The sequence below is a fragment of the Panicum virgatum genome, chromosome 1N (genome assembly GCF_016808335.1).
Source record: "Panicum virgatum strain AP13 chromosome 1N, P.virgatum_v5, whole genome shotgun sequence".
Lineage (NCBI taxonomy): Eukaryota > Viridiplantae > Streptophyta > Magnoliopsida > Poales > Poaceae > Panicum > Panicum virgatum.
The window spans coordinates 61,162,534-61,231,662 of NC_053145.1; the positions used below are offsets into that span (position 1 = coordinate 61,162,534).

The 69,129-nt window shown below is 45.6% G+C and overlaps 7 protein-coding genes, 1 long non-coding RNA gene and 1 other non-coding gene across 14 annotated transcripts; 6 read left to right on the forward strand and 3 right to left on the reverse strand.

Moving 5' to 3' along the window:
* Window positions 1-7,505: 7,505 nt before the first annotated feature.
* Window positions 7,506-14,673, reverse strand: LOC120657235. 4 transcript variants are annotated; one of them, XR_005668111.1, is made up of 8 exons: window positions 14,194-14,673; window positions 13,919-14,090; window positions 12,471-12,732; window positions 11,553-11,734; window positions 9,546-11,451; window positions 8,697-8,846; window positions 7,992-8,186; window positions 7,506-7,896 (listed from the first exon to the last, which is right to left on the reverse strand). It is a non-coding gene; the product is annotated as an uncharacterized LOC120657235 (long non-coding RNA). The 4 variants fall into 4 exon arrangements; XR_005668110.1 differs by having other exon boundaries at window positions 7,506-7,900; XR_005668112.1 differs by having other exon boundaries at window positions 7,506-8,186; window positions 9,546-9,624.
* LOC120657234 (putative NAC domain-containing protein 94) lies at window positions 11,016-14,028 on the forward strand. Its single transcript, XM_039935516.1, has 3 exons — window positions 11,016-11,687; window positions 12,412-12,716; window positions 13,057-14,028. The coding sequence occupies exons 1-3, from the start codon at window positions 11,501-11,503 to the stop codon at window positions 13,726-13,728; spliced, it is 1,164 nt and encodes a 387-aa protein (XP_039791450.1). The 5' UTR covers window positions 11,016-11,500; the 3' UTR covers window positions 13,729-14,028.
* Window positions 14,674-15,491: 818 nt separating the features above from the next.
* On the forward strand, window positions 15,492-17,372 carry LOC120657237 (probable galacturonosyltransferase 9). Its single transcript, XM_039935517.1, has 2 exons — window positions 15,492-16,765; window positions 16,856-17,372. Exons 1-2 carry the CDS (start codon window positions 15,572-15,574, stop codon window positions 17,132-17,134), a joined length of 1,473 nt encoding a protein of 490 aa, XP_039791451.1. The 5' UTR covers window positions 15,492-15,571; the 3' UTR covers window positions 17,135-17,372.
* Window positions 17,373-18,352: 980 nt separating this feature from the next.
* On the forward strand, window positions 18,353-22,210 carry LOC120657238. The gene is made up of 4 exons (XM_039935518.1): window positions 18,353-19,307; window positions 19,490-19,606; window positions 19,703-20,025; window positions 21,581-22,210. Exons 1-4 carry the CDS (start codon window positions 18,639-18,641, stop codon window positions 21,906-21,908), a joined length of 1,437 nt encoding a protein of 478 aa, XP_039791452.1. The 5' UTR covers window positions 18,353-18,638; the 3' UTR covers window positions 21,909-22,210.
* An 858-nt stretch (window positions 22,211-23,068) lies between these two features.
* LOC120657239 (sphinganine C4-monooxygenase 1-like) lies at window positions 23,069-25,195 on the forward strand. The gene is made up of 2 exons (XM_039935519.1): window positions 23,069-23,568; window positions 24,306-25,195. The coding sequence occupies exons 1-2, from the start codon at window positions 23,335-23,337 to the stop codon at window positions 24,846-24,848; spliced, it is 777 nt and encodes a 258-aa protein (XP_039791453.1). The 5' UTR covers window positions 23,069-23,334; the 3' UTR covers window positions 24,849-25,195.
* Window positions 25,196-26,501: 1,306 nt separating this feature from the next.
* LOC120657241 (probable hexosyltransferase MUCI70) lies at window positions 26,502-31,029 on the forward strand. Of its 3 annotated transcripts, XR_005668113.1 has the most exons (9): window positions 26,502-26,767; window positions 27,360-27,444; window positions 27,525-27,595; window positions 28,044-28,396; window positions 28,625-28,836; window positions 29,389-29,642; window positions 29,734-29,912; window positions 30,318-30,535; window positions 30,649-31,029. XR_005668113.1 is itself a non-coding variant. In XM_039935522.1 (8 exons), the coding sequence occupies exons 1-8, from the start codon at window positions 26,599-26,601 to the stop codon at window positions 30,423-30,425; spliced, it is 1,431 nt and encodes a 476-aa protein (XP_039791456.1). In that variant the 5' UTR covers window positions 26,502-26,598; the 3' UTR covers window positions 30,426-31,029. The 3 variants fall into 3 exon arrangements, 2 of the variants coding, with proteins under 2 accessions (XP_039791456.1, XP_039791457.1); XM_039935522.1 differs by having other exon boundaries at window positions 30,318-31,029; XM_039935523.1 differs by having other exon boundaries at window positions 26,503-26,767; window positions 27,543-27,595; window positions 30,318-31,029.
* A 291-nt stretch (window positions 31,030-31,320) lies between these two features.
* On the reverse strand, window positions 31,321-34,555 carry LOC120657240 (cullin-3A-like). Its single transcript, XM_039935521.1, has 2 exons — window positions 34,175-34,555; window positions 31,321-33,635 (listed from the first exon to the last, which is right to left on the reverse strand). The coding sequence occupies exons 1-2, from the start codon at window positions 34,342-34,344 to the stop codon at window positions 31,595-31,597; spliced, it is 2,211 nt and encodes a 736-aa protein (XP_039791455.1). The 5' UTR covers window positions 34,345-34,555; the 3' UTR covers window positions 31,321-31,594.
* Window positions 34,556-36,075: 1,520 nt separating this feature from the next.
* TRNAM-CAU lies at window positions 36,076-36,147 on the forward strand. The gene has a single exon. It is a non-coding gene; the product is annotated as a tRNA-Met (tRNA).
* A 5,895-nt stretch (window positions 36,148-42,042) lies between these two features.
* On the reverse strand, window positions 42,043-42,624 carry LOC120654247. The gene is made up of 2 exons (XM_039931765.1): window positions 42,252-42,624; window positions 42,043-42,165 (listed from the first exon to the last, which is right to left on the reverse strand). Exons 1-2 carry the CDS (start codon window positions 42,567-42,569, stop codon window positions 42,067-42,069), a joined length of 417 nt encoding a protein of 138 aa, XP_039787699.1. The 5' UTR covers window positions 42,570-42,624; the 3' UTR covers window positions 42,043-42,066.
* Between the last annotated feature and the right edge of the window lie 26,505 nt (window positions 42,625-69,129).

Genomic DNA, 69,129 nt, shown 5'->3' on the forward strand with positions numbered 1-69,129 from the left:
GGTGCGGCGCTTATATAGGGGCGGAGCAGACCGCCTTGGCGTGCGGGCCAAGGGCAGGCCGGCGAGGCGGGGCGCAGCCGGACTCTGCAAGAGTCCCGGTCGGGCGCGAGGAGGACGGCCCCGACAGGAGGGCCCCGCCTGTCGGTGGGCTGCGGGAGGGGGCGGCGTCGGGTTGGGCCTAGACGAGGAGATGGGCCGCGCGCGGGGGAGGTGCTGGGCCGCGAGGAAAGCGAAGCGGGCTGCGGGAGAGGGAAACGGGCGGGCCGCCGGGGAGGAAAAAAAAATGCTGGGCCGGCTTGGAGTTTTAGGCTGAAAGAGGTTTTTTTTTTCTTTTTTTTTGCAAGAGATTCAAACAAATTCAATTTGAATTCAAATTTGAAGAATTCAAATTCAAATTGAACCACAACATTAAAACAATGCAAGGGTAGCATGAGTGCAACACGCAACCAATTTCATTTTATTTTATTTTTTTTAAATCCAATCAAACTTTATTTATTTTTACTAAATTCCCTGTGAACAAAAGAAAATGTTGCAAAATTTTAAAACTATGAGAAAATTTTTTATTTATTTTTAATTTTAATCACATCCTGAAATCCAAAAATTTCAGGGTGTGACAATCGCCTTTTGTCATTATCTTTTTGGATTTCAAACTTTTTGCACAGTACAAATTTGGTTCCCTGGTCCAAGGAAGTAGCTTAGGTCTAGGTGATGATCAAGTTTGTTTTTTTTATTTCGAAAGACCAGGTGATGATCAAGTTTGTTACCCAGCTGTCAGTTGTCCTTGCATGATTGTTTAAGGATGCAAACCTTGTTGAGAAAGGCGGATCGGTCACTAGATTTTTCTTCAAAACATGTATAAAGAAACGAAATTAAATAAGAAAAAGTCGGATTTGGAATCAATAACTAGCGGATTCAAAATCATCATTACCGCTTTCTAACAAAGCTAGAGGCTCACAACTTGAGGCCGGTGGGTTCTACATTCATCTTTTCGCTAGATGAGACAGCATTACTACGCAATCATGTCGGATATGTAACCACAGCAACAGGCACAATATAAGGAATGCTTTTTTCTTGTGTGTGTAAACCAAAAAAACATCACCTATTAAGTGGTCAGTTCCCCAAAGTGCCTGTCATACTCATACTCTTCTCTGTGAATCTTACTATTATTAATTGGAAACTCCTTTGAAGGCTCCATATAAAGCCCCCTAAAATCTTAGGTGGACACTCTAAACAAAATAGAGAAGATCTATAAATTCTCACAAAAATCAGAAACATCTAGTCATTCATCAGACTACTCTAATCATAATAGTCATTGGATTTGTGATCTTTTCTAATAAATCACCCACCTCTACCATTATAAAAATAGACTAAAGTAACCCCCTAAACATGTATCTAGATTACCCACCTCTACCATTATAAAAAAAATCTAAAGTAACCCCTAATCTTCGTGTAAATTACCCACCTATGCCACTAAAATAATAATGCAAAACGGTCCCTAAATTTGTATATAAATTATTCAATTATGTCATTATTAAAGTTAAAGTAACTCCTAAATCTGAATCTAAATTATATAATTATAATAAAATTTTAAAATATATCAATATAAAATTCTAAATTACTATTTATATTATTATTATATTATTATATATATAAAAATACTACCTATGATAAGTGTCACTGTGTATTCATGTACGATGAAAGAGATAAGAACACTAATTCATAAATAATACTAGTTCTAATGAGTAGTTTAGTTAAATATATATCGTGTGGTGCAAAATGAAATCTATTACAACTATATATTTTATAGTATGTGTTAGAATATTAATAGATGAGAGTGCGTGAGATAGATAATTATAGTTATTAGTTGTATAATTTATTTTTAAAATAACTTTAATTAGTCCATGCAAGAGCATGGGTTGATAGGCTAGTGTAAAAAAAATAAGAATGCAAATGAAGAACAGTTCTAGTTCCAGAATCTGTACCATCTCAGTACAGTAGTCACACAGATGGGACTTAGCTGCACAATTAACTACTCGTTTTATGGGCATGGGATCCGGAAAAAGACGACCACACAAACAAGCCGGCATGCCTGATTCTTCGTCACGCTCCAGAGGGCTCGCACAGTCGCTCCCACTTGAGACCAAGAATACAATGATGCCCGTCAGTAATGCCCCAAAACCGTCTTCCCTGTCATGGCCTCACGCCGCAGAACGTAGAATCCGATCGCTGATCATCAGATGCGGTTCGTTGTAAGACGCTCGGCATTGGCCATGGCAGGGCCCCAAGCATCTGAAAACAGTCGATGAATGGCTTCGCTGCTGTTGTAGCGGCTGCCGTGGATGGCCTCCGAGCCACCAGTGCAGGTTTGTGGCCGTCACTCATCGATCTTGCAGCCGGGGCGCCGTCGCCGTGGCTGGCCTACCATCTGTCCGTCCGTCGGCGTCGCCACTGAATTCATGCCACTGTTTGAGAGAGAGGAGCATCATGGCATGCTCGAAGAATAATCTGGACATCATTTGATCTGTGACCACACTTTTTTACCGATAAGAAATTAAAGAGGATCGTGATTTGATTCCATAGTAAGTACAACGATACACATCAACCTGTGCTCCTGCATATGCTACAATTTTAGGTACCATAAATATTAAAAGTTAGTAGGTGATATAAATGTTAAAAGTTAGTGGGTAGCTTTAGCTAGGACCCACGGCTAATCGCTATTGCTAACCTTTGCTCTATCCTTGTTAAAATTTTCTAACAAAATACCATATAGATACTTGTAATTTCAATCCAATTATGATAAACTTTTTGTTACCAGTCACTATATTTGCTTTTCTTTTTCATTTTTCTCGAATACACGGGAGAGCTGCACATCTTTGCACTAAGAGGAAATAGAGTTAAAGTTTAATTACATTGCACTTTACGTGCAGCTACTTATACGGATTACTCACGAAAGAGACTACATTTGCTTTTCTGTTTACATTTATATTTTTCATCAGTGCCTTGAACCACTGTTATCTTCAACATGTGTTTAGTGCATAGTTTCATAACACAATTATCTAGACTGAGAACTAAATAATTGTGCCAGATAGGTTTCATGCTGATGAAACTCTACTCATATTTCATGGAACTCCGTCCTTATTTCTCCTTACCATGTTAGCAAAATTAATAATATTTAATGTCGTAAAACCTTCCATAAAATAAACCCCATTGAGACCGATCTTATGCCCGCTCTTATTGTTGCCATGTATTACAACTAACTTTTTTTAAGTTGCTATAACTTTTTTCCCGCATGTTAAGTTGCAATTATAGTACTTGTTGTACCTTTTATTCAAAAATATCTTTTGTATTTTATAAAATTATGGACATGATACACTTTTAGTTACTCTTAGTGGCATACACAGACATTTCAGCTTGTGCTTAAGATGTTGAATTTCCTTCATAAAAAAATTGGAAGTCTAGTAATATTCTTTTTTATATAAAAACGGAGTGCTCACTATTAAACTATTAATGCATATATGTTTCTACCACAATTTAAAAGATATTATTAGCGTCATTGGTACATAATTAATTAGGAAAACATTTCATTATTGAACTATGTTGAGTTAGTACTTGCTTATGAGGAGGGTGCTATCAAAGACCTACATATGTTTGCGCCGCTACAATCTTTCAATCGCTAGCAGTAAGCTACTGAAGCCAACGAGACTGAGCGTGCAGAGAAGTTTCAGTTTGCACACGGGCCCAGCTCATTGGGAAAAAGTGCAGATATATATATCCTAGATGCATTGGACGCATCACGCATTATTGGCCACTGGCTAATAGCAAGCGAGCTGACGGTAACGACAGTATGACAATGAGCTGGCGAGCTACAGCTACTCATTGCGACAGCTTACCTTTCATTGGAGGTCTGAGCTGCTGCCATGGAGTAGGACGACGACCCACTGGCGAATGGGGCGAGTCGTGGTTTGGATGATGGGTTGGAAAACCTTGCAAATCAACTTAGCTGGCCGGCTTTGTGGATAATAGAGGCTAGAGACTAGAGAAAGGTTGCTGTTGCGAGCAGTCAAGATCGCAGACGAAGACTACCAAGTTGCAAACTTGCTTATCTGCGATGACCAATGTGCAGGGGCGAAGGCGTTATGTTTCCCTGGTGCCGGTGCACCACGGTAAAAAAAAAATTAAAAAAAAACTCCCTACAAATATTTTATTATTATTAATTGGAGGCTTCTTTGAAGCATCCACGTGAAGCCACATAGGATTTTAGGTGGACACTCTGAAAAAATAGAGAAGTTTTAGAAATTTTCACAAAAATAAGAAACATTTAGCCATCCATCTAACTACTCTAATCATAATAATCATTGGATATGTTATCTTTTCTAATAAATTACCCACATGTCATTATAAAAAATAGATTAAAGTAACCTCCTAAATATGTATCTAAATTACCCACCTCTGCCATTATAAAAAAATTAAAATAACCCCTAATGTTCGTGTAAATTACCCACCTATGCCGTTAAAACAATAATGCAAATGTGCTCATAATTTACCATATAATATTAGGGGTTACCCTATAAAACAATTATGAGCACTAGCCTATCAAGTAACCCCAAATGTTCGTGTAAAACCAGAATATTAGTTGTACCATATAATATTCTGGTTTTATCTATGTTCTCCGGTGCCCAGTGAAGCAGTGAACCATGGTAGTTTTGTCACGAGCTTCGCCATTGCCAATGTGCATGGTAGGATTATTGGAATAGGGATGGTTTGCTCTGGGGAAAAAGCGCGGCGCAAATCAACTGGATCGAGGACGACAGTCACGACGAAGGGGACCGAGGAGAGAGGTCATGGAACACTCTGCTATCCTGAATTCCTGATGGACACCAGACGGTCTGAATCGTCTGATCCGGCTCCAGTTTGGTGGGTTCGTCGTCGTCGTCGACCCGGTTGGCAAGGGCAAGGGAACTAGGGAAGGTAGTGCGCGTAGGCACGCATCGGAGCGTATCACGATTCACGGAGTGCCACAGCTTTGCCAGAAAGATGGTCTGATGAGACCAGCGCAGACTACTCGCTCGCAGATCAGCTTATGAACATCCTAGACCTGATCTCGCATCGCATAGGCGTATGCGTGCGCCACGAGTTGCTGCGGTGCCGAGACTGAAAAGGCCGGTAAGGTGTCGCTTGCTGCAATGCATCGGCCAAGGAAGCACGCAGCAGCGTTGGCTCCTGAATCTTCCGCGTGCACGTACGGGCAGCGTAGGCACGTCGATCAATTCGTCGGTAGATGTCACGTAGACCGATCTGACAGCGCATAATTATTCTACCGCGTGGTCAAGAAACCCGAGACGTGGAAAAGCAAGCTTTCTCGTCGCCTAACCAGCGTCCAGCTCCGGTGTGCTTTCAGCCGGCTGTCTCCGGGAGCTTACTAGCTTTTGGTACCTTCCATCAGTGCGGCCACTCGTCGGCGCCTCACCGGCGCCGACGTCTGACGAACCGGCCCTCCTCGCCACTACGCACGCCGAAAGACTCCTGGCCCCCGCTAGTGCACCGGCGTCGCCGTCACCGCGACGCCCCCGAAAACCCCACGCGACAAGCCACGGGACGGAAACCGGCGTCGCGACAAGCTCCTCCCCCGCGTCGCGGACGCGGCGAGATCTTCCCGAGCCCAAAGGCCGAGCAGCCGGGGCGCGACGCGTGCAGCGAGCCCGCGCCACGCCGCCCGCGCGCGCTTGTAGCCAGCCGCCCGCCGTGATCTCTCGCCAGGTGCGTGTCGCCATCGCGTCGCGCCCCCCGGGTTAAACTCGTGCCCGCACCACCGCCGCTTTCCCGATAGAGGTAACGCTCTGCCGGTCATCAGGGCGCCTTTTGATCAGCCGCGGCCGCCAGCATTTTTGACGGATCTCCGGAGGAAGAAAGGCGACGCTGCCCGCCGTGCGCGATCACTGGCGCACTACCACCGGCAGATCCATCACCATCCATGTACATGTGCCCGTGTGGGTGCAATGCTTGTTTATACGGGCACGTATCCAGCGTCGCTCTACGGGACGCCACAAGGGCAAAAAATAATCGAGGCCTTTTGCTCTCACGCCGGAGCTGGAGGACGGTCAGTGGTGGCTGGGATCCGGGTTTATCTTACTTACGATCTGCTAATGCAATCCCCCCTTTATTTTCCTGAAATATCAGGCGATCAGTACTAATCTAGTTTTGATTGGAAAGCAGGGTTCAGTGGCAGGGCACACTCGTTACAAGCCTTTCTACACGGTTTCACTCGCTTTATGAATTGTCAAGTGCGATGCAAGAGGATCCAAATCGACCTTGAACGGCGCTACAAGGGACGGAGCATGTGCGTGCTGAACGTGCGGCCAGTCTTTTATTTATGGCAAAAAAAAAACACCGGACACATCAGGCAGATTACTCCACCTGGCACCTGGTGATGCACCCAAAGCGCTGGTAGATCAGTAGATGTAGATGGGCAGTTGCGTGGTTCCTCAGCGCAAAATTTGCCCCCTTTTTTTTTTTGCATCTGCGAGTGCATCACGCCCATCTGGAACGAGAAGCAGGCGATGCAATTCTGCAACCCCACCATTATCAGGTGCTTTGATGCTCGATGTGGCGGCATCTATCCTGCGCCCTTTTCTTTTTCAGAAGTTAGAATGGCCATGCGTTTTTGGGTGGTCGTTTTTTGATGTTCTTTTATCTCACACCCGGAAAGATAAGATATCTGGGCGCATGATTGGGATGAGACTGATCAGGGGTTACTGCGACCTGAAGTAAATGGAGCGCTTCCGTATCCCTGCCGCGACAAATTTGCCATCCGATAAAGGGATTAGATTCAGATGACCGTGTCACCTTTTGTGTTGGACGTAAAGCACCTGTGACTTTTTTTTTACGCCTCTCATCTGAGTAAAGCTGTAGTATCTATTCATTAAAGCACCCGTGAAATCACCCGCTTTTCAAGGTTCCAAAAAGCTCTCAGATGCAGACAAGAATGTAGGCACCCATGTTTAAGACCAAGCGCTCAGCGCAGTGTAGTGTGCGTGCAGCCTTTCCTTGGCAAACTGCTGGTTTGCTGGGAAATTGTTGTACTGGTCATTGCAGCCCATCAGCATAGGTGGGGTACAGTTTTGGGGAGGCCCATCAGGCCTATTGAGTTGCTCTGTTTTCTCATACAAGCCTTCTGTGAGCTGCCAAAAAAAATCATTTTGGCAGAGAAAAGGCACTATGATTTAATTAAAAATAAAAAAATCAATAGCCCTTCAAGGAGCAATGTTTTTAAGGTGATGTTTGCAACAAGAAACCTTTATTATTGTACTGCAGCATCACTGAATGAATGGCTCATCTCTATTTTGCATTTTCGCTAGGACAAATATTTTGAATTTGCTTCCTTCAACCATGCTTAATCCCATGCAACACATAGCACTGATTGTAAGCAGTCTCCAAGGCCTGGGCTCTGTGTGGCGTGGTTTGACCAATAGGAGTCGAGTGATTTGGAAGTTTGACTGCATGAAATCTTGCAAAAACGTACAGCACCTAGAAGTGCAGCAAAAGTCATGCACATACATGGGTGGCTTATAGTGGAAACGCGACCTTTCTTTGAATCAGGAGCACTTGCTTTATACTCAAGCAACGCATGAAGCCCCAGTCAGCGTTCCCAGTGCATCGTACATGCATGGTAAAAACACAGTGAGACACGCACGCTATCTTTGTGCCGTTCTGTGTTCGGCATCCTTTTTCCTCGCTCACCTCGTTCCCAGCCGTCGCGAATCGGTTCCCGGCCTCCGTGTTTCCATGGCGCTGTTCTTGGTAACAAGTGTGGAGTGAGGACTACTCATCGCCTCTTTGGTTTTCCCCAGTTTGGGAATCGGAGAGCGTAGCGTGACTTCGTTCGCAGATGTACTATTTCTGGCTAAGTGTTGGAGTGCAGTCAAGGAGCCGCAGAAACAAGCGACAAAATTCGTTGCACTTGCACTAGTTCAGTTTTCAGGAGTACTGAGTACCTTGAAGCTGGAAAGTCCAAGAGGCCAAGAGATCCATGATCCAGCAGAGTCAATCTGTCCTGAAAGTTCCTTCCTCTCTCTCTAGCTTTTCAGTAAGTGCTGTGAAGCGTGAACTACGGTCATAACTGACAAGATTCAGCATAGAATCGAACGCTTGTGGAAGCCTGAAATGCTGCCTGCATTCTGATCTGCAGGCTGCAACAACAAGTTTAATTAGCATTTAACGATGAACACTATAATTGTTCAGATGCTTAAGCCTGACACGCGCCTAAAACAGATATAGCTGGTTTAAACTGATGCTGAGCATTTCCTGAAACCCCAAGCATGTTTATTGGGCCCCAGGAGCCACTGTCCCACACCACACGTGCACGGGCACAATGCCGATGTGCGAGGCTCGGCGCACCACGCGGGGTGGCAGCGTGAGTGTTACACGCACAAACACGGCTTGAGCACATCGAACAGGGGGATTAAATTGGGAGTCTGCACCCTGGAAACATGGGATCCTGGATGCTAACAAACTTATTACCGCAGGAGGGGAGGGGCCGCGCATGCCGAGGCCGCATGAGAAGAAGAAAACTTGAAACTTAAGGGTTTGACCCACCCGATCGAGTAGGGGCGTCGCAGAGGCCGCACGAGCGGGTGTGGACGTGTGGTGTGGCACAACAGCCCGATCGAGGTCAAGCAAGCAAGAGACAGAGCACATACCTTTCGAGGTGAGGGAGAAACGGCAGTGCATTTGGCCCACCCGTCAGAGTCACCAACTGGCATCCCCATTCCAGTCTTTCAGGTTTCAGACACCGGTATGTATGAGCATTGAGATGTCAAGAGATTAACTGGCAAATGCAAAGTGCGCCACTGAAAGTATGCAGAACAAGAGTATTAGCATGAGCAAATGCATTTCTCAGAGAAAACAAGAGTATTAAAAAAAAAGGGCGTACCCAGTGCCGTAGGCTTCCCGCACTGTGCGGGGTCTGGGGAAGGGTTATTTTTAAGCCCCAAGCCTTACCCACACAAATGTGCAGAGGCTGGGGCAGAGAAAACAAGAGTATTAACATTACTAAATAATCTGAAAGATTTTGGTAGCAGTATTCCTGACAACAACAGGACCCACGATTAAAGAAACACTGATAGTACAAGAATGAGTATAAACTCTCAACACAGTAGAAAATTGCGTCGGTTACCACAAACCGACCACTGGCCTACGTGCTCAGAGATTTGACCCTAGAACCCTCTATAAACCCCTGTTAGTGAAATCTCATTTCATTAATCCTAAGCTTCTTACACTGTTGGGTGCTTGGAGGACAGGGTTTGGAAAACATGGCCCATGGGATTTTGGGTTTCATTTTTTTTCCCTTGCTTTGTTATTTCTGGTTTGCAAGGGAGGAATGAGAAGGTAGCACTTGGATCCACGCAGGTTTTTCGCATCAATGTCTGCAGAAGTTCTGTTGACAAGCCCAATGCAGCACCTTATGCACGAATGGGCAAGTCTGAAAGTTTTGGTTAAAGAATTGATGGCATGTGACTATGACGGTGACCTAGTGATCAGTGAGGTACCTTGGATTTGCTCACACATTTCTTGGTTACCCAGCCAGCTCGTTTCATGTCATCCTTGGCAGGCTGGCACCATGGTGCACTGCACACATCAAGCTGTGAAGTTAATCCCGTGACAGATCGGTTTCTTCACAAGAACAAAAGCTTTAATGGATAGATAATAATTAATAATTAAAGCAAAACACACAAAGCTTGCCAAGAAAGGTGTGAATCCTCGTTCATAAAGGTTGGTGGTCCATCAAGGGCAGGCACATCCGGAAATTTCAGAGTAGAAACGGCCAAACGGATGCAAAAGAACATCTCTAAACGACAAAGGTAGTTAATAGGTCATGTTTACAACCACCGGATGCCGGTACATTCGACAGCAAGGATATAGAAATTGATAATCTAGGGATAAGCATCATCTTAAGTTCTTGATAAACCCCCTTTGGCCGTAATATCTTATCAGCAGCGAATATGTCACTATCTACACAGTAAAATAATGATCGGGGATTGAGGTTAGATTTCACAAGAGTTTGACTAATCACAAGCTTACAAAAGCCAGAGACAATGACTTTGTTCCATCGATGAATGATAAAGAAGTTTTGCAAGACATGACTCCGGATTTTAGCTCTATCCCAGGGATGTGAAACGCGCACTTCCCGCACCTTAGCTAACTTCCATTTGATTAGATGGCAAGACGAGCAGAATGCCAGTTTGCACTTCATTTCCTGTGATTCATAATTGGGAGGCATGCATAACCTTTTCTACAATCGGTTTCATGTCTGATTTGCCTTCCCCATATCTGATCCTACAATTTAAATAAAAAGGAAAAATAGGTTTTCCTTCTTTGGAAAATAACAGACTATGCCATGTGCTCGTGCCACAGAGTACTTAGATGCACTATATGATACTCAAAACTGAGGAAGCAACGTGTACATTTTTCTTAGAAACTTTTTTCAAATCTTTTTGCTTTGTGTTCAGAAACCTCCCCTTCAGACTTAAATTATAAAGGTGAGAGAAAAAAGATATGAATGAAGGGGACAGGGTTGGACCAAAAAGGATTTTGGGATCATTAGAGAATGAAAGGTATATATGCACATACCAATGTGAATACGTATATATTATCAGAGGGAAATATACTCTTATTACTGTCCCAAAATAATATTGTATGTAATAGGAATTTGCAAGTCTCCTAATGCCTTGGGAATTGTTCTTATAGTTCACAGATAGAAAATTCCAGGGAACACAATTTAAAATTAGTAAGATAGTCATCTAGAGAGCTAGATTATTCTCTAAGCAGGCTTAATTATAGGCAACAAGACATAAATTAGATGCAAAGTACTTGGGATTCAATTAATTTATTAATTAAGCGAGTATTAATCCAAATATTGCTAATCCCAATCTTACCGCAGAACTCGAACATCTCATTGAGATGCTCATCACAGAGGTAGAGTCAAGTCTAATAAGAGACCTTACGTGAGTCACTTAGGTAGGGTTTCGGAAGCTCTGCTATAAGTAACAGTTCTTCAGTGCACGCAAGGGTGCAAAAGATTAGCCAACTAGTAGGAAGGCAAACCCTACAGAGTGAGAAACCAAGAGAGTTAAGACTGCAAATCTGGCCTCCCTTCTCTTTGAGTATCTGCATGCCATAGTTCTTTTAGAGCTTTTGTGATAGCTTTGCTCCAAATTTAGCTCCTTCTAGACAAGAGCACAAGCAGTGCTTAGAAAGCCACCTCGTTAGGTCTGAAGAAGTCAGTGTTATATGGTGGTCTTACATTAAGTGGAAGAAAGGGTTCTGTTTACCTCCAATAATCAGTAGAAAACAAAACCTTTTAGCTACTGCCTACCGAGTGAAGTTTAACCATACTAGAGTTTGTAGCTGGTAACTTCTTGTAAGTTGTAACTAGGGGTGAGCACTGAGCACCATCTGAGACAAACAGCATCCAGACAGAGATTTGTTTTACTGTGGTAAACATATGAATGAGATCAGAAGTGATGAGATGGAGAAGCAAGATGAAGTTATGTTACCTGGCTTTAGATTTCATCCAACAGATGAAGAGCTCGTCAGGTTCTACCTTAAAAGAAAAATCCAGCAGAAGTCTCTCCCGATCGAACTCATCAGGCAGCTGGATATCTACAAGTATGATCCATGGGATCTCCCAAGTAAGCATCGATGCATCCCTTCCCCTTGCTAACTGTGTTCTGTTTCTCTGCACAAATCATTAAAGAACTAAGAAACCTGTTTATTTTAAGATAAGACTATTTTGCTACATGATGCTTTTTTCTGTACGAGAAGCGTGGATCATGCATGATTTTATCTTGCGCTCTTGTTGATACTATGCATCTTAGTAAATCTTCAGAAACTTCTACATGCAACTGTTGCTTTGTCTGTATCGTTGAGGTTTTGCCTACTTGCAATACCTGGGCACTGTACCATGTTCATGTATATGGGGTAAAACTGGTCCTAGGATTAAACTAAGTCTCATTAACACGAATAGTAAGGTTTGCACAGACCCAACATAATAAGAACTTACTGCCCTGATGTATTTACTATGTGTAGCCTGCATGTTTAAGCTTTATGTGATCATATGATTCCATCTCTGAGCTTACATGATCCTGTAAGTTCTTGCTGAGCTTATGCTTTCCATTTTATGTTGCAATGCTGCATAACTGATTAGGATTAGGCTATCCTAGATTCCTAGTTTAAAGAACATGCAAGCACTACATAGCTTATATTTGAAAGCATGAACGCTAGTGTGAACTTCCAGGCTTCAATGATGAAAACTAATTTTAACTGGATCTTTGGTTCAAAATAGTATTATTTTGAAAAGGCAGCATGAATCTAACACAAAGTTACTTACGGAATATTCTTCCCTTTTTCATGAAGAACTAGCGAGTACTGGAGAGAAGGAATGGTATTTCTACTGTCCAAGGGATAGGAAGTACCGGAACAGCACAAGGCCGAACAGGGTAACTGGGGCAGGTTTCTGGAAAGCCACTGGAACTGATAGGCCAATCTACTCTTCTGATGGGAGCAAGTGCATCGGCTTGAAGAAGTCTCTTGTCTTCTACAAAGGTAGAGCAGCCAAAGGGGTCAAAACTGACTGGATGATGCATGAATTTCGGCTGCCTTCACTCACTGAACCATCATTGCCACCAAAGAAGCCACTTGAGAAGACCATTCCACCAAATGTAAGCACCTTGCATGCTGTAATATTTGATAGAAAAATGTTAGCACTAAACTACTTGACCCTAGAAAGGTATAAGCGTAGCTTTTGTGATATGCACTATATCATCCATAACATCACCAAACGATACAGGTCCTCGAAAGATTACACTGAGATAACTTGCAGTAAGAGCTGCATAAAGCCTAGTGTTTATAGCACTATTGAAATGATTAAAACATAGCATATATCAATTGCTGCAGTTTATTTGTATCAACCCCTGTGTACATTGTCGAAATAGAAAATATAAACTATCTTGTCTTGCATATGAAAACCAATAACAAACTTAGTTTTCTTTTCATAAGCAGGATTCCTGGGCGATCTGCAGGATTTTCAAAAAGACCAATTCAACAGCGCAGAGAGCGCTCTCACACTCATGGGTATCACCTCCATTATCCAGCACAAATGAGAACTACATTCGTCCTTCCTTGCAGACTACACAGAGAAGTCATCACAGCTCAGAGAACACATCGTCTACAATTACTGACATCGTTTCCTCCACTATCCAGTTCAATGGCAGCAATTATATGCCTTCAATACTTTCCTCTAGCCACAACCCTCTGAGCATCATTGGCAGCAGCAGGCCGGCTGCATCCCTTGTGCTTCCCCCATCAGGTGCAGAGCATCAGACCATGAGTGTCCTCTCAGCAATCCCACTTGATCTTCCAGCGGGGATGGACATAACATCCATGGTCCTGAATGCATCTCCCACTGCACTCCAGAACATAGATAGGATCCCCACAAACATCGAGTTTGGCCAACCACACCATCCCAATAACAGCATTATTATGGCCAACAGATGCACGGTTGATTTGCCTGACATTGGCAACAGTGCCAACAGCGCTCCACGGTCAATCAACTTCCCGTTCAACCTGCAAGGAGCACTGCCTGATGACTGGAGGATGACATTTCCTTGGGACTCTCTCCCTTGCACAACTGAGGTCTCAACGAATAACCAACCGACCAAGTGTTATACTTAGTTTGTACTCTGTTTGTAGTCTGTACTAATGTAGGCTTGGTTTTACAGTGTATCAGTGTAGTGCCTAATTCACCATTTGGAGCTTCTAACTCCATCTGCTAGTATTGCTGTTAGCATGGAGAAGTATTAGAATTTCGTTCTGCTAACAGTGAAGCTAGCAGGGTCATTAGGATGTATGCGTGACCTAGTACCTTCTGTGCAATGTAGGAGCAGTTGTGATCTTCACATTTCATGCGTAACTCTGTAAGACTGCAAGTCTAACTTAGCTTCAGTTTTGTTCATAGCTTCGCGCACTCAAATACTCAAATTGTGTCCAGTGAAGTAGATCCTTTGACCCCCACCACTTCTATTGTCTTGTCTACCCTGGTTGTCAGAAGATGAGGAATTATCAGTGCACGTAACTGAAAGATGGACGACTATCACGAATCAAACTGTTGTATGGTAGTATTAACTCAAGGAAGCTTACTTGCCCATTAATAGCCTCTGTCTATTAAGCTTACTTGCCCGTAGCAAGCAGAGCTTGGAGCCTTGGACTCTGAATCGGTTGGACTACGTACGGGGACGGTTGGGCTACGAGGCCTCTGCCGTTCGGCGCCCCGGTTCGCGCGCGCGATCCGGCACCCCGGCGGCGAGCCTCCGCCGTTGGCCGAGGAGGTTTCTCTGGGGCGTTTCGCCGAACGGGAGGCCTGCATGCCCAGGCCGCCGTCGACTCGGTATCCTGCTACAAGGGTTGAGATTAGTTAGCGCCGGTCATCGCCGGCAAGCCGGCCGCCGCATCGCCTCGCTGAATCGCTGGTGACGAAACGCGATCCCGATCTCGACGGATCTCACGGCGTCTTTAGGTGGCAGATGAGATGATCGAAATCGAATAGCAGTTTAGTTGGTGGCGGGCTGGCGGCGCTATGGACTCGCGCTCGCGCAGAAAATTGGTAGAGCTTCGGGGCAGTTCGGGTCGGGCCTCCTTCTGCCGTACGAGAAAATATTTGTTTGGGTCCGGGAGAGTGTTTTCTTAAACGTGGGCCGGTAGGAGTGTAGGACCCAATTCGCTCACGAATCAGGCACAGAATCCATGGGCCAAGCCCACAGCTGTGACTGTAGTAAAGCTTTTTTAATCTTATAAATCTTAATTATTCTCTCCATATATTTTCACCTACTAAAATGTTATCAAACCACCCTCCCTAAAAAACTAAAATATTATAAAATTAATATACACACACAGTTATACAGACGCAATATTGTAAAATAAATAACACCTCCAAACTGCATCTAAAATAAAGTAGAGTAGTTGGCATGGTCCGGTGGGAACCAATGGAGGGGCGTTGACAGTGGCCACCCTCCAGGAGTCTCGTGTGATGTCAGAGTATACTTGTTAGGCAAATAGGCAGTGCTCAACACACGCCACTAGAAGACATCCGGGAATGCGGCCAAACCAGAACCACTATTTCCTAATGTTTTATCACGCATTGGTTGAGCCGTGCAAACTGACAGTCGGGCCGGACAGTGTTCAGCACTCGAGCACAAACTCGCTAGTGCTCCACTCCAAGTGCAGGGCAACCGGACATGCCGGACAAAATCCACTCCAAAGTCCACACACGATCAGTGACGGCGCCACTAAATCGAACGCCCACCTGTCTGTCAGCGGCGTGACTCCCCTCTCACGTCAAACCGTTCAAAACCCAACTATAACCGGCTTCGAGTCGCTGACAAGCTTACCCACCGCAACACAATAGAGCCCTTCTAAAAGTCCTAACCAAAGCCACCTGGTGTTGGGCAGCACTGCGCGCCATTTCCTCGCCGCGCCGGCCTCGGACCCGCCCGACGTTCGTACGCGCTCCCCTCGCGCCATGGCCGGCGGCAGAGCATCCGCGCGGCGCCGCGCGGTGGTCGCGGCCGTCACCACGCTGATCCTCCTCGCCTCCGTCTCGTTCCTCCTGTCTGCCACGGCCACCAGCTCGGCCGCCGCAAACTCCCCGGCCTCGCGCCTGGCCGTCGTCCAGCGGCACGCCGAGGACCACGCGGCCGTCCTGGCGGCCTACACGGCCCACGCGCGCCACCTCAGCGCGCTCTCGGCCTCCCAGACGGACGCCTTCCTCTCCATCTCGTCGCGCCTCTCCGCCCTGGCCTCCCGCCTCTCCGTCTCCACCGTGGGGGCCCTGGAGAAGGAGGTCAAGGCCCAGGTCAAGCGCGCGCGCTCCCTCGCCGGCGCCGCCAAGGAGGCGTTCGACACGCAGTCCAAGATCCAGAAGCTCTCCGACACCGTCTTCGCCGTGGGGCAGCAGCTCCTCCGCGCCCGCCGCGCGGGCGTGCTCAACGCCCGCATCGCCGCGTGGTCCACGCCCAAGTCGCTCCACTGCCTCGCCATGCGCCTCCTCGAGGCCCGCCTCGCCAACGCCTCCGCCGTCCCCGACGACCCGCCCGTCCCGCCGCCACAGTTCGCCGACCCGTCGCTCTACCACTACGCCGTCTTCTCCGACAACGTGCTCGCCGTCTCCGTCGTGGTGGCCTCCGCGACCCGCGCGGCCGCCGAGCCCTCGCGCCACGTCTTCCACGTGGTCACCGCGCCCATGTACCTCCCGGCGTTCCGCGTCTGGTTCGCGCGCCGCCCGCCGCCGCTCGGCGCGCACGTGCAGCTCCTGTCCGTCTCCGACTTCCCGTTCCTGAACGCGTCCTACTCGCCGGTCCTCAGGCAGATCGAGGACGGGAACAGGGACGTGGCGCTGCTGGACTACCTCCGGTTCTACCTCCCGGAGATGTTCCCGGCGCTGCGGAGGGTGGTGCTCCTGGAGGACGACGTGGTGGTGCAGAGGGACCTGGCGGGGCTGTGGCGCGTCGACATGGGCGCCGCCGTGAACGCCGCGCTGCACACCTGCTTCGGAGGGTTCCGGCGCTACGGCAAGTACCTCAACTTCTCGGACCCCGTCGTCCGGGAGAGCTTCAGCCCCGGCGCGTGCGCCTGGTCCTACGGCGTCAACGTCTTCGACCTCCAGGCGTGGCGCCGGGAGCAGTGCACCGAGCAGTTCCACCGCTTCATGGAAATGGTAAGCTTTGCCCTTACTTGATGATCTCTGGTAATTGGCAATGGCAGGGCTCAGCCGATGAACCAATTCAGAGAATTTTTTTGTTGGCAGAATGAGAACGGGACGCTCTGGGATCCGGCGTCCGTTCTGCCGGCCGGGCTCATGACGTTCTACGGCAAGACGAAGCCGCTGGACAAGTCATGGCACGTGATGGGGCTCGGGTACAACCCGCACATCAGACCCGAGGACATCAACGGAGCTGCCGTGATACACTTCAACGGGAACATGAAGCCATGGCTGGACGTCGCCTTCAACCAGTACAAGCACCTCTGGACCAAGTACGTCGACACCGAGATGGAGTTCCTGACGCTCTGCAACTTTGGACTCTGAAAGCAAAGGACAGACGGAACCACTTCAACGTTGTTTCTTTGCCTCTAAACATCTTCAGCGCTGATAGCCTGCATTCGTGCTTGATGTTTGTTTAGTCTGCTGAGCCAAACATGCGGCCAGCACGAGTATCTCGGATTCTCGTTTCGGTGAAAGTTAGGCAAATTTGACTTGTAACAAAATTTAACGTGATGTGACTTATAATTTGAGAAATGGAGAGGGCATTTATTTTTTTTCTCAATTGTTTGACTCAAGTTCACTTTGTTGCACTGTTCTGTTCGGCTGGTCGTGGATGGTAGCTGGTGCTGATTTATTGTAAGAAAAAGTACTGCTGGCTGTCTGCTGGCTAGTAGTGACTGATGCTGATTTGGTGTGAGAGAAAAATATTACCGGCTGAGAGTATTTTTTTTGTTACGCTACAAGCACGTATATTGTGTGCATACAGTATTCAGCGTCCCACTGTGACGTCACCACATCGTATATGAACCAGGGTTTACTCTACCAACCGGTCCGGCCAAACCGGCGGGGTCCGGTACTAGTATACCGGACCGGTTTGGCCGGAAATCGGTCCCAACCGATCGAAGTCAAATTTGAATTTAAAATCTTCTGTGCAAACGGTTCGTACCGATTTACCGGTCGGTTTGACTGGTAACCCGCCAAATTCAATTTTTTTCTTTTTTGGTTTAAATTCAAATGCCCGCAAAAGTATACTAAATGAATGTTTGTATAACATGTTTTAGCCTAAATGAACCCTCTAATCCTCTTTTGTACTACTTTTACATTGTATTTGTATATTTTTGTATGCACGCTTTTTTTTGTTTAATTTCAAATCCCCGCAAACTACACTAAATGAATGAATTTTTTGAGAAAATTTGACTCCATTAAATTCGCCGCACCTTAAAGTATTTTTAGGTTTTTTTGGAGAATTTTTCAATTTTTTTAATTTTAATTTAAATTTTAAATTTAGGCCGGTTTGATATCGGAAGGGCGGGCCTGGTGCAGCGGTAGAGTCTACCGTCTATAACCGGAAGGTCCTGGGTTTGGGTAAGGCTTGGGTCTTAAAGACAACCCTTCCCCAGACCCCACACAGTGCGGGAAGACTACGACACTGGGTACGCTTTTTTTAGGCCAGTTTGATACCGGCTCAAATCGGAACCGGACCGGACTGGTTCGGTCCCCAACGATTTTGTGAACCCTAGGCCTCACCGCCTCAGGAAAAAAGGGTTTGTATTCCGCACCCATACATATCCCCCTGCTGAGGCGCTGACCACCACGCGCCGTCATATTACCCGGCGTCTCCCACGCTTCGCAGGTTCGTGCGATCTCCTCAGTCCGGTAGAAATCCAATCCTCATCCAGGGTTTATTCCCCGCAGCCACGCTTTCGGAGACAATCCGCTGCCTGCTTCTCGATTGGATCGTATGAAAGGAGGCGCTCGGATCTAGCTCGATTTCTAGCGGTTTCAGGGCATCCGTCCGTGTCGATTCGATTCTCTCTGTTGATTTGCCATGGTGAGGAAGCTCAGGCGCAAGGGCGACGCCTCCGCCGCGCCGACGCCCAGGGCCGACGCCCCGGGGTCGGCCAAGTCCGGCAAGCTTAAGAAGAGGGCGGTGAAGTCCGATCCGAAGAAGCTGAAGGCGGCCGCCGCTGAATCCGCAGGCACCGCCGACGCGTCTGCTTCGGCGCCGTCACCCGCGCCGAAGCCGGTCGAGGCGAGTCCGGCGGCGGCCTCAGGGGCCGACAAAGGTGGGGTCGCTCCGAGCAAAAGGGAGGGCAGGAACGCGAGTGGGAAGGAGCCGATGAAGGGGAGAGAGGAGGAGAAGGGGAGGGGGGAAGACAGGAAGACGAGCAGGAAGGAGACGAATAATGGGAGGGAAGAGGAGAGGGTGAGGAGGGAAGAGAAGAGGAGGAGGACGACGGGGAAGGAGGAAGAGGAAGATGATGATAAGAGGGGGTTTATATTCATGTGCAGCGCCAGGACGAAGCCGGAGTGCTACCGGAGCGGCGTGTTTGGTCTGCCCAGGGGGAAGATGGATGTGGTGGAGAAGATCCGGCCAGGAGCGAAGCTGTTCTTGTATGATTTTGACCTTAAGCTAATGTACGGGGTGTACAAGGCGGATACAAGGGGAGGCTTGGATCTTGTGCGACATGCATTCGAGGGGAAATTCCCTGCACAGGTGATTTGTGTAACTTAATGTTTGTTTTGCTTGTAGTGTAAATTTAGTTTTGCAATTGAGCTCAGTAGTGTTTAGAGGCTAACAATTTTCATCGAACAGAGGTGATAAATAGTAAAGAGGTCATACACTGTGGTTAAACTGTGACACTGTTATTTCTTAACTAATTTGTACACTTTATGCAGGTCAAATTTAGCGTTGACATAGATTGTCTTCCTGTTCCTGAGAGTAGTTTTAGGCACGCCATTAGAGAAAACTACAATTCAAAAGGCAGGTTCACCCAAGAGCTCAGCCCTAAACAGGTGAGTTATGGGGAATCTTCTATATTGCAAAGTTGTATATATAAAAATGGTGTGAGGTTTTATCTCATGCTCTTAAGTGATGACATCGTACTGCAGGTTCATAGGCTACTGGCAATATTCAAGCCTATTGGCCTTTCTCAACCAACTCCACAACATATTGAAGAAACACGCCATCCACGTATCGTTGAAGATAGGCGAGAAGCGTATGACTACGAAGAAAGACGAGTAGCACAACATGTTGAAGAAAGGGGCACACCTGTTCGTGCCCGTGCATATCCTCTTGAGGATCATTACAAGATCACATATTCATTACGCCCTCCACTTCTTGATGAGCCTCAGCATGTTCCTCCTCAGTATTATCACCAAGTGGCTACTAGTTCTTTAAACCATGAACCTCATATGGCTATTCTTCATGAAAGGTAAGTCTCCTAACTGATATCTTGTTGTATTTCTTAATTTGGGTGCTAGGGCCAGTTTCTGAAATATTAGCCTTTTCCAAATGCTCTAGCTTATCGCAGGCTCCAATTTGAATGCCTTGAAAGCTCATTTCTATCGCTTTGTCCATGTTAGGCTTTATATTTCTGAACATGAAGCCATGACATAACTATGCCCCTTGGGACTTGAAGGCCATTTTGCGCTGGAGTTTTTTTTATTTGCTACCGAGATTCTCATGTTCCTGTTCAGCACTTTCCTCTTTTCCTTGTATTCCATTACAGTGTTTTTCCTTTCCTTTCTTTTTTTTTTCCTTTTCTTCTCTTTTGCAGTTCCACTAGGTCTACATCCATGTGTTGTCATTGCCTTGCCATAATCTTTTGGGAAAGCTAAAATACCCTTTTGGACCTATCAACAACATGTGCTTGATTGATTTTCAGTGGTTCAGTTCGCTAACATATCAACCGTATGTGTATTTGGGAAGAAAAAAATAGTTGGAGATGGTCAGATGATATTAAAACGATTGTCATTGGTCAATGTGTTCATTTGACAGTTTTGCAGCTAGTGGACACAATAACTAATGAAATGACAAATAGGATGAGGATTTGGGAATGACAGAAATTGACTGAAGGCGGGCAGGTGGGAGAGTATAGAGGATGATGAACTGACAATTTGAAGCGTCTTATACCTAGTTCTAACAGTTAGTTGAACTCCCCTTTCTAATGTTTGCATATCACAATAGGCATATCTAAAAGATTTGTTTAATAGACTTGGAATACGACCCTGTGGAGATCTGATAGATTTTGGCCTAGGTCCACCTTCAAGTAGCCTATATGCTGTGGCTAAAAGTTTGCCAAACTTTGCAGTGTGGCAGCCGATTCAATTGATGTATTGGCTGTTTGTTAGTTCAGCTTGATTCTTAACATTGCTTAATGGAATCGTGACGTGTGTTTATTGAAGGGAGCCTTGAATGTGGTATATATTTTAAATTCCCTTTTGAAAAATATGCTTAAAAGTTGTCGCTTGGTGGGAACGTCTGTGATGTTTACGGTTTTGCACTATTAATGGTCCTTCACAAGGTAGTGATCCTGCAACTACGACAACAATCCAAAAGTTCCATCATACAGGAAGCACAATTAATTGATCAATGTCAGTTTGCTGTCAAAAGATTAAATATCAGGATTGAAACCTGAAAGAATTGGCACATAGGTTATCTTGTTTCAGAAAAAAGAAAGGAAAAGAAGCGTTAGTGTGAGTATTGTTTAAATGCATGAGTTTATTGATGAACTAAGTGTGTGCTTTAAGTTTCATCTTTTTGTATAATGTTCACCTTATTGTTTTTCAGTGGCATGCCATAGTGCTTATTGTTTGTCATGTCTTGGTTGGGTTCTATTTTGTAAGTTTTGGTGCTAGACTGTAGGTGATATTTTTTGTTTGAATTTAATTTAATGTTGTATTGGAAGCCATTTTATGCATTAATTGTATTTTCTTTAATGTTTTTTAATAAATATTGAAATTCTTGAACTTCACTGTTGCTTCCAGAACTGCACCTGAGCCAACTGCTAGGGATCCAATTCTTGCAAGAGATTACGGAGCACTGCCAGGGGAGCTTGCTGCACGCTCTGAACATGTGGATGAACTGTACCGTTCTTACAAACTTTCTACACGCGCCATGGACTTCTATCAAGGACCATCATATGCGTCGTCTTCTTATGATAACCCGGCAAGTCTTTATGCGGCTTCATCTTACAATAACCCGTCAAGTCTTTACGGCGAAAGCCCTCAGAGGCCTGTTGTTACAAGGGTTAGGGGACCGAGTGTGCCTGTGTCCACCCGTTACTCTTTCGTTGGTCCACCAACATATAGATGATCACCCAAACGCACAGCTCCATTCATTCTTGCACCCCTTTGCAAGCCAGGATAGAACTCGATGGTAGTAGCTACTGCAATTTATCGATGGCTTTTTATTTCTTCTGCAAGATAAATGTATGGAACGATAAGTTGCTGAACAATAATGCGAAGCTCCAACTATGTCTTTGTCGACGTGCAGTGGTCGCATAGTTCTTGCTGTTGGGGCATTGTTGTGCAGTCTGCATACCTGTCTTCTCTGTGAAAACCTGTACCCGGTTATATGTCGCCGCAGTCTTGTTGTATATCATTGTCAGTTTGTTAGCCATCAGTGCCTCTTGGCTTGGAAACAAATGGCGGGTCGATTAGTACTTGTGAAGCTTGTCTCGCAGACAGAAAAATTCTTCACAAACATTTCTTTACAGTTAGTTTTGCACGAAGTCTCTTCAAAAAGAAAAAGATTTGCACGAAGTATGCTGCTTCTATTGCTGGGAATCAATAACTGCAACATGTGCCCAGTTGTGTCACTCGGTTCCGAACAGGTCGTCTTAACCGTACCACTGGCTCACTCGACAGTGCAGTTGGTGCCCCTTTGATCGAAGCAAGAAAAATGGTGCACTGTGTAATGGCAAGCTGCAGAGGCCTGCGCTTGTGGAGACCGACCACGAATAGGATCCACGGCAGTGCAGCACCAGCTCCGTCCAAAATTCCGAAAACGGCGTTGGGCGAGGCATCAAGCAGGAACCTGCAAACGTTAACATCAGTACTACGTCACAATGTCTCGCCTCTCGCAATCGAGTCAACACAAGGCCTTGTTGGTTGCTTGTTGCCCATGCAAGCTAGACGACATGTCAAACAAGCAACTCTGTATGGAAAAAAATCTAGTCTAGCTACTGTAAGAATGGAAAAGAAAATCTAGTAGTAGTACCCATACATCCGTGAGGGAAAAAAATCTAGTGACTATGCGTGCCATCGACTTGTAAATAGATGTGAGCCGTCCGTTGACGCCCATCGGACGGCCAGGAGGGCAGGCAGGTCTATCTACTACGCTACTCGTGGCGTCCTCACCGCACAAGGGCCGCCAGATCGTCCGGCCGGGTTCGTCGGGAACCCACCGAACCCCTCCTCCGCGTTGCAACCAAACCAACGCCCGCCCGCCGGCCCCCTACCTCATTGTGACCGACGGCGACCGCCGCGCCACCGCTATATATCCGTCTCCCCCTCCCTCGCCCCCGCCGCGGCCACCAACCTCCCCCAGGAAATCCAGCTTGGGCTCCTCCTCCTCCTCCTCTCTCCCTTCCTCCCCGTCGGAGAGATCCGGGTCGGCCCCGCCCGCCCGGTAATCAACCCCTCGCGCTCGTCCAGCCCGTAATTTCGCCTCCTGAAACCGGCCGCCAAGGCTCGGGAGCGGGGTGGAGAGGGGGCCCCCCTTCTTTCTCCCTGGGGCGATGGGGATTGGGGCGGCGTCGGACGAGCTGCTGGGCACGTTCGTGCCGATCGCCGTGTACTGGCTCTACTCGGGGCTCTACGTCGCGCTGGACGGGGCGGGGCGTCTCGACGGGTACCGGCTGCACACCAGGGAGGAGGCTGCTACCAAGAACGTCGTCTCCAAGGCCGCCGTCGTCAGGGGCGTCCTCGTTCAGCAGGCCTTCCAGGTCGCCGTCTCGCTCACCCTCTTCGCGGTAATCTTATCCTCCTCGCCGCCCCCTGTTCCCTTATCTTTACCACGAATTTGCAGAATTGTTTAGGTTTTAGATGAGCCTCATGCTCAACTGTTGCTTCCTTTGGGCGTAATCATGCTGTGGAACGGAGCAAACTAGACAATTTTAATTGCCGAAATGATTGATTGAGACAAGATACTGGCTTAATCTGAAGCAAAATTGCTTTTCAAGCTTCCTATAGTGTTCTCTCGTCCTGTTACCACAGAGCCCTGAACATGCTTCCTTTTTCTCCTTCTAGACTTGGCTCTTGAGCATCTATCCTAACCAGTGAAGTATGAAGAAAAACGAATCAGATGATGTTTAAAGCTAGTGGTGCTAACATGTCTTGTTTTGGTTAGTGATTACTTTCTTGGATCTTTGCAAACATGTCTTGTTTGCATACATGCTTTAAAGATTCATAAGCTGAACAGGACATTCATTACATTTGTTGCTTGTCAAGTGGGTTAAAATCCTTGTGTTAGAAGTGGGTGGTTGTAAGGTTGATCCATGTTGATTGGAATAAAACTAAGAATTCAGTATAAACATAGATCAGCACAGGGTCACGACTCACAAGAAAATAAACTGATGATCAAAATTTGGGAATCTGCTTCATACTGTAGACTGTAGTGCTTCTTTTGAGTTCCTAAGAGAAGACTTCTTCAGTAATTTATTTACTCGCTATTAACCATCTATATTCTGACATTTCCTTAAACCCACAGGTCATTGGTGATGAGAGTGGTGCTGGACAGAAACAACCTCCTGCTCTTGTGATAGTGTTGCAGTTTATAATTGCAATGGTTGTTATGGACACATGGCAGTACTTCATGCACAGATACATGCACATTAACAAGTTTCTGTATAAGCACATCCATTCAAAGCACCACACACTTGTAGTCCCTTATTCCTTTGGAGCTCTTTACAACCATCCTCTCGAGGGCCTTATTTTGGACACCATTGGTGGCGCACTCTCATTTCTTGTCTCTGGTATGACTCCACGGACATCTATATTCTTTTTCTCCTTTGCTACCATTAAGACAGTGGATGATCATTGCGGGCTGTGGCTTCCTGGTAACATCCTCCAGGCACTGTTCAGCAACAACAGTGCTTATCATGACATTCACCATCAGCTCTATGGCAACAAGTACAACTTTTCACAACCCTTTTTTGTGATGTGGGACAAGATACTTGGAACTTACATGCCCTACTCTATCGAGCAACGAAAAGGAGGAGGGGTCGAATCAAGGCCAGCTAAACTAGACTGAGCTGAGGGGATCGGAACTTATTAGTACATGCATGCATAGTTTCTGATTCTTGTTTTGACCTGTCCAATACCCATGCCTTGTGGCGCTGCTGACTACGCAAATGATGTAAAACTCTCACCCTGGTTCATGACTTCATATAGTGAGGCTGTTCATGTTCTCTACATTCTTTTTTTGCTTGTTTTTGGGTGTTCCATCTTGTAACAAGTACAGTGAGTAAAGTATTGTAACGTACCAAAGAATGCTTAGACCACTTCGGTTTATGTCCTGTGAAATTACTTGTACTTCCATCGATGCTGTAATTAGCAAAGACAGTTGATATTGAAACTTCATGTAGCGTTTGCTCATAATTTTTTTTTTGGTTGTGGTGCATTTGTGGGGTGCAAATTGGTGACCCTCTAGTTCAAAATTTTGTACTAATTTTTCAAATTGAGATCTCATTTTAGAGTAATAGTACAAAATTTTGAATTAAAGAGGGTTGGAGGTACACCTAAGGATCATCAATTAACACCCCTACATTTGATAGTTGACTTGCTCTTTGGCTGTCGCGGGCTATTGGTCACTATTTTAGCGTTCTGAAGTTTTTGCAGGTTATGCTGCCGCCGTAGTTTTCGACATACATAACTTGAAACGGGCGGGGCGGATGAACCATATGATTGATTGGAGTTTCTACAAACTTATCTTTTTCCTCTTGTCCTACCAGTGATGTTATAAGGAATAATAGTGAGAGACCAACTCATTCTTATGTGTTTAGTCTTAAAATTCCTATATAGCCCTTCAGGGATTGTTTAGATACCAAAATTTTACACTGAAAAACGCCACATCGAATATTTGGACACATATATGGAGTATTAAATAAAATCTATTAGTGCTCCGAAATGGTAAGATTCTCTTTCAAAAATTTACGCCAAAAAGATCTAAACACACCCTCAGTGAAAAAAAAAATTGTTGTTCTTGACATCAATGGTGTCACAAAATACAATGTTTCACCACTATCACTAGTATAACATTTATGCAAATATAACAGAAGTATAAATTCCAATTAATTCGAGATGAATGCTCTAGTTCAAAATATAGGTGGTTTTGAATATTGACATGGTCTACATAAGGCTTTGGCCAATAATTTCTGTAAAAATATGATGTTTTTGATAATAAGAATTTAGTTTATTGAAAGTACTTTTCATCTTGAATTTAGTAACATCTATAATACAATGTTATTGTTTATAATATATAAATATATATATATGGATAATTAAATTTAATAGTTTAGACGATAAAAATCATAAACTCCTATATTTTAAATCAACACTACTAATTCAATTTGCCTTCCTCAAAAGTCAATATCCTTATAATTCGGTACTCATGGATAAACAATATTTCGTTAAAACATACCAACCCTAACCCTCGAACCCTCATCTCTGACCTCTTCCTGATTTCGATGCCGACCAAAAAGTTCACAAAATTGAGTATGATATTTAGGAGGCGTTGTAGAAATATACTAATGGATTTAAACATGTTAAATGCATACCACCCACTCTTTATGGCCGGAGAGTACGAGTGTACGTAAAGCAGTAATTAATAAATAAATTTATACAGCAGGGCTGGTCTAAGAAATTTGGTATTCCACTTTTTTCATCTAAAAAGTCGGCATTGAGACACCGAAAGAGTTGGAGAAAAACTCAAGGGGTAAATTTTCGGCTGCTTTCTCGCGGTGCCGTCTCTACACCTCGCCGGAGCGTGCGCGGCGCGGGGCATGCCGGAGCGCCGCCTACCGATAACTGCCCCGGCCGTGGCCGGATCCCGCCGCTATTGCCGGAAGCTGAGGCGCCGCTGCCGCCTAATCCTCCTCCCGGCCTTCGCTCTCGCTCTGCTCTATCTGGCCTACCTCTCCTTTTCCTCCCACGCCAACCTCCCCTTCCACGGTAAGCGTTCCAAACAAACATGCTAGAGATCCGTACTTTCCCCGATTTGGAACTATCATTTTGCTTTTGAATTGCAATGCTGCTGCAACTGGCAAAGTTGTGGCGATTAACAATCTGCTCGCTCTGGATGCGCGCGCGCGTGCGGGGTGGGCTGGTGGCATCCCCATACTTTATCCACTCATTTTCTTATGATGTAACTATGGTCGCGTATCACCTCAGAGTTCACAAATCTTCGGATGTGTTCTGGTGCTAAATGTATGTCTTTATGTAAATTCTAATTTACAAGTTCCGATTCTAGAGGTATAGGAATGATGCGTTGGCATTGTCACCTGAGGTGAATAGGGGCCCAGGTGAAATGCGTGTTTAGCAGGTTCTGTTTTGTTTTCAATGACGTGGATTGCACGTTCATATGGGCTCCTTGTCTCAATGGTTCTATGAAAATTTTGCAGAGGTGTTTAGTCACAAAAAATCAAATCACTTTCGTTTTGTCTCAGTGGAAAAGATTTACTTCATTGATTATGTTCTCATATTTGAGTCACATTACTCTCCAAAGAAAAAACACCTTAATGAATTTGAATGGTATGCTTTGCAGCGACGAATCATGGCACGTCTAATAGGGAGAACCTTTTGAAGCTGAAGGACCTGGGATACAGCCCATATTTAACTAATATCTCTATGTGAGCTCAAAACGTGATCTATACGTGCAGTTGCTTGTATTAGTCGATGCCTTTGCCTATCACTAATTATCAGTCATCAGATTTACTTCTTTTGACAGGACTAGGTATGAATTGGAACCTCCCAAAAGTCGAAAGAGACCACGCAAGCGCTGTAAGAGATCTTCTCTCTACACTCTGCATAGTGCACTTTCAAAGATGGACCTTTTTAGTCCTAATACAACAAATAACTTTGATCAGCTTTTTTTACCCTAGATGCACTTATTTGTGAGATACTTTTTTGGTAGGTTCTGTATCTATATGTAGTGAGTGCGTGCCTCTGCCTTCAGGTTCTGCCAAAAGAAAAGAAAATACCTGCAGCCTTCAAGCCTGATCAAGTTCTCTTACTGATACCTCTACAATCAGAATCCCCACTTTTCTTTCTAGGAACAATCCTTCACGTCCCTTTTTTATGCGAGAGTAACAAGTGTTGTTTGTTACAACTTATCATCAAACAAGACAATAGGCCCTCGTTAGCTTATATTATATGTGCTAGATGAAGCACTGTACAAAAGTGATATGTTAGAGAAATGTCCTTTGACTTACAGAATGAAACATTGCAGATGCACCATGTGAAATTCAATTCTTGCCAGCTGTTGATGATCTTGTGGAGCCTGCTCACTATGAAAATTTTACACAGTTCTCTTTGAACTATATATTGAAGGAAGAAGTGCCAGGTAATGGCTTCTTTGAACCATTGTTTGGTGGACACCAGAGCCTTCAGGACAGAGAAGAGACATATCATGCAAAAGATCAAACCCTCCACTGCGGTTTTGTTAGAGGCACAAATGATTACCCTAGTACCGGATTTGATTTGGATGCAAATGACAGAAGGTATATGGCTACCTGCCATGTTGCTGTATCATCATGCATTTTTGGAAGCTCTGATTACTTGAGGAGACCAACCAAAAGCAGGGTGATTTTCTTATCTCTATCTGGATGCATGAGCTCAAGTGTCCGTGTGTTATAACAAATACCTTATTTTCCAGTAGCAAATGGCCAATTATAAGGTTTATACCTCTAGTTGGTTTTATGTTCCGTCACCATAGCCTTTACTCCTTATCAGTTTTTTACAATCATGAAGGTTTGTTGCCTTTTTTTCAAGTACTATCGTAATTATATAATGTGCCAAAAACTCTCACAGATTGGATCTTACGCTAAGAAGAATGTGTGCTTCGTCATGTTCATGGATGAGCTAACACTAGCAACCCTTTCCTCTGAAGGACACATGCCAGATGAAAATGGATTTGTTGGCCTATGGAGAATTGTTGTAGTTAAGAACTTACCATACAAAGATATGCGAAGAGCTGGGAAGGTGCCAAAATTTCTATCTCATCGACTCTTCCCATCTGCCATGTAAGCATTTGAGGAAGCATCTGTGCATATATTATCTAATTACACAGTAAATTTGTTTATTCCCAACAATGTCTTTGCTCTGACAAATTAAATTATTGTAAATCCAAAAATGCCTATTAGTGTTGCCTACAAACTGGTTGGTGCATGTCATCAGACCAGCTCTGGTTGTAACTAGGGCTTTGTATTTTGGTCTTTGTTGAAGCATATTTTTTTTCCTATACGAGTTACTAGTTGTGATGCATATACTCTGGTCTTGGGTCATTGCAGTCACTGCCTGAAATGCAATATAGTTCTAAAACATTGTTTAGAGGAAAGTTGTAAAGCCTTTTTAAATTTCAACATTATGAAAGTACTTTTAAAATCTACTCACATAGTATTTATACATTTAGTGTTATGGTTGATATAGATATCAAAAGACTATCTTTTTTTTAAAAAAATGAATCCTCTAATCCCAAAATGATATTGTTCAAGTGTTTTTTTTTTCTTTTTCTTTTGCAAATGAGGGAGTATTTTCTCACCTTAGTTAACAGAAGGTATATTATTGGTTTCTAGGTATTCTATATGGTTGGATAGCAAACTGCGTCTCCATGCTGATCCAATGCTTATCATTGAGTATTTCTTATGGAGAAAGAAAGCAGAATACGCCATTTCAATGCACTATGACCGCTCTTGTGTATGGGAGGAAGTGCTCCAAAATAAGCGCTTGAACAAGTACAATCATGCTGCTATTGATGAGCAATTTCACTTTTACCAGTCCGATGGTCTTGTCAAGTTTAATGCCTCACAACTGCCTGTTCTTCCAAGCTGTCTGTATCTTGTCATATGGTTTAACAAATGGCTTCCGAATACATATTTCTTTATTGACCCAGGAGTTGACCTTGTAAATGATTTTTGCAGATGTGCCTGAAGGATCGTTCATTGTGCGTGCTCATACACCGATGTCTAATTTGTTTTCATGCCTTTGGTTCAATGAAGTCAACCGTTTTACCTCACGTGATCAATTGAGTTTTGCGTACACTTACTTGAAGTTCACGCGAATGAATCCAGGGAAACCTATTCACCTCAACATGTTTAAGGTAATAGCAATGCTCACTGCATTTCAGTACACGCAGAGACCAAAATCACTAGAGCTACAAAATAGTTGAGGACATGTACCTACACTGTATGACACTCTATGGCTACTCGTACCATCAAATTAGGAGTCTGGTGTGTACGTAAGTGTTACTGGCAGAGCCTTATTTCTTTTCCTGAGTTCCTTCTGATGTAGCAACATATATTAATAGATAATAACTGGGTGCAGCAGTCCATGCTTTTACATATTGATTTGCTAGGACCATATATAAGTAGACAATAATTGTTTATCCTTTTGGGTCCCAAAAGGTAAATCTACATAATCAAGTTTCAAGTAATCACCATTGCATTTGTTAATGGCCTTGCGTAGAATCTCTAATACTGTGGATGTGGATTTATTGTTGAAACAGGACTGTGAAAGAAGAGCAATAGCTAAACTGTTCCATCACCGAACTAACGAGACTACAGATCCACTACCAGCTAATCTTAGATTGGGCAAGACTTCAGTGCAAGGCTGAGACTGCTATTTGAGGAATCAACAGCAATGTGACTTCAATACATTGTGTCAAACCTCTGAAAAAAAAATACATTGTGCCAATGTATCATGCATCCAGCTCCTGCATACATGGTAGATTTTGATCTTCTCCTTGCTGCATCAAACTTTTGACCTCATTTTTTTTAGAACGAACCAAGCAGGAGTTGATTGTATTATAAACAAATTAACCAGACAACCCCTTTTAGGGCCACTGACATACAGCATCCACTCGAAGATTGGTATGCAGGTCAGTCATGCACAGCACTATCGTCTTCTGTTGTGGGCTTGTGGCCATTGATCAGAGGACCAGAACCGCGCCAATATGCCTAACAAGCTTGTAGAGAAAACAGATGCAGTAACATTTGCACAGTTGTTGGTGGAATGGTGGTAGAATTGTAGATTTGCCTATTGCTGCTGGTTGCTTCCTCAGAAAATTCATTTATTTCAAATAATTGTTAATACGACTGTATGAGACTTATTTTTTTTGTGCCCATCGGCATGTAGCAATGCGCATCATTGTCAGGCTTTGTACGTGCACAAGTGACTTCTTTTCTTTATCCATAATGGGAAGTCCGTGGTGTTGTATATCCTAATTTTAAATGTGTCATCCCGCAATTAACAATCGCATGGCCAATGCAGACTCTAATGAATCATCTATGTAATTTGATTCATTTGATGTATTATACGACAAGCAACATTGCAAATCTTGCTGGTAACAAGTTGGTACTATCTTTCGAAGAAAAAAGAACACTATCTTTGTTTATCACCAATGCAACATTGAACATTGTCGCGGAAACAAAATACAGCTGGATACATCTTGCAATGAAAGTCGAAGGAATTGAAGCATACATGACACTCAGAAAGGCGAAAAGGTGAAATGGATCCAAAGGCAACAAAGAAATTCTCAAAGGCAGACAATGCAACACAGGAAACACATAGTATGGCTTCTTGCAGACCTATCACAACACCATCAAACGAATCGAAAGGGAACTATGAAAGTGTTGGAGCAGTACAATTCAATACAACCCCCAGTACCAATGTTTGATACCATCTATAAACCCAGTGGTCATTGCAACTGATAAAACAGAACTTAAGCATAACGAAAACTGGTTTACAAGAGCTGAAGGATGCTAACTGCTCTATGATGGCTTTCTATGCAAGGTAACGATATAATTTTCTATCTACTTTGTCTCTTTCCAAGAATTCACGTTCAATTAGAGATTCGATGCGTTTCTTTATGACAACAGGGTTTGGCAAGAACCGGGCCTGCAATTGCTTGGTAACCTCAGCTACAATGCTATTATGATCCAACACCCTCCGGGATTTCATGATCCTGACAATGGCTGCTTCAATCTGAGGTTTCCTGTCCTCCTCAACCCGTTGGCGAGTCTCCTGTTTCTCTGGCTCAGATTCCTTTTGTGCCACCACTGTCCCAATCTTCACTTTAACAAGCTTGCTTGTGAACTTATCATTAAAGTAGAACGTGTCATCCTCTGATATATCTTTGCTCATGGGTTCTTTACGGAGAACATTCTTCCCCTTGACACAAGCAAGAGATTGTAGACATCTCTTTAGGTCCGAGGCAGGTATCTCAGTATCCCGTTCAATGTCTTTGTAGGTCAATCCATCAGCATTGTTAAACAGCATGAGAACACACATCTGATAAGTGGATACATTCAGCTCATGCTTCTGGCCTTTTCCGAATGTAGCTTTTATGTCAGCTGTGCCCATGTTTGTTTGCCATGTCAATCTCCGGCCATTGTGAGTTCCAAGATAATATGACCGGAATTTCTCACATACTGTAAGGATTTCAGTTGGAAGGTTGCAAGGAGGACTGGGCTGTGTTGGCCAAGAACCAGTTGTCAAAATGTGGACATCAAGCGTAGGGCCTTCCCCAAGTTCCTCAGACTTCTTGGCATAGAAGTCTTGCATGGTGTCCTGAGAGGTTTTCATATCAGTAAACATGCCCTCTAGTTTGGAAGTGAACTGGTACCCACATTCTGTCTTGAGTTTAACTATCATACTTCTCTCCGCATCATCAGAAACAGTTTTGCCTGAGAGGAGCCTTTTCGCCAAATGCTGCTTATAGTACTTCTCAAACACATCCTTCTCTTGGAGGTACCGAAACAGCATCATGACTTTGTCCAGTATAACCTCCACATCTTCTTCTGTAGCCCCTTTTAGTCCTTTCCGAAGTTTGTCATCAACATATAATGATATGAATTCAGGTGATCTATTGTTTAAGTTGATGAAAAACTCAAAGGACGAATTCAGAGCATTCTGGAAGGTTTTGTCATTGCCAAAAGCAACACTGATGATCTTATCATGCTTGTCCTTCTCATCTAACAAGCGCTGAACAAATTCCACTGGGTCTTTCAACCTTTCTGGATCTGTCACTAACTGCTTCCCTGTTTCCCTCAGGTAAGAAGTCATCACATCTCTAATCGTTGATAGCCCATCAGGAACCCTTCGGAACAAGGCATACATCCGACCCAAATCTTCATACTTATCATCTACTAGCATGTTCACAAGCCCTGAATTTTCCATGTGAACCAATCTGTGCATGTGATTAGCAATCATTTCTTTCTCCACTACACTAGTTATCTTTGCCTCACTGCCAGCATCCAAGTAGTGTGAGACACGCTCCATTTCCTCATTTAGACGCCTCTCAGCCTTCTTAAGGTAGTTCCCACAATCACAGCACTCAATGAATTGTTGAGACTCCCCACTGTAGAAGCTGGCCGAAACTTCCAGAAATGGTTTCTCAAAATCATCTTGATAAACAGCAGGACCAAGATCCATCAGCATCTTTGTTATGCTCCTCATCAGGCCTCGGTTAATCACTTCACCCATTCTTTCCCTGTCTATAAGATCCAGAAGGGTGTCAAGCAGTCGACTATGGATCATGGGGGAGTGAATAATATTATCCCGCCACAAATTCAGACCAAGTTCATGAACAGGTATCCTATGAGCTGTCGGGACATATGTCCTATCCATGTACATTAGAATATCTCGGATCATCTGTAGCGCCTTGTTGTGATCCATCCACTTTGCGTTCAGCTCCTCCAGAAATAAACCACCCTGTGCAGTCTCTATCGATTTCGATATTTCCTTCAATCGCCATGTCATTGTGCTCTGAAGGCCATCATAGAGCTTCTCTCCATACTTGTGAAGCACCATGTTGTAGGCACTCCTGCACAGAGGGGGAAAACTCGCAAGTCACAATCAGGCAAGGGACCACACTATCTCCTGGTGGAATGCACCTACATGCCACACCAGATATTATTGTACAGTTATAAGTACTAGTGACATTTTTTACCAATATTCCTGCAACACAACAGGCCCTGATTTTTGCAGAGACTGTAACAACTCAACACGAATCATACTGCTCACATGGTGAATTTTAGGTTAAGTGCTACGCCACTAGGTACAAGCCAGTGTCAGATAATCACAATGGTTAGCTATCCAATCCGTAGAAATGGGTAGAAAGGATAACAGGAACTGTTTATCTAAACAACGCACAATTTTGCCGAATTTGCACGCAATCTCACTCCGGAATCAAATGGTTCTTCAAATCATCACAGGTCAGGATAATCGCGGTAGTATGATGATTATTTAGATAGGCAAGTCCGCAAGTGGTTGCGGCAGCGGAAGGCCCAAAGGCACGGCGATGGCAACATGGCGTTGGGGTTGGGCGGGGAGGGGGGGGGGGGGGTGAGGTGTTGGACCGACCTGTAAAGCTCCTCGAAGGAGAGGCCACTGGCGTTGTGGTTGTAGATCTCGTGGATGGCGTGCTCGAGGACCTTCCATGTCCGCTCCGCGTACTTGGGGTCGAGCTCCACACGGTGCTTGAACGCCTCGATCTTGAAGTTGCGCTTCCTCGGCGGGCCGCCGCCGCTCATCGTCGCCGGCGGTTAGGTCTGGGAGCGGGGTGGGGTACTGGGGTGGGTGGAAGCGGGCGGAGATGGGGTGGACACTGGATACAGGGCAGAGCGGCGGCGGGGAAGACCGGAAGAGGACCGATGGGGGAAGGGAAAACCAGGCAGAGTACCACTGTACCAGACGGCTCCAGGCTTCTCTCTTCTCTTTCCTTTCCTTTTGTTTTGGTTATGTTCTCTGACTTCTCTCTGTAGATCGTGAGACGGCTATCTACGCAATGGTCTCTCTCAGTGTTAGAAGGAAACCTTGACATACCGATCACTGCATAATTGCCTCAGTTTTACTGCTTACCACTCTAGTGAGAGCATCTCCAAGAGTTTGCCATATTTTACTTGGCATATCTTGTGTTTTGCCAACTTCTAAAAAAATATGCCAAGTAAAAAAGAGCTTATCTCCAACAGTTTGACATAATTTACTTGCCAAATCCAGATCTAACTTACATTAGAAACCCTGAGAGAGAAACAAAATTATATTTATGCCCTTCCATTTCTTGAAAACTTAAATCAGGAACCCTTCTCTATTATTTATTTCTTTTTTCACCCTCCCACCTGACTAGAAACCACGATGCCAACCGCGCGTCGCGCGCATATATTTACGCGCTGGAGGCTGGTTTTTCCCAAGTTGTCAAAAATTGCCAAGTCTTTTGCCAAACTGTTGGAGGAGTATTTTTAACGTTTTTGCCAAAAATCAAAGAGTTCCCTTTACATGTAAACGCAAATTTTTTTTGCGAAGGAATCTTGCCAATTTGAAGTACTAAATGAAATCTATTTACAAAACTTTTTGCATAGATAAGTTGTAAATCGCGAGACGAATCTAATGATGCTAATTAATCCATGGCTAAACAATAATTAGCGGAGGGTTACTGTAGCATCACTGTTGCAAATCATGGATTAAGTAGACTCATTAGATTCGTCTCGTGATTTACAGCCCAACCATGCAAACAGTTTTATAAATAGACTTCATTTAGTACTTCAAATTAGCAAGATTACTTCGCAAAATTTTGCGTTTTTGCGTTTACGGGGTGGGAACTAAACAGGGCCTAAGCATCCTGAGAGGCTGAAATACACACTCCCCTATGTGTTATAAATATGTAAAGGGATTTAATAGTAAATGATTTAGAACAATCTAGAGCCCAAATGACGTCATCCCTCGCTTCTTGATCTAAACCTGTGCTTCTTGACCATTATTTTTATTAGGGAAAACACTATAAAACTACTGAATATTTTATGTCCTCTCGTAGCCTTTCTTTATGGTTTCTCTCTTATCCTTTCTTCTTGTTCTTCGTTTGATTCCCTTAAAGAGCTGATCCTGTCTGGGGACAAAATTCCCAAATGGATTTGGTACTAACTAATCACTTACGAACACAAAAAGAAAAAATTAGAGAGATACTAGTATATATAGTTGCACGCTCAGAATAATACTCATAAGCGTATCGTGGGGACAAATATGCCTTGGAGCTCCCTAATTCCTCGAATAAAGCACCGTAAGAGCAATCGTATTGGTTTATGCATGACTGCGCCGCGTCACACATTGAATCAAATTCGACAAAGTAAATTCAGAATGGTTGATTTACGATGTGAAATTTGATCTGCATTGGGTTTAGTTTCTTATGTTGTTCGTAGTAAGAAAGGTAAACGGACTAGGCCCGTAACTTACATGGCTAAAATATGTAAACATAGAAGCTTGTCACCAACATCAGAGTGGCGCAGCGGAAGCGTGGTGGGCCCATAACCCACAGGTCCCAGGATCGAAACCTGGCTCTGATAAATATCAGTTGTGGAATCCGATGATTTTTACTTTTTTCACGGGAAAAAAATTCGACTAGGCCCAGGCCCAGCCTATGTAGGAATGCAGCGCGGCAGCCTCTCTGTTTTTTTTTCTCAACCAAGCTTTTGTTGAGGAGCCCATTGGGCCACAACGTTTCCGCCATGCGGCCTTTTCGGTGATCTGTTCCTGGCCGCTGCCCCTTCGTTTCTCCATTTCCCATGCGTCCCCTTGGCTGCTCGCCAATGGCCGCCCCGGCGGGGGTCTGCCGTTCTTTGGCAGCAGGCCGCCGCCGTACACGTCCACAGCGAGAAACAGCATCACTGACTCGAGATCACCGGGCCACCTCACACATCTCGCACGTCGGGGCCCGTGCGTCCGGGCCTAAAGGTTCCCTTCTATTCCGCTCATCACTTTTCCTTGTGCGCATGCATGCGATGCGCCCCTCACCCTCTGTACGCGCGCAAAAAGGCAGCAGAACCACCGGTCGTCGAACAGCAGCTGCCTCGGCGGGTCGCATGTGATCGACCATATGCATGGACGCACTGTGCCAGACTGCCATCGCCACAGTGACGGCACTATGGCACAGATCGACGACGAGAGCTCGCGCGAGGGCACCCTGGAGAGATCAATGCAAGATCGCCAGAGAACGGACAGCCGATTGATCGCGACGCGCGCATAGGGCATAGCTGCCGGCGAGCGGGCACTTGCGTTGCGAGGTCGATGGATTGTATTCTTCCGTCTCGGAACTGGGATGAAAGGTATACTAGCCGCTAGCTATCCTTCTCTGCTTTACGCCGGCCTGTAAAGCAGCCAGCAGGAGGAGCAGTGGAGCACAACGCGCAGCTCCGCATTATTTCCTGTGAGCGACAGCTGCATGCATGCATGCGCCCTCTCGATCTTAGCTGGCCCTTTTCCCAAATAAAGCTACCCCGGGTTTGCTTTGGAGAGGCCTGATTAAGCTGCTAGCTAGCTAGCACAGCCTAGCACTACTGGAAACGCCAATTTCCGTGTGGGTGGAATACCGACAGAAAAATGCATATTACCGACAGAAAAATGGTTTCTGTGGGTATCCCGACAGGAAAATACCGACAGCCCTGAATTGACAGGGAAATAAAATTTGCCTGACGGTAACCCGACAGAAAACATGGTTTGCGACAGGTCTGCGATGTGTTTTACTGTCGCATGGAACTCACAGAAAAATTAAAATTAACCGACAGGAAAACTATTGTTCTGTCAAGTACCACAACATTATTCTGTCAACACCCCACAGGCAAATATTCGTTTTTTCTGTCATCTATCATTTTTCTGTGCGTGCAGTTTTATTAGAGAATATTAAAAGCCCTGGCTACAGCCGACAGAAAAATTCATCACAGTTTAATTTGTGCAGGATCAAAATGAATTTAAATGCCAAATCACATCCATAACTCAGAATCAAATTGCATAAGAGGGAGACAATATAGATGCGACTCCACATCATACAAGCATCAGTCTCAATTATCGCCATTCATATAGTACAATAGCTAGAGATCAGAAAACTAGGTCATACTACCACAGCCTAATAAGCAGCCCACCAAAATTAGAGCCATAAACTTCCCAAATGGAGTCATACTGCCATTCTCCTACCAGGCTACCAAAGCCTAACAAAGCAGCCCACCAAAATTAGAGCTATAAACTTCCCAAATGGAGTCATACTGTCATTCTCCACCCAGCTAGCATACATATAGGTACAACACTACAAAAGATGAATGTTAGCTGCCATTCTATTTCAGAGTGACCAAGTTCCACCATCACACAGATGCATTGTTTGCACTCCGATCGTTACTAGCAGCAATGTTGTTATCAATGTGTGGGCCACAAAGATCCTCACCATTATGGCCATCAACATCAAAGCTGTTGTTAGTGGACTCTAAGCCAACATGAGATGAACCACTCGCCTGCAAATGAATGAGGTAGATAAGATGAATGTGTGTATGAACAATTGAGAATCTGCATTTTGGTAAAGTTGAGAATATGCATTGTTGATTCAGGCAAGAATAAGCTACTGTTCCAATTGAAAGCTAATAGAATTTGCATCTAAATGGTCTAGCATATGAAAGCTAATAGAAAAAACTAAGTTGCATCTAAATGGTCTAGCATATGAAAGCTAATAGAATAAACTAAGTCCAACAGAAATACTATGAAATACAAGGCAGGGCAGCAAGACCTCAGGGTAAATAGATCTTTCTTTCAGTTCATCATTGTTGCATAAAAGGCAGTGCTTATTCGTTGTTGAATCTGAACTTAATTCTGAATTAAGTCCAGTGCAGCAGTATGTAGCCATGAGAGAATGCATTGCAAATTAATCTTAATGAATCAACAGAGAGCTGTCCTTAAGGCAGACATGCAAGTGAAAGAAAGGGAAATAACTGTAGCAGCACCGTCCAAATTAAACCGGCTTAAATGCACTAACCATCATCTTAATACTTAATCAAGTTGCTGTGCACTTAAAACGGTGTAACCTGACAGGCTGTCGGGTAAAATCCCGATTAAACTACTGTACTCCAGGATCACAATTGCACTTAGACCCGTACGAAGACGAGCACAGGTGTTACCAGCATACAGAAATCTTCAAATTAATTTACAACACAGGTTTTACATAAAAGGTTTAAATACAAACAACAGAGTTCAAACGCACAGCGGAAGTTTAAAACTGAGTTCGAAATACAAAACGATAGCTACGACGACGATAAAAGGTGAGCTCCACATCCTGCCCACCGATGTGATGCCAACCTGCCCAATCTTCACGGGGAAGACGGGGCCCACTCGACGGTCCAACCTGGAGGAAGTGGCTGTCCAATCCAGGACGCACAGATCTCCTCGAAGTCCGCAGGGACACAACCTGCTCAGAAGGGTTACAACAACAACCCTGAGTATACTAATACTCAGCAAGGCTTACCCGACCTTGGGTATACTTAGCCCATTACCTAGACATGCAAGGCTTTTTGGCTCTGGAGTTCTTTTGCTGAAAGGCTGCTAAAAGTGAATCCTTACTTTCAGTATTTTAGCTCCGTTTAGTATACCAAGTATTACTAAGTTCGCCTATTCATCTAAAACACACATGGTGGAACAGATTATCTTTTAGAACAACAGATACACATTCCATCGCTACCTTTCAAGACTTATTTCACTTCTTACTACGATGTGACAAAGAGATCAAGGCTCTCATAACCGCGAGTCACGGCGAATCGATCCGATTTAACCTTGCAAGGTGGACCTAACTCACACGACACATGTAAGCCCCGTCGGGCCTCGCGCGTTAACTGTTTCCACATTACCACGGCATCTGAACTACGCCTGCTAAAACCCAGGTGATGGGCCCCTCGCAGTGAACTCCCGGAGAACCCGGAGGCGGCATCCTATCCAACACCCGCCAACTCCCACGCCCAGCGTAGCATGGCGGAATTCAAATCACCGCTGTAAGGTGGTACACAGCTTACCGGTTTCGACTACCTCCTACTTCCGGTATGTGGTTAGTACTGTTCAATCCTCGATCAGCACTGCCAACAACGGAACGGTCCTCAATCGACACAGGCGGAGCTAACTTTCCATCCATTCCATACCAAAACCAACTCATTTCCGCCCGGTCTCTATTTCTCTTTACTCAACAATTCATTTCAAGCCAAAGCTAAGGGATCAAGATCCTAAACTCGCGAGTGACAGCAATCACTCGACTTCTACCGAAATCCTATTTAGCAAAGCATTTCTATCGACACCTGCATACTAGTATAGGCCCCCGGTACCTAGGGAACATGCATACTATGGTTCCATTCAACTCCTAGAACATAAATGCACAATACTTAAATAAACAATGAAATTTTAAATTATGGTTATGCTCCGGGGCTTGCCTTGCAGGTCAGCGGGGTTAACTAGGTCTCCGGGGGCGTGCTCAACGGCGACCTGCTGCTGCTCCTCTGCTCGTGGCTCCTGGACCGGCTCAACGATCAGCTCGTGGACAGCTTCGTTCGTGGCGTCTACACGAATAAAATTATGCCATGCACAAATTAGAACACAGCGCAAAGCATAAGCACACAATGCGATGAAACGAGTAACTCGAATTAGCCTGAAGCGTTTCCTTCCAAAAACAACTACTAACAACCTTTCTAAAAAGAAAAGTGCGTGGTTAGGCAAACTATAAGCAAAACCCTAACTTGCAAACATGACCTAGCAACACAATTAAACAGCGTCACGCGAAGACAGTAAAGCATGCCAAGGAATTTTTCCGACAACGAACGACGATCGAAAGCATTTGTCTTAACCCTAGAAAAGCAATTAAACAACAATTAGATCCACACACTTGCATATAGAACAAACACCTGAAACTTTTTCAGTGAACAACACATACCAAGAGTAAGCTACTGTAAATTTTTCATAATTTTTAGAGCAACAGACAAAGCAGTAATAAATAAACTAGCTCAAGCACAAAACAAATATTAACAGGGGTAACAGTGACAAGGTGCATGCTCAAGCATTTTTCCTCTGAAGATCAAGATTTTAGAAACCTAACAAAATTGGTTTGGCATTTTTCGCATTTTTCTGTGATTTTCTACACAATTTTGAACTTTCAGCCAAAATAAAGATTAACAAACGATAACATAAAAGGGTAGAGGGGGGGGGGCTGACAGCCGGGCCCCACTTGCCAGGGAGCCAGGCCCGCCCCCTCCTCTGCTTCGCTGCACGGGCGGCGCGCGGCCAAGGCGGCCAGCGGCGGCGCGGCTCCGGCTCCCGCCGGCGGAGCCCGGCCGACGGAGCGGCGCGGCTCGGCCGCGCCAAGCACAGGGCGGGGTGGCGCAGGCGGGCGGCGGCGCAGGGCGGGGCGCGCGGCGGCGCAGGCGGGGCGCGCGGCGGCGCAGGGCGGGGCGCGCGGCGGCGGCCGTGTTCCGGCCTGGCCCGGGCCGGCCGGCGGCGAGGGCGAGCGGCTTGAGCTCCGGGGAGGCTCGGTGGCCCTAGGGCGCGCGGCAGCGGCGAGGGGCGGCGCCCAGGGAGAGCCGGCGGCGACGCGGGCGGCGGGCGGCGTGTTCTGCGGCGGCGCGGCGGCGCTTCGACGACGGCGGCGCCGATTCGGGTGGGGAAAAGGTCGGGGAGTAGGAGGAGGCCGCGATTGAGCTCACCGTGGGTCGATTTTGGGCGGAGGAGACCTCGGAGAGGATCGTCGACGAAGAGGGCGGAGCTCAGCAAAGAACGGCAATGGCGGCCATGGTCTGCGGGCTCGATTCGGCTCGGATTGGGCGCGACCGAGGTCGGGAAAGGGTGGAGTGGTTTCGGGGTGAGGTCGCGCGGCTTTGGGCGCGAAGGAACGAGGTGTGATGGTGAGGAGCGACCGGGATCGACGCCGGCGACACACTGCACGGCTCAGCTCCGCTCGTCGTGAGCTCGGGGAAGGAGAAGAAGGGAAGGGAAGGGATGAGAAGCCTCCAGTTCTCGCGCGAGGATAAGGGCGGCGCTCAGACGCCGAGGTCAAGGCGCGATCGCCGACGCGTGGACGCGCTCGCCGGCGTCCAGGCGCCGGTATGGGCGTCGGGGCACAGTGCCGAGCACAGGAGGGGCACTGTTTGCTCGTTTAATGATTTTAGCTCGAGTTTGACAAGTTGAAACTCAATTTTTCATATAGGAACTTGAAATTTGGCCAAAATAAAAGTTGTAGAGAAAAAGAAGATCTACAACTTTCGTTTTGGGCGGAAGTTGATTTGGAGCTCAGATCAAGGACAAAAACGAGATCGAACACAGCTAAGTAGATGTTTACTAAGCGAACGCGATTAGCGTTAACGACGAATTTGAGTCCACGATTAGCGAGATAAATCGTGATTAGCGAGACGATTAACACAGGGGTGTTACAATAACCATCCAAAAACTAGCAATTTCAGTACATTATTAGATGCATATTAAATTGCTTGGGCGTATATACTCACAATTGCCTGGGCAGATGATAGGCGTTGCAATGCATTCTTTGGGATTTCCTGTCCTAACTGCCGATACAGATTCTGCAGGCACAAGCATATATATTTCAGAATGAAAATCTAACAAAAATATGTTGCACGAAACTGAACAAGGTTTCATGTATATGTACCAATGTCAAGTCTGTAGTAACTTGGTATTGCTGCAAGGCTTTGTCCTTTGCATGGTTCTGTTCTTGTAACCTTTCATTTGCACAGTGTAGGCGTGCCATTTCTCGAGCCATGCTTTGCAAAGACACTGGATTTGATGGCCGCACGGTCCTTTCCTTTGCAGCTGCCCTAACATCTGCCGCCCTAACAGCACCATTTGCTATGGCAAAACGGCCATGGTTTCTTGGACCAGAAGACACGTCATACAGAACTTGCTCATTCAAATGTTCCTCGTGCACATGCTCTTCCCCTCCCTCCACCTCTTCCATGTCCTCATCCATGTTTTCACTCTCATCATCTTCTGGACGTGCATGTCTCCTAGCACCCTCAATATAGTCATCCTGATCAATGGGATGGCAATATAAATCAACATATAACTTAGTGATAAATGGCAGAAATCTTTCACACACAAAGGTATTGAATAAGCAAGATCAATATAAGATTGAAATCTATCACACAAGGAAGAACATGCATACCATGTGTTTTTGAGCTTTGCGGCTCCTAATTGCACCATGCCTACCAGTTGTATCGATATTATTTATACCAGATTTCATCACAGCATATACATTAAGAGGGGTTGCCTTCTCTGGTCCATATGTAATTTCCTACAATAACAAATAGTTGAATGAGCTGTGAATAAAGAAATAGGCCTCCATTAATAGTATGTCAAAGAATATACACATGCATACAATATGTTGTTGTGTCTCTGTGAATGGTCTAGATCCTTCATGATTTTGAACAATATCATCAGATTCCAAGCGAGCTTTCTGCCCTCTCTTCTGTTTTGCCAAGAATTCTTTTGAGCACCAATAGCGATAAAGTTCAAGCCACACCTCAGCAGGACACCAATTGATCTTGCCTTTCAAATATTGGTCATACTCAAGCTCAATTGGGCAGGCTAACTTATCATCAAGTTCCTGACCCAGGGTCCTATAGTACTCCTTTACTGCTTCAACACGTGCTTGATACATCATGTCCTTTACCCTTTTCTTCAAATAGGTTTCAAGAATGCGGTTTGCCTCTTCTTGATCTTCCTCTGCAACCTTGAACAAGCGCTGCATGTGGAGAGCAGCAATGATTTAAATGAGCAAGTCATATAACATCATTGTTGAATTAATTTAAAGCACCGGCAAAGGACATGTTGCTTACCCAAAATTCAGAAAGCACATGTTCTCCACTTATCTCAACATATTCAGCATTCAGAAAATAATCATCCCACTCCAAAGCTACATGCTTCCCAATGACATGCCCATGCTCATCTTTGTCCTCAATCAAATCTGGGTACTCTCTCTTGAGGATCACCCCAAGCTGTGTAGTGTATTTGTAAGGAGGCTTGTAGTTGACGTAGCTGAATTGCATGTACACAAATATTGATAACTATCAACTGCACAACAATGGAGCTTAGTGCAAGCATCAAATAGCAACTGTACTCACATGTCACCCTTTGGTTTAAGGGCCACCTTGGCACCTTGTTGAGGTAGACGTAATTTTGTTTGGGAACCAGTCTTCCTTCCTCTTTTTTTGGGTGGCTCTACATGAGGAGGAGTACCAATTGTGGTCCTCTGGGAGCCCTCGCCGGTAGTTGCTGAACCATGAGAAGCACTCCTCTGCGAGGCATGCCTACCAGTTGCACGATTGTTGCGTGCATGGCGAATGGAACGGGCCATATGCAAAAGATAACATGTTAGATCCATTTTATAATAAAATATGTTAGCTATCTGGAAATAAATACACTAGGAAGTAATAATAAAACATGTTAGCTAACTGAAAAAAATTAGTAGAAAGCAATAAAAATAGTGCAGATTTAATAATACAAGTGTAGAAATATTCAGTACATTGGGACCTAGACATAACAAATAGCATTAGAACAAATTAACAATTTGCATCAGGATTCATGTCTACAAGTTCAGAAATCATTTGGATTATAAGTCTCTTCTTCCTCTTCATCCATTGGTTCATCCTCTTCCTTTGTAGTTTCACCCTCTTCATGCATAGCTTCTTCTTCATATCCCTCATCTTCAACAACTCGATTGTCTATTGCTTCCAAGTCTTTAGGGTCAGTAATCTCGTCTAATCCCAATGAGGTTATAGAGTCCAAGGCTTCTCCCAAATCAATAACAAAGGTGCCATCCAAACCACTTTCTTGATAGACATCATGTATGTCTGCTTCTGGAATAGTGGACTCACTATTGCTGCCATTTAGAGGTACAGATCCATGTGGAGAAACCTAGTACACACTGGTAGACCCAGTGGGTGGCCAGGGTATGCCGTGGCATACCCTAAGCCAGCACTTCTCTTTCTAATAATTTTTATGACTGGGATTAATAAAATTTGAAGTACAATTTGATAATTATATTGATGACACTAGACATGAGGACAGCTTCATAGGTCTTACCTATCTTGTTGACCTCTAAGTTCTAATTCAAATTGGGAGACATAAGGTTTGTGATATGGTTTACAATCTTCTAAAATTAGTCTTGCTTCTACCAGTGGCAACATTTTTTTTTTCCAAAGCCAGCTTTTCACTAGTACAGATCCAAAAGCGGCTAGCTTTTCACTAGTACAGATCCAAAAGCACTTTCTCCTACTTTTACTGGCTGTTAGGCATACAAATTACCCACTTTCCATTGATTATGTAGATACTGGTTTGTGTTCTTTTTCTTACGTTGCTCTCTCCTCCCACTCGCGACCGCTTCCTCGGCGCCCCTCACCTCCCCTCCCGCCAGCGCACCACAAGCCTTGTCTGGCGGGTGCGCGGCCCTGCTTTGATGAGGGCGTGTCTCTGCCCTCATCGTCGTTGAGGCTCCGCGCCCTCCCCACGCCGCTCCCCTTCCTCAAGAGGGCCGCATCGGGATGATTGTGGATGATATGTGGGTTCCCTTAACAGTTTTCTGATAAAAAATTACAGCTGCCCAACCAAATGGCCTTTTGATTTTTTTCACAGCTGTTTTTCCATGGCCCACAGCTCACAACAGCTTTTTCAAAAGTCACAGCTCAACCAAACACATCTTTAATGTGCTTCTACTATTTATATTATAATCTATGCAAGTATTGAACCTAATTACATGTATACCAAATTGCTCGTGGAATTTTTTATTGTGCACCGAATTTTTTTAGATTGTACCGAATACCGAATTGTATGTTAAAATTTTGATATGGCATACCCTAAGTTTCAATTCTAGATCCGCCACTGAGTACACAACCCACCATGCAGATAGATCCTTGTTCTTACACGGGTATGACAGATAGTAAACCTGAGTAACTTGACTAGCCATCACAAATGGGTCAAAATTTGACAGTCTTAATGCATTCTTAACCTCTACCAAGCCTAGATCTTCAGTACGCCTCAATCCATTAGGTGTTGGATCAAACCAGCGGCAATAAAATAAAACCAACTCAAGTTTCATACTGCCTTCCCATTCAATTTTTATAATATCTTCTATGACACCATAATACTCAAGAGCATTTCCAGTTTCATCATATGAAGTGACACAAACACCTCTATTAATTGTCGTTAACGCTGGTCTTCCACTCTCATATTTCTCTAATGAAATCTATATCCATTGACGTCATAACACCCATAGCAGCTAACTCGAGTGCAGAAACCATAAGACATTTGGTACAAAGCCTTGTGAATGCTTGCAGATTTCATGCACTGAAAAAATGAGTTCTATGTTATATGTTTATTTTCTAGTAGTTAAATATACAAATACATTGAACTAGATAAGAACATTACTTGCTTTTTGAACCAATCAAAAAAGTTTGTTCCTGGTTTTATGCCACGGCCATTGTTCCAACCATTTAACCTCAAATCACAGAGTTGTTGTTCTGTGGGCTCAAGACGGCTCTTCCATTGCTCTTTATCGAATTGTCTACATTAACAAAATTATTGTTATGCCTTTACGTAAATACTATTGAAGTAACATTAACGTGTTCAACTTATTTATAGAACATACATGATGAAGTCATCCATCTCAGGTACATTTGTCAATATGTACAGGAAAGCAACCTTGTACTCCTCAGTTGAGAGCTCACGAATACCCCTAGGGCTGATGCATCGACCTGGGCATTTAAAAATTTCAAGGTCACATGAACCTTGAAATGTAGATGCACCATCATCATACCTAGGGATCTTATTTTTAATAGAGGGTGCTTTAGATCTAAAATAGAGGCAGAGATTGTTGGTAGCCTCTTCAACTAGAGATGCATCAACTATTCCAGTCTCAACACGTGCTTTATTTCTTACTTTCTTCTTGAGTTTTTGGATACACCTATGGAGTGAGAGTAGCATATTACAATTAAGCAAACTTAAGGACATCAAATATTAACATTGTATGACATATCTATAGGTTTACCTCTCATATGGGTAACACCAGCGAGCTAGGACAGGACCTCCTAATCGTGCCTCATATGGAAGGTGTATGATTAGATGTTGCATAATATTGAAGAAACCAGGAGGAAATATCTTCTCTCATTTGCAAAGAAGCGCTGCACCATTATCTTCTAGAGAGCGAACAACATCTTTGCTGAGCTCTTTGGCACACAATTGCCGATAGAAGAAACTAAGCTCAGCCAAATAACGCCATATATTATCTGGTATAAACCCACGAAATGCAACAGGAAGCAACCGTTCAATAAAGACGTGGTAGTCATGACTTTTTAGGCAAAAAATCTTCCTTTGTAGCAGGTTAACACCACGCGTTAAGTTGGCTGCATATGCATCAGAAAACTTCAAATCTTGGAACTATTGAAGGATGGTTGCCATGTCATTTTTTTTCAATGCAGAATGGGGCTCTTGGTCTGTCCCACTTCCCATTATTCTTTTCCACCAAATGCAGTGGGGCTCTTGGCCGCTTTTGGATCTGTACTAATGAAAAACTGGCTTTGGAAAAAAAATGTTGCCACTGGTAGAAGCAAGATTAATTTTAGAAGATTGTAAACCATATCACAAACCTTATGTCTCCCAATTTGAATTAGAACTGAGAGGTCAACAAGATTGGTAAGACCTATGAAGCTGTCCTCATGTCTAGTGTCATCAATATAATTATCAAATTGTACTTCAAATTTTATTAATCCCAATAAAAAAAGTCATTAGAAAGAAAAGTGCTGGCTTAGGATATGCCACGGTATACCCTGGCCACCCACTGGGTCCGCCAGTGCTAGCAGGAGTATGCAGATATGCAGAGTATGTGATGGGTTACTGAAGACGTACAGATATGCGGAGCTGCGTGTAGGAGCAGCTATCTAGCAGTGCCCATGCATGCATGGATCTCGTGTACAGTTTGTGGATTACTAGCAATTGAGTAGCGCGGAAGGCTTTTATATATGTCACTGCAATTTCACATGTAGTAGTGCGTGTCGATGGCGGAGTGGCAATGCGAAGTAGTGGCCATCACTGTGACCGCCCAAGCGGCCTGGACCGTAGGTCCTAGAACGAGATCGAACAGGAGATCGAGGGTGCTTGGCTGGCGCCTTGTCCTTGGCCTGCACGCCTGCCGGCGCGCGGCACCGATCTGCACCCGCTGTTCCTGCTTCAATTCGCACAGTGCTGGCACGACTGGCGCCACTGTACTGTAGTACGCGGTGCGTGCCTCCTCGGGAGCATCATAAGCCAAGCCACGCCGTACGATCGTACGGCTCGATCGCGAGCGAGCTGAGCCGTCTTAGCTTGTTGACCACTGTATGCGTGCTACTGTCTCATTAGCCAGCTATAGCTAGCTCAACTGCTCAAGGAGGAGTCTAGCTAGGCTCTGGCTCGATCGCACGTGAACCATGCATGGGCAGCATTGCCTTGTGCATCCTCGCTAGCCGTTCGATCGGAAGCCTGCAGGACACAGCTGATTGGATGCGCCCATCAGCAACGAATCGAATGGAAACGAGCCGGGTCGCGCTCGCACGGGCAGGTACAGCTTTTGACTTGTCAAGCCTGCATGCATGCTGGGCTCGCTCTCTGCAAGTCCGCACGGTTCATCAGTCACCCGCAGCCGCAGCGGCAGCCGGCCGTCCAAACCGGCGGCGCCAGCGTGCCACGCACGGCCGGCCTGCTAAGCTGAGCCGGCCGGCCGGCGGCCGGCGGCTGTCCAAGCAAAGCATCGAGCAGAACGCAAGCGTGATCCGCCGGTGGGTGGTATGCATGGCAAGCCTGACGCTTTTGAAAGCCCCCCCTCTGGAGTCTGAAGTCTGGAGCCTGGAATTCCGGGCAATGGATGATGGGCGGGCGCTGCTGCTGGCCCTGCGGCGTACGGCCCCCGGCCCCTGCGGCGGCGAATTGGTGCATGCATGCGCTCGCAGGCGCGCACCAATCCGGCAGCGGCGGCGGGAGTGCGCCACGCCAGAACTGAGCTGACAGCCTGACACACGCACCGTACCGGCCGGGCCGCTGGCGCTGGACCTGGCTGGACGGTCCACCAGCTGCGACTGCATGCGCGCGCCCACGCCCACACACACTTGTGCTGGCTGGGGGGGCCAGGCCGGCGCTGGGCCGGGTTCTGAAACCTGGAGAACTGGAACGATGTACGCTACAGTGAGTGGGGGCCTTTAAAAGGGCCTGCCTCGCCTCGTGCTAGCCAGCAGCAGGCCACGCGTATGCGTACAAGATACGGACGCCCCGGGGGCCGGGGCCAGGCATATACAACGGGCCTCCATGCATGCATGCATGCCCGCACTGCTGCGGAGCCAACGGCTGCAGGGGTATATCTGCCGGGGCCCACCGGGCGGGGGTGGACCCGTGGGCTCTGAGCCGGGCGCGGCCAGTCCACCAATTGGGACTGTCCAGACAGCAGCAGCTGGCAGCTGCACATGTCATCATCCAGCTCTGCCCGTTTTGCCTCCCTAGCCTAGCTCCAGGTTTACAGCCCAAATCCAAACCCAGCCCAACCACTTTTTTTTTTTTGCATGGACCAGCTTGAGCAGCAGTGAGTGCTGGCTCTTGTTTTTTGGTCCTGTGAACAATAGGCTTAGACCGGCCTGCATGCAAAGTGAATTAGTTTAGTGCGTTTCTGCCGGTGAGACGCAGGCGTTGCTCCCTGGCTGGCTGTGTCTTGTGGTAATCCGCACTCCATCCATCCATTGGACGGACGAGCTGGACCTCTCTTACGTGCGGAGTTAACGCTCCCTGGGGCGTGTAGGGACGACGACATCCAATGATCCAAGCTGCAACATCATGGAAATATATATGTGTGCATACTTGCAAGGTAGTCCCATGTTACCTATAGAGACTGGTTGATCTCCAGTTGTGTGTAGGGATGGCATGCATCAGAGTGTACTGTGTTGGATTATTCGTTAATAAGATTCTGAAAATACATGTTAAGTAGATTATATACATATATGTTTTTTAGTTTCTGATTAAACAAAATACTTTAAAGGATATTGATGATCAAAGTTTCAAAAGTTACCAGGTCTTGGTCAAAGCATGCATACAGGACGGGGTGACGTTTTTTTTTATAAGACGGGCCGGCGACGTTTATTTTATTAACTTCACCATAGAGACAATCCTATGGATGGAATTCACCGCTCCAGGGGCAGAACGAAGTTTTATTGCAATAATGAACAATTTGCTGCACCATAGAAACAAATAGCTGCGAGATTTGAATGTACAATTTGCACGAAATTAACCATACGAATGCATGCAGTGAATTGTATGCGATGCCTGCATGGAGAATTTCAATGTCAGTCAAGTCAATGTTTGAAGACGAACTTTGCATATCACACCTCTGCACCTGCATGCATGCATGGTCAGCACTCACCGGCCCGTTTCAGAGACGTCCTGCTGCATATGCTGCATGCGTTATACTATCAGTCCGTAAGACCGTAACGTAATTATTGTTAGCTGCTCATATATTTCCTCTTGCTTGTTTTCCTTTTTTCAATTTTGTGGATGAAGGTGGCATGTCGGTCTCACTGCCAACTGTGATACAATATCATACTAGTGGTAGTCATCATGAGCTTATGTTTGGATCAAGAGTGAATTATACGAAACTGATCTAGCATGAGCCTCATATATATGTTCACCTTCTCTAGGTACCAAAACACATTCTTGTCAAAAAAAAAAGCAATGTGATTGCTCCGGTTAGGAATACTATATAATTATTGTCATTCCACCTTCATTGATTGGAAAATAATCGGTTGCATGACTGACACGTTAGTAAGTAAATATCACTTTACTGGGGTACGAACCACGCAAATATACTACTATATGTATGCTTATTGGGATCAATCAGTCACTCCTTTATTACCGCTTTTCCAACGTTTACACCTCTCTGACCCTCTTTCTTCATTTTTTAAAAACATCCAGGAGCTTCAAACCTCGGTGGATGTTTTTAAATCAAACTAGGGGCGGGCCCGCAATGGCGTCTCCTACCATCCAACCATGCATAGGCCAGACGGCAGTTGGTCCACCGATGAAAATCAGGGAGAAATGGACATAAAAACAAATCTTACAGATAATTGTGTGCATGAAGTTGAACTTCCAAAGCTTGACACGGCCGGATGGGAGCACATATGCAGATTACTAGCTAGAGGCCAGGCGATTTTGCTGAACAGTTGAAATGAAAAATCAGGAAACTTCCTTTTGATCCTCCACACATGCATCATGCATGGAGGCGGCATTCAAACTCACAGCCCAAGGCAATGCCCAACAGTGTCAAGTTGCCGTCCAAGGCATGCACCTAGCCACCTACCACAGGATCACATCCACAAGATATCCACCAAGACACATGGGGCCTCTGAATTGATAACCACAGACGCCAACACATGGCGATGTTCCGCTAAAGCTAGCACGTACGTAGCATCTCTCTCTCTCTCTCTCTCTCTCTCTCTCTCTCTCTCTCTCTCTCTCTCTCTCTCTCTCTCTCTCTCTCTCTCCCTCTGATTCCATTTACGCGCGCATACTTTGACACACACTGTTCTACCTCTACGTGATGTCGATGTGTGCATAGCTGCGCACTGTGGTGGATTTATTTGTAAGGTTACGCGAGCTCATCGTCAATTCTGAGACGTTTGCTAACACCACAGCTAGCAGCCCAAGATCTCTGTGAGGTAAGCACTTGTCTCCTGCACTCATGCAAGCCGCAGCTACAGCTACAGAACACGGACTGTGAGGCCGGAACGATATCCCCTCTTCCAAAAAAAAGTGCATTTTAAAAAAAAAGAAAAGATCAGGAATCTAGAAACGCCCGGAAGGCTAGCCCATCATCAAGCATATTAGTATTTATTTAGGCCAATTAAATAAAGCCAGGCACGTCATGGGTCATATATGGCCTATCCCGTCCACGGTTGGAGTTTGTTTCCTGAGAAAGAAAGATGGGCGGCGCGTCTGCAGTTAAGATGGTGCAGGGGCACCACATGTGCCTGTTTGGAATTGGCAATTGGACGTTGTCATTGGCAGCTACTATCACCGTACGGTTGCCGTTTCTCTCGACCGGTGACCGAGAAACAACATGTTCTCGGACAGTCGGATTTCATTCTTCTTTTTCTCTGAAACTATCGAATTTCATTCTAGGTATATACACCAATTGCAATCTCCAGATGTCACTGCTGAAAAGTGTGAAGTGTACATGATCAAGACGAACAGTATATGCCACCAGTCAGGTTCAGGAAACAGTTGGAGCATGCTCTACAACACAGTAACAAAATGTACACATCATAGAGACAGTCAGTCAGACAGACAGATGCAGCTCCCGGTCGACGCGAACTGGAACTGGGGATGTGCTACGTACGGCGCGCGGTGCCCGCGTGCGTGGCCGCGTGGGCGCAGGGGCTGGCAGGTCGCTCGTCTCCGGCCTCTGGGGCAGGCCGGCAGGGCGCGCGCTCCCGGTCAAATCAGTGCTCAGTGCAGCCATCCGATAAGCTAGCCCCAGGCGGGGGCGCGGTGGCCCGGCCCGGCCGGGCGCGGAGAGGCAACAACAAAGACGCGTGCGCCTGCGGCCCTCGTCGTCGGGTCGGAGGCACGCGCGCACCCTGGCCGCCTTGCTGCCGCATGATCCCTTGGCGAGTGGTGGCCTGTGGGGAGCGAGTCAACCGGCCGGCCGGTTGACTCGCTCCACCGTACCTGCGCGGCGTGGCGGCTGTGGGATACATACTATCGGAGGTCGCAGTGGCCAGTGTCGGAGCCAGGAATTTGCGGATGGGTATGCCAAATATATAAAAACAATCACAGCTAATACGCAATATAATGGACAATAAGTTATAACGGTCATAGCAAATCCATAATAATAACCAAAGTACAAGTTCTGAACATGGATAATTAAAAAATATTACAAAACAGTAAATGATACTACAATATAACCCTACGATCCCCTTGTTGGAAGAGATTGATGATATCCTGATCCTTCACTTGACTAAAGAATTCTCTCTCGATAAAAGTAACCAAGCAATTGTTCAAATATTGATCACCCATTTTGTTCCTTTGCTTATTCTTCACAAAATTCATCGTGGAAAACACTCTTTCAACACTAGCGGTGGCTACGGGAAGAATTAGCACCAACTTAAGAAGCTTGTAAACAACATGATATTGATCATCTTTTTCTGTCTCCACAAGCTTAACTGAAAGCTCACATAGGTTCTTCAAATTTTTAAACCTTTCATCTCTACGAACATGAGAAATGTACATAGTAAGCTGCCATGGAAGTTTCGATAATTCCTCGGTTGTGAAATCCTTAGGATAAAACTTTGTAGCAAGTGTAACCAACTTGACTTGATCATAAGCAGCAAATGAATTAAGTGGACTAAATGCTGCCATGCAAGAAAGTAGTTCTGTGTTTACCTCATCAAATCTGTCATTCAGTTCTCGAGTTGCCTATCAATGACACTCACAAACATATCAACATGGAGGCGATGATAATTCATTGCACCATTATAGAACCCTCTTTTAGGTCTACCAACAGGATAATAAGGACCCTCCATGTCAACAACTTTAATATTGTACTTCACACAAAAAGAAGTGACCCTCTCAAGAAAACCATTCCATCCTTCCTCTTCCCGCAAGCATTGCAAATGAAACTTTGTAAGATCAACAAGCTCCATAGCATTCACAATATCTTGATCTTTCTTTTGCAAAGCTCTACTCAAGTCCTCGGTATAACCAAATATTTCTTGCATCAAGTGTGCATGAATACAAACTCAAATGACCGAAACGATGTCAACATAGTCATAGCTGATTGGGCCTCCGCTGTAGTATACTCTTTTCCAATTTTCACTAGAACACGTCGAATTGCAGGATACATAGAGATAACATGCATCACAGTTTTGTAGTGAGAGCCCCAACGAGTATCACATGGCCTTCCCAAACCCATTTCTTGATTCAAACCCCTCCCAGTTTCTACTTTCTCCAACTCTAATGCATCAATTAGTTCCTCAGCCTGAGCCATTCGAAGCATTCTCATCTTTTTACAAGAATTGCTAAGAACATTTAACAAGATACCAAGCTATCCAAAAAAACCATGTGCAATCCCCACTCTCCTTAGCAACAGCAACCAGAGTTAATTGCAGCTGATGAGCAAAGCAATGAACATAATAAGCATATGGAGACTCATCTATAATTAGTTTCTTCAGCCCATTAGCATTACCTTTCATATTGCTAGCTCCATCGTATCCTTGCCCACGAACCATCTCCAAGGTCAAATTATACTTCATAAGCATATGCTCCACTGCAGCCTTAAGTGTCAGAGCACTAGTATCTTCAACATGGGCAATACCAAGAAACCTGACAACTGCTCGTCCTTTTTTGTCAACATAACGCAAGCAAACAGGTAGCTGCTCATTCTGGTACACATCAGCAGACTCATCAGCAGGTATTGTAAAATGTTGACCACCAAGTTCTTCAATTACTAGCTTAGTAGTTTCTTGGGCACAACACTTGATGAGCTCATGTTGTATTTCATGGCATGCCATCTTACAATTTTGTGGAGCATTCCTTAGAACCACCTTGTCAACCTCATCAAAATTTCCTGCAAGCCAATTTAAGAGCTCAAGAAAATTTCCTTTGTTCAGTGACTCTTCACTTTCATCATGCCCTCTAAATGCCAAGCCTTGGCGCAACAAAAATCTCAAGCACTTTAGTGTCCATGTCAAACGGAGTACATATAAAGCTTTGTACTCGGTGGTGTTAGAAGCAAAAGATTCCCGAATTGATGTTCTGGGTGTAGTGAACCTATCATATTTTTCTTGCGCTTCAGCATGAGCACTAGTGACACCACCAATATGTTTTTTCAATCTTGATTTTAGGTGCCAGTTCCTCCATCCACCATTCACAAATGTATCTCCACCAGGACATTTTGTTCTATCCTTGAACAAATAGCAAATAAAGCAAAAGGCAACACCTTTTTCTACACTATACTCAAGCCATTTATTCTCCTTAAACCAAACAGGGCAAAAGCGACGTGGACGACCACCTATATCTCTGTATTTGAAATCATGATTTTTTGGTTGACATGGCCCTAACTCAATATATCTCCTTCTTACACTATCTCGGTCATTGACATCATACCTTGAGATGGGAATCCGTTTCCCAGGATCATGCTCAAGCGCTTCCAAATCTACTCTAATTTCAGACATCTCAGCCTCTTCATCACTTGCAGTTTCTTCTACAATTGGAGTTGGGGAGCCTCTGTCCGGCTGGGGAGCTTCACCATTTTTTTCACCATCATTCTACGCTGGCAGTGGCACAAGTGCTAACTGCATATTGCTCTCATTACTCTCAATCTCAACAGCATTTGGTGTGGATGTGGATGCTGTTTTTTTGCCTTTGCAGCTTTCTCCCACAATGCAACTATGCTAACATGCTTTTTCTTCATCTACATTACAAAAATTAAGAACACAATCGAAAGAATTAGAAAAAAAATCTTGTATAGTTCACTGATGAGTGGATCGATCTGGATCTAGGGTGTTCATCACTTTCATCTTACCTTGCTCGCTGGGCTGCTGGCTTGCTTGAATTGAAGGCAGTACTCGGCGCGCCGCTGGCTACCGGCCTGCCACCCGCTGCGGCACTGGCCTCTCACTCTGGCCGCCGGCTGCCCCCTGCGGCACTGGTGCCTAGTACAGCCGTGCAGGGGCTAGGGGCGATCCGTGCTCGCCGCTCCTGCCCTGGAAGGCCCGCCCCTGCTGCTTGCCTGCTTGGTGGAGGCCGGAGGAAGGGGTGGACTGGCGGAGGTTGAGGAGCGGAGCGGATGGGGCCTCGGGGGCGCACGGCGCAGAGACAGGGAGGGGGGAGCTATTCCTATTTTGGCCGTTGCTGGGCTTTTCGTTGAATTAGGCCCATAAGCTATAGATGATAGTATACATATATGAATATATATTAGTATTTTTCTCCAAATCTTGAGTATACCTAGACATACAGGGGCATACCCCTAGCGCCGCCCCTGGCAGCGGCCCACCCGGCCGGGCCGGCGCGGCACGCACACATGCCGCTGGATCGTGCGTGGGGCACGCGGCCAGGTTCTGTGGCGCGCGAGCTGTGGAGATCATCGATCCCATCCAGCCGATCGGGGCGCCGGTGGGGGTGCCCGGCGGCGCGGCGCGCCCCGGCCGGGGGCCTCTCGTCACGTCTCTTTCGCCGTTCTCCCGGCTGCACTCCATGTCCCCCGCTCGCGGATCGACCGACCCGGGTTTGTTTTGGCTGGCCCGTGACGCCCGGTCACTTCGGCCGGTAGCTGCTAGGGTGCCAAACGCTGGACGAGGACGCCGGCCACCCAGCCACCTGAGACCTGACCGGCCGACCCGTGCAGTACTGTACTGATCTCTATCCGGTAGCTACTACTTGTGCAGAGTACTGTGTGGTCTCAATCTGTACCTCTACCAGGCCACTTCGTTCTGCGCGCGGATAACGAACCACCCGGCGATCGCCATGGTTTTCTGTAGCGCTGGCCGAGCTAGTGAAGTCGATCGACGGCCGAACAAGTTGGATTGAGATTCGGTGACATTATTCTGGGTGAGTCTGTCTTTGGCACACGGCAAACAATCACGTCCGTCAGATCGAGGATGGCGCCTGACGGCAGGAGCACGCACATGACACGTGCTCCGGTTCCGCCGTGTGCCAAGGTAGCGGCACACGGCAAAACTGGATGTTTGCCGTGTGTCCAGTTATGGCATACGGCGAATGTAGCAGTTTGCCATGTGTTCATTGTGTCCCGTATGTTTTCGTGGAGACACACGGCAAATAGTTGGTTTGCCGTGTGCCCGATATAACGCACACACGGCAAATTGCCGTTTTCTGGTAGTGATTCTCGGTGATATCGAACCTGCCCCCCGGGCAAGATGTAGGCCAGATTCCACAAATCGCTCGAGGACAGCGGCTTGATGGCCTGGCGAGGTACGGCCGGCTGAGTTGGATGGATAGGCCCCTGAATTTATGAGCTGCTGGATCGTCGGACGCACCCCCATGCAAGGCCACACACCTTTGCCAGGGGGAGCCAACTTACTATCAGGTGTGGCGGGCTGGCGGCAGCGTGTGCCCGGCCTGCAGCCAAAATATCCGACTCGGCCGCGGGCCTGAATGGAAAATGGTAAAAAGGCAATCGACGTGATGAGCGATAAACTAAGGAATACTACCTGAGATCGTTCGTGCAACGAGTAAGGACAGTACGTAATCGCGCCGCGCTTGCCTACCTTCCTTGGCCAGTAGATGAACTGAAAACAAATTTAAGCTATACTTTGATCAGCTGAAAATGGATATATTCTCTAAGTTCATATCCAACAAGTTATATAAGACATCATGGATTTCGAATTTAAGCTACTTCACTTGGAGTTAACGAATGAAAAGTAGTAGCAGGGGCTAGCTGAGATAATATAGCAAATCGCACCCAATCATTGTCTTGATATGCCATAATAACAACCTTAAAATAGTGTAACCACTTGAGCTGGAGTGACATGAAAGCTCACTAGTATCAATTTTAGGTGCTTTTTGTCAAGGGGCTAATCATGCGTTTCTTTGAATCAACTGTTCTGATAGTTTTACTTCCAACTTGCAACTTGCAAGCAGCATAGACTTATTAAGAAAAAAAACTTCCAAGTAGTATAGCAGTTCAAATTCAAAACCTTCATGCACAAAATCGATACAAAAACCAGCTTAATAAATTTCAAAATGCCAAACACAATATATAACCTTTTTTCTAGTGCAAACATGCAGATGTCTCCATATGGCTGCAGTCTGACCGCATTCCTTTACGGACAAGAAGCGGGGATCAGCGCAAGAACCGAAGAAAAACAAGAAGCTTTATTTGAGAGGCGCAAAAGGAAGCTGTGGCCTCCAGGCAACATGGTAATAAAGGGCTAAAGGCAATAAACTATAGAGAGATTGAGGTCATGGAAGAGGATCAGAGCAAGAAGATGTCTAGCCACTCTTGCTACCGTGCTAGGGTGCTGCTGGAGTGCAGCTGGTAGCTGGTTACCGTCCGCAATACACGGGCTGGGCCCGCGGCGCAGGATGTGACTGGACCCAGATGGCCCACATGGCGGGGTGACGTCTGGGGAAAGTGATTGATTGCCATGGCCTAGGGATCCAGGCGGGAAGATTCCAACTGCCTGTATGACGTGGCGAGGCCCATCCAATCCTAATCACGCTCCCTACAGTCCTACGGCCCGGCCTACCTCCGTCTACACCTGGCCCTGGTGCGCTAGTGGTACTCCTCCTACACGCCATGCAACATGAGCTTTATCAGTGTTCTGTGATCAGGCCATGGCCTGAAATTACATTCTGTCCTCCATTCACGGTACTATCGTGCGAGGTAAGATCACCTGCAATAAGTAATTAACTATTACTGCTTGGGGGCGGATCCAGCACTGGATCTAGGGGGAGCCCCTCCTCCATTTTTGAGAAAAAAGGAGAAGGAAGAAGGGGAGGAAGAATAGCCCCTCCTCATTTAATAATTTCTGGATCCGCCACTGCTTGATTATACTTGTTTTTTTAAAAAGGTCCTAGCTGCAAGTATACTAGGCCATATCAAATCTGCTGTCTGGTCTTTATGAATTGAAAAGTTTCCTGTCTGTAGATGAGCATAACATAAAACCATTGTTTGCAGGCTTAGAAAATAATGAGAGACATTGTGGAATGGCCAAAATTATAGAAATCGGCACGGCATATTCCCTCCAGTTAGAAATAATTAACGTTTTGAGGTTGTTTGAAGTCCATCATTCCAAACTTTGACTACATATTACCTTTTACGTGTTCCGTTTCAATGCGTTGCAAAAGGTGATATGATATCAGTATAAATTTGTGTCTTGAGAAATAGTTTCATTAATGTATACATTGCTATATGTTAAAGATAAATAATACAAAAGTTACTAGTCAAAGTTCGAAATGGTTGACTCTAGGTAACCCCAAAAGATCAGTTACATGTTTTAGCGACAAAGTTAAATGTTGAATTGCACTATTCCTTTTTTTAATGCAACAACTCATAACCAGGCAAATCTACATTTGTTCTGCATGGATTAAGATTTAATTTATTTTGCTTTCAAAAAAAAAAGATTAACAGTTTATTAGGAATAACAAATATTTTTTCCTTAGCAACATACTAGATTGACCTTGAGCTTTGCCGATGCACATCATGGGCACAACGTCTCTAGCTAGTCTCCCCATAATAACTAGGCATATAGCCCGCGTATTTACGCGGCTAGTATTGAAAATTCAAAAATTTGCATGTCGTTGTATCATTAATTAAAAATTATACTTTTTTTTACCATACATCACCCCATTCATTATCGTAAATTATATCTTATTGTTGGTTAAAATAATTCAAATATGATCTACCTATAATAACAATTTTATTTGTTGAGCTTTAATAATATTATGCATATAATTATTCTTATTTTTGTTTTGTTTTGATTGATTGTTGTTAGCTTTAATTTTTATTAATATTATATGTTTGTAACTGATACATAGCTAAATGATATTTTATATTTAATTTTTTATAATGGAATTGGTGGGTGATTTTTAATTAGGCACAGGGATATTTTAGGCTAATTTTTATTATAATGGCAGTGGTAGATAATTTTTATTTTTCTTCGATTAATGTGGGAATTTCTAGGTGTTGAGAGCGAACATAGAGGTTCTGTTTGTTGGCCAAATAATAAGATAATAGATATTTCAATTCAAAATCAGAAATATAATACTTGATCAATTTGATTTTAACTCAATAGGAATATAATAGCCATGTCTCTATTATATTAAAGACTTTCTTTCCTGAAAGTTCTAATAGTAGGCCCATCCGTAGGGACTTCCATGCTGGACGTTCAATAGAGAGATAGATAGCAGCAAAAAAAAAAAGGAAAAAAAAACAGTCATGTATGGGGATAAGAAGTGAACTGTAGCTTCTGAACTCTTATGTATGCTTTGACTGGTTGGTTGGTTGGTTCGATTGACATTATATTATATATAATCTGCCAAAATGGTTATCTCCACCTTGTATATAATTGCACCAAATCGGCTGTAAACAGAAAAGTTGTAGTGGGGGTTGGGTTTCTCTTTCATGATTTCTGTTCTGCATGCTTGTGAACAAGAAAAGTTGTAGTGCTGGTTTCTCTCGATCAACTCCAATCTTGAAGAGTCAATTAAAAGCAGAATTTTTTTAAACATCAGTAAAATACTAAAAGAAAACTAAGACAAAAGAATTAATCTACAGTCCATTAATAAACATAAGGGGGCGCGGCATCAATAGTTTTATTGGGGGAGCTTATTACAGGGGTCACAGATGCAGGGCCTCAGCCTGCCGAGTCCATGATCGTCGTAGGCTGAGGGAGCCTTCTCTCTCAGGGATCCGCGCGCTTGTTCAGGCATGCATTTTCTGCCCAACAAACAATTTGACTCTAGTAAAATGGCTGGCAAAAACTCCGCTTATGCTGACAGAAAGACTCTCTCTCTCCTGAGTCGTCTCAGCATAGCCGGTCCCAAGCCCGGATAAAGGAGGAGGGTTGCGTTAGGTTTTGGCAAACCAGCATAAAAAATAGCCACTCTAATGGATTTGAAAATGACCGGCAAACTACTATGACACTTGAACTTAAATAATTAACGGAGAAAATAAGATGGCATAAAACTGAACAAACGAATTCAAGTTTTAACATAGTTTTGTCTATTTTTGGAATGGTTTATTCATTCATACCCTTTTTCTAAAAAAACAAAAAAATAAATTGCGCGTCTAGAACACTGACACAGTAATAACTATGATAATTGATAACATTGTAACCAACAATTCTTATTTAGAATAAATAATTAAATATATATGTTGTTCAAATTAAAAGAGAAGTTAATTGTACATTATGGAAAGTATGTACTAGCTACTATACATTCAAAGAGCAAGTAGTATTGACAGTGTGTTTTAAATCTACACAGTTGTTATATATGTTAAAGTATCAAACACACACAGAAGGCCATGCCGAAAATATAAGCTAGCCACACAATCATCATTAGTGATGTTGATTAGTTAATGGCATCAATACACACCCTCCCTTTCGTAAACCATAATCATTAGCAGGCCACGAAATGCAGCTCTGCATTGGCCATTTTTAAATTGATTTGATAAGATTATCTACATACCATAATAATATATAGTAATTAGCACATCCAATATTTTATATGCACACCCTAATTAGTACCTTGGCGTGCATTAACAAACCTAATCATTTGTTTTGTTAGCTTCTCAATCATTTGATATCTGAAGTTCATGCTTTATTTTATTCCCATGCCCCCATTGATCACATAGCTAGCGAATATTTTCTTCGCTGGCTTGACAATTGTGCACGCCTTTGCTTTCCGTACCAGTACATTTGCAACTTCTTCATGCAAGTTGAGTCTTTCTAAAAAGAGAAAAGTCCTATTTTCAACATGTAACTATTGCGATCGTCCGATTTTCAACCCGGAACTACAAAACCGTACATCTTGCACTAGCCAACTATCGAAACAATGCAAATTACCCCCGAGCCCAAACCACCCCGGTTTTGCTATGATGTGGCAGTAGTATTGTGACGTGGATGGCAGCTTGGCACTCCCACGTATCTTTAGCCATTAAAATTTACAAAATTGCCCCTTACCCTCTCTTCCTCTCGTCTCTGCTCCTCCACCGTCACCGGCTACCCATGTTGCTCCTCCTCCACCTTGCTGGTCGTGCCGTGGCGGCGATCCGTGAAGCCAAAGATGGGCGCAGAGAAGGGGAAGGCGAGGGAGGCCAGGGGGAGTCCGCGGTGACGCGGGTGGGCACGGTAGAGGAGTGCGTGACGCGGCAGGAGGCGGCGGCGACTGTGCAGTCCACGGCGTCGGCGCTGCGGGCGGAGGTCGAGGAGGAGCGCTTCGCCGCGGCCAGCGCCGCTAGTAAGACCATGAGCATGATGCTCCGCCATAGCACGAGAAGGCCGAGGTCACCTCCCATGGCCGGGCCTCGCTTTGCTGGAGAAATCCAATGCTGGTGAAGCATCGCCATCCAATTCCTTGCGCCACCAGCTCCCCTGGATAGCCAAGGATACATTTGAGCCATTCCTAAGCTAAAGCAATCACCGAGCCCCAAGTTCTCAGTCATCTCCTTCATAAGCCTGCCATCGTGCAAAAAGGGGCAGGTCACTAGTGAGCCATGCCTTCCCGGGGTTCTAGGTCATTACTAGTTGGTTAGTTCAGTAGCACGCGTGGGTGGTGTAGAGACCCCCTACCGGCCTGTTCCATGCCCCGAGTGGCTGGAATGTGAGCGTCACCACATTCACGGGCCGCAGCCATGGACGCCGTCATGAAGCTTGGTGCTCCAGCCATCTAGGGACCTGGCCAGGGTGTGCAGCATGATCATTGGGTCATGACAGAGCTGTAGGTGTTGCATGGCGTCATCGGGAGGGCCTGTAGCTCTGAGTCATCGCGAGCCGAGCTTTGACCGACCGCCGGCGATGGTGCGCGCAACGCTAAGGTGGCGCAGTGAGGGAGAAAGGTAGCAGGGAGGTTCTAGCGTGATGCGAGAGAGCTAGCAAAGCCTGTAGGGGGGTTGCTGGCGCCAGTGATGGCGCCGCCGCGGTTGGTCACCCATCACGGTGGAGGCGGCGAGCTCGAGAGGCCCAGTGGGATAACGAGTGAGTAGGAGAGACAGAGGGCGAGCGAGCTGGGGGGAAGTGCTGACTAGGTAGCAGTGCCACATCAGGCCGGTGACATGGCCTAAAACCGGGGTGAATTTGGCTTAGGAGGATAATTTGCATGGTTTCGATAGTTGACTTGTGCATGATGTCCGGTTTTATAGTTTCGGTTTGAAAATCGGACGATCATGATAGTTCAGGTTGAAAAATGGAAATTTTCCTTGTAAAAAAGAGAGATCGTTTGTTGGGTCAGTTCTTTAAAACCACAATGTTCTAAGAACTATACATAAACTTCCAACATTAGCTATATATACCCATGCCTAGCTTGCCAGTAAGCAGTTGGATGTCAATTTCCTATTAACTAGGCGTATAGCCTGCGCATTTGTACGCATAGTATTGGAAATTAATTTTTTTTTGAAAATTAGGACAGGAGCACTGCCATGTCATATAAGGAGGAGAATGCATGGTCTTACATAGTTGTGATTACATAAAATACACCGGCGGCCCTCGAACTTGTCATGAGATGCCACTTAGGTCCACAAACTCGCAAAATCAAAATCTAACACTCTGAACTTGTTAAGTTGTGCCACTTAAGTCCATACCCTTTGATGTAGTGCCACGTGGCATGACTATATGCAAAAAAACCTTCAAATTAGCCATCTTCTACCTTCACATCCCAGCACGGGTAGGCAGCACCCCAGCGCCACGCCCGCACACGAGGACGGGGAACCTTGAGCGCCATGGCCCACGCGCGGTCGCCGCCCTGCGCCCCCGCGGCGTCGGCCCCGCACAGGCGTCGGCGGCGGCATGCGCGAGCAGCAGCAGCAGCAGCGCCGCTGCTGCTTCGGACCTGCGGCCCAGCGCCGGCGTCCTACACCAAGGCCCCTACCACAGTCTCATCTACGGCGCCTTCCAGGAGCGCTTCACCATGCTCGGCGAGCTCATGACCGATGGCCGCGACGAGCACCTCTTCGATCACTTCTCGGCGGTTGCGCCGCGAGCGCCCTGCGGCGACGCCCATCCTCATCCTCCATGGCATGCCGCTGCCACGCCCTCCATGCCCCGACCCCGACCCCCACCTTCGCTAGCGACATCGTCGCGGCCTCGACTCGTCGCCGCCATCATCGTCGGCATGCGCGGCGAGCGCGAGCAGCAGCAGTAGCGCCGTGACGGCCTCGGACCCCGCCGCCTGGCGCCGGTGCCCTCCCAGCAGGCGGCGAACGTCGAGCCACCAAACCTCCATGGGCTACGGCGTGGCCGCCGCGCCGCCATGGCCACGCGCACTGGAGGCTCCTCACCGCGCGCAGGCCACGGCCGTTGTCGTGTCGCTCGAGGTGGGGCGGCGGTGATGAGGGGCCCGGCGGAGCTCGAGGCATGGGGGACGGGAAGGTCGCGTGCGGCCCTTGTCGCCCGTATTCGCCATCGGAGAGGAGAGAGGCGCGGCGGAGAGGGGGGTCCCGCCCGGCCGCCGCTCCTGCGCAGGCCGCTCGCGCCCACCACCGCCGCGCGCAGATCAGCACGCCAGCCGCTGCTCCCGCCGCGTGCTCCCGCCACCCACGTGGATCCGCCGTGGTGTGGCTGCGGGCGGGGCCGGCGGATGGTAGCAAGCGGCGGATGGTAGAAAGGGGAGGGAGCGAGGCCCCGCCGCCGCTCCGCGCAGGGTACCGAGCAAGGGAGGGAGGAGGAGGACGCAGTGGGGGAGAGGAAGCGTGGAGGGCCGGCGCGGCGAGGCGGGGAGGAGGGGTGCGCACCAGCCGCTCGCCAGCGGTGGGGCGGAGGGGGCGCGCCGGCGTGTGGCCGATGGGGGAGGAGGCGTGGTGAGAGGAGGAAAAAAAAGAAGGGGCTTTTTGTATGTATTCATACCCCTTGAAGAGTTATGGACCTAAGTGGCATAACTTAACAAGTTCATGGTGTCAGATTTCGATTTTGTGAGTTCGTCTACCTAAGTGGCACCTGAGGACAAGTTCGAGGGCCGCTGGTGTATTTAACTCTAAAACAAATAAACTCAGTACTCTAGCTGAAACTAACATTTAAGTTAAGATACAACGGGGGCACCACAGGCCCTGAACCGCAAGTGCATTTCCTCCTTGATTAGTGCCAGGACGATTCTCGGCTCCACAACTTTCCCCTCAAAAACTCTTCTGTTCCTCTCCTTCCATAAGTTCCAAGCTGTATACATGAGAAAAGCCGATGACTGCCTTCGTTCCTTCTGTGGCTGCTATGCTAAGGATTGACACCACCAATCTTCAATCGTCGTCCCCTGCACTGGAACTCTGATCAAGTTACCTGACCACGCTCTCACCAGCCCCCACACCTGTATTGCAAATGGGCAATGCAAGCACAGGTGTTCCGCTGTTTCTGGCATGCAGCCGCACAAGGAGCAAAGTGGATTGCACTGCCAATTCCTTGCTTGAAGTTTGTCAGCTGTCAACAATTTCTCCTGAACCAGCAACCAGCTAAAAAATTTGTGCTTGCCATCGGCATGCGCTCGCCATATCGTTGATGGGAGAAAAGAGTAGTAAGAACCCCTAAATTGTGCCTCATATGCCAATTTTGCAGTATACACCCCATCAGCTGTCCACCTCCAGGAGATTTGATCCTCTTCCATTTTGAGTTGCACTTCCTGAACGAGGTCCCATAGCGCAACGAAATCTGCCATTTCATAAAATGAAGACATCCTCCATAACCCTCTGGTCCAGCTTTGGTTTTCTAATTGCTCCTTAACTGTGAGGTGTTTCCTCCAAGCTAGCTTGTATAAACGTGGTGCAATATCCCTTGGTGCTTTACCTTGTTACCAGGATGCCTCCCAAAATTTGGCTGTTTTGCTATTCCCCACTATCACTATTGTTGATGCTCTAAAAAGTTGTCGGTCCACTTCATTTACTGGCAAATTACCTCCAACCCAGGGTCGGTCAGGATCCTTCCACTCGAACCACAACCAGCGAAGCCTTAGCGCTCTACTGAATCTATCAAGGTCGAGGATGCCTAGCCCTCCCATTTTTTTTGGTCAGTGCACTTTCTTCCATTGCACCAGGCAGCAACCACCATTTGCTTGGTCTGTTCCCTTCCAAAGAAAACCATGTCTAATCTTATCGCTCTTTTTGATTGCCTATTTTTGCAACTGAAACACCATTAAGAAGTATGTTGGGATAGAAGATAGAACTGCATTGAGAACCGTCAGCCTGCCGCCCCTGTTCAAGAATTTGCCCTTCCAGGCTGGTAATCTTGCTGCCACTTTATCCACCAAAGGTTGGACGTCAACTCTTCTCAACTTTCTTGTATGTAGTGGCAAACCCAAATAGGTGCAGGGAAAAGATTTAACTGGGCACTGAAAACACTCCATCACTTTTATCATGTTCAATTGGTCACAACAGATGGGGTAAACTGCACTTTTTTTGTATGTTGGTTAGTAAACCTGAAGCTGTTCCAAAACTTGTGAGAAGCTGCAAAGTTTCCTGCACATCTTCTTTCACCGGTTTCAGGAAGATAGCGGCATCATCGGTGAAAAGACTGAGTCTGAGTTTAGCTGATCTTTGACTGAACAGTGTGAGTGTGCCCTCTTGTGTTGCAATGTCAAACAACCGCTGTAGTGGCTCCATGGCCAGGATAAAGAGCATAGGCGACAGTGGGTCGCCCTGTCTTAAACCAACTCTATGCTTGAACCATTTGCCCCGAACTCTGTTCAGAAGCATAGAAGTTGACGCCGTGGACAAAAGCGTTGAGATCCAGCCTCTCCATTTGGCTCCAAAACCCATGTGTTCCAAAACTTCCATTAGGTAGTCCCATCGTACGCTATCAAACGCTTTAGCAATGTCAAGTTTGAGAAATAATGCCGGTATCTTTGGCCTATGCAGTTCCTGAATCAAGTTCTGCATGTATAGGAAATTATCATGTATGCTCCTCTTCCTAATGAATGCGCTCTGTGCCCGTGAGACCAACTGGTTCAGGTATGGCGCCAGTCTAGTGGCCAGTAGCTTGGACACTATTTTCGCAATGATGTGTGTGAGACTGATCGGCCTAAAGTCACCATTCCGCATTGCATCACTCTTTTTTGGGAGCAAAATGAGATGTGCTGAGTTAAGGTGCTGAAAGTGCTGATCGTGTTGGTTGTAGAAAAAATTGACAGATGCCAATATAGATCATCTTTTATTATTGCCCAACTTTGTTTGTAAAAAGCGCCTATGTATCCATCCGGCCCAGGAGCCTTTTCAACTGCAATTCCTAGGATCACCGCATGCACTTCATCTTCAGTAAACTCCTCTTCCAAAATGCTAAGGTCGTGTCGTGTCAGCCCAAGTAAGTCCCAATCCAGCGTGTATGGTCCTGTTCCTGATGGTCCAAAAAACTTACTGAAATGCTCAAAGATGTGCTGCTCCTTATCGCCATGCGTGTGCACTTGGCCTGAGTCTGTCTGGAGTTGTCTGATGTATTTTTTCCTTTTCCGGCCATTGATATGCAGGAAGAACAATTTGGACTGAGCATCAGCTACCTTTATTCTCGTCAATCTTGACTGTTGTTTTGCTCTGGTTTTTTCCACTGCCGAAAGCCCCAAAAAATGTGCCTTGAGATCCCTCTTAAGCTGCACTTCCTGGATGGATAGCTGTCTGTACTCCTGCACTACATCTAGTATGCCGATCAATTGCTTGGCCGCACACAGCAAAAGCTTGACGTGGCCAATCTTGGCCCTGGCCCACTTCCTCAACTTTGCTCCTGTTTGTTGTAACTTAATGTGGAGTCTCAGGAAAGGGTTTAGTGGTGTAACCTCGCGTTCCCAGGCCTGCTAGACAACATCCTGGTACCCCTGTACCCTCGGCCAAAACACCTCAAACCTGAAACCACAATATTTCTTTGCCTTTGTGTTTCCTACCAGCAGCAAAGGGCAGTGATCAGAGACCAAGGAGGATAATGCCTGGAGGGAGCAGTCCTGAAGCATGAGGTCCCATTCAGCTGTGCAAAAGGCATGATCAATACGCGTTTGGGTACTGTCATTGGACCAAGTGAATCTACAAAATTAAAAAATTTGCATGTCGTTGTATTCTTACTTAAAAATTATACTATTTTTTACCATACATCACCATGTTCATTATCATAAATTATATCTTATTGTTGGTTAAAACAATTCATATATGATCTACCTATAATAACAATTTGATTTATTGATCTTTAATAATATTATGCGTATAATTTCTCTTATTTTCATTTTATTTTGATTGATTGTTGTTAGCTTTAGTTTTTATTAATAGTGTATATTTATGACTGATACATAGCTAAATTGTATTTTATATTTAATTTTCATAATGGCATTGGTGGGTGATTTTGAAAGTGATCTAGGCCCCTAAGTGAGTTTTGGTGGTTAAGGACAAAGCACATGTACATTTAATGGTGTAATTAAGCATGTGTGCAAGTGATGAGTTTGAACAGGTAGATCAAGTGACAATGTATGACTCCTCGAAAAAGGGAATGAAAAAGGCGATGTTTAAGCGTTCTCAAGAAATTAGTTTTTATATTTGAAATTTGAGTATAGGAACGCCGTACTATCAAGAGGGACTTGGTTCAAAGGTTTTGGTCGGGAACTAGTGCTCAAGAGAACCTAGAAAAACATGTGTGAGCCACAGACACCACTCAAAAGAGCAAATCTTGAGAGTTTGTCCTGCCTGACCCGGATTTTCCGGGTACACGGCCAGATTCTCCGGACCCTGCTGCCCGGAGCCTCCAGATGTCTATTCTAGAGAGAAAAATGCTTCTGGCCTGGTGTTTCCGGGCTTATACCCGGAGTCTCCGGGTAACCCTGACCTAATGGCTAGTTTTTAGGTGGAGTGGTATAAATACCCCTCCATACCCTTTCAGCCAGCACTCTTGCCAAGTTTATGAACTGAACACACACCCAAGCAAAAGAAAGCTCTCACACCCCTCTTCTTCTTTCTTGAGTGATTCCTTTGGAGATTTGAGTGAGAGTGATGCAAGAGCAAGGATTCGTGCAAGCAAGCCTCATTCCCATCTCTTGAGCATTTGGTTTTGGTCAAGCCCACGGATTTCAAGTTTGTTACTCTTGGAGCCTTGTGCTCCTAGACGGCTAGGCATGCTTGTGATTGCTCTACCTTGATTGTGAGCAACTCAAGAAGTTTGTAAGCTTCATTCCTCTCCGAGGAATCCATAGTAAGTGACATTGGGCTTGAGAGGTGATCTCGCCCTTGGGAGAGGAGTTTAGGGGTTCTTGAGTGCCATCTCTTGAACCCTTCCTCAACGGAGACGTAGCACCTTCAGGTGTGAACTTCGGGAAACAAATCTCTATCTCTCTTGTGTTGTTCTACTTGATTTCTTTGCTATTTGCTTGTGAGAACATGTTTCTAGGGTTTGAGCTCGATCTACTCCTATATAAGTTTATAGTGCAAATCAACATGTGAATCTTCACTTCTAGAAACCCCTGGTACTTGTATTTTTGCTCGATCTACTTTTCATACATAGATTCTAACTGTTTACTTTCAGTAGTTTCATACACGGAGTTTCTGGGTAAGAGCTCCGGATACTCCAAACTCAAAACCCGGAGTTTCCGGGCTTAGTCTGTGACTGACAGTTTTAAAGTGTCTTTTAGCTACAGATTGTCTATCCCCCCCTCTAGGCATCTTAAAGGTCCTTTCAATTATTATCAGAGCAAGAATCTCCGTGTTTAAGCTTAACCGTTTGGAGAACAAAGGAAGATGTCGGGGGGAATACTCTCCCAATAGTCCAGTTGATCTGACGGGTGAGGAAGACAAGGATAAGAATTAGAATGATGATGGTAAACCTGAAGATGAAAAGCAAGATGAG

Coding starts and splice junctions, on each gene's coding strand:
- LOC120654247 (XM_039931765.1), bottom strand. CDS start 42,569: ATGGATGAGGACATGGAAGAGGTGGAGGGAGGGGAAGAGCATGTGCAC. Junction 42,166..42,251: donor TTACTACAGACTTGACATTG/GTACATATACAT, acceptor TTGTGCCTGCAG/AATCTGTATCGGCAGTTAGG.
- LOC120657240 (XM_039935521.1), bottom strand. CDS start 34,344: ATGAGCGGCGGCGGCCCGCCGAGGAAGCGCAACTTCAAGATCGAGGCG. Junction 33,636..34,174: donor TCCTTCGAGGAGCTTTACAG/GTCGGTCCAACA, acceptor CCCTCTGTGCAG/GAGTGCCTACAACATGGTGC.
- LOC120657237 (XM_039935517.1), top strand. CDS start 15,572: ATGGCCGGCGGCAGAGCATCCGCGCGGCGCCGCGCGGTGGTCGCGGCC. Junction 16,766..16,855: donor TCCACCGCTTCATGGAAATG/GTAAGCTTTGCC, acceptor TTTTGTTGGCAG/AATGAGAACGGGACGCTCTG.
- LOC120657238 (XM_039935518.1), top strand. CDS start 18,639: ATGGTGAGGAAGCTCAGGCGCAAGGGCGACGCCTCCGCCGCGCCGACG. Junction 19,308..19,489: donor AGGGGAAATTCCCTGCACAG/GTGATTTGTGTA, acceptor CACTTTATGCAG/GTCAAATTTAGCGTTGACAT. Junction 19,607..19,702: donor AAGAGCTCAGCCCTAAACAG/GTGAGTTATGGG, acceptor ATCGTACTGCAG/GTTCATAGGCTACTGGCAAT.
- LOC120657239 (XM_039935519.1), top strand. CDS start 23,335: ATGGGGATTGGGGCGGCGTCGGACGAGCTGCTGGGCACGTTCGTGCCG. Junction 23,569..24,305: donor TCTCGCTCACCCTCTTCGCG/GTAATCTTATCC, acceptor TTAAACCCACAG/GTCATTGGTGATGAGAGTGG.
- LOC120657234 (XM_039935516.1), top strand. CDS start 11,501: ATGAATGAGATCAGAAGTGATGAGATGGAGAAGCAAGATGAAGTTATG. Junction 11,688..12,411: donor TGATCCATGGGATCTCCCAA/GTAAGCATCGAT, acceptor TTTTTCATGAAG/AACTAGCGAGTACTGGAGAG. Junction 12,717..13,056: donor AGAAGACCATTCCACCAAAT/GTAAGCACCTTG, acceptor TTTCATAAGCAG/GATTCCTGGGCGATCTGCAG.
- LOC120657241 (XM_039935522.1), top strand. CDS start 26,599: ATGCCGGAGCGCCGCCTACCGATAACTGCCCCGGCCGTGGCCGGATCC. Junction 27,445..27,524: donor TATTTAACTAATATCTCTAT/GTGAGCTCAAAA, acceptor ATCAGTCATCAG/ATTTACTTCTTTTGACAGGA. Junction 27,596..28,043: donor AAAGAGACCACGCAAGCGCT/GTAAGAGATCTT, acceptor GAAACATTGCAG/ATGCACCATGTGAAATTCAA.